This window comes from Lycorma delicatula, chromosome 2, assembly GCF_047948215.1.
Source record: "Lycorma delicatula isolate Av1 chromosome 2, ASM4794821v1, whole genome shotgun sequence".
Lineage (NCBI taxonomy): Eukaryota > Metazoa > Arthropoda > Insecta > Hemiptera > Fulgoridae > Lycorma > Lycorma delicatula.
The window spans coordinates 192,869,045-192,926,201 of NC_134456.1; the positions used below are offsets into that span (position 1 = coordinate 192,869,045).

General features: G+C 29.7%; 2 protein-coding genes across 3 annotated transcripts; one reads left to right on the forward strand and one right to left on the reverse strand.

Annotated features, from left to right (window-relative positions):
- Positions 1 to 8,746: 8,746 nt before the first annotated feature.
- LOC142319538 (mannose-P-dolichol utilization defect 1 protein homolog) lies at positions 8,747 to 32,930 on the reverse strand. Of its 2 annotated transcripts, none has more exons than XM_075356925.1 (6): positions 32,682 to 32,930; positions 26,152 to 26,217; positions 24,227 to 24,359; positions 16,172 to 16,376; positions 9,725 to 9,979; positions 8,747 to 8,919 (listed from the first exon to the last, which is right to left on the reverse strand). In XM_075356925.1, exons 1-5 carry the CDS (start codon positions 32,782 to 32,784, stop codon positions 9,728 to 9,730), a joined length of 759 nt encoding a protein of 252 aa, XP_075213040.1. In that variant the 5' UTR covers positions 32,785 to 32,930; the 3' UTR covers positions 8,747 to 8,919; positions 9,725 to 9,727. The 2 variants fall into 2 exon arrangements, with proteins under 2 accessions (XP_075213040.1, XP_075213041.1); XM_075356926.1 differs by lacking the exon at positions 32,682 to 32,930 and adding an exon at positions 27,955 to 28,088.
- Positions 32,931 to 33,359: 429 nt separating this feature from the next.
- On the forward strand, positions 33,360 to 53,763 carry LOC142319539 (inosine triphosphate pyrophosphatase). The gene is made up of 3 exons (XM_075356927.1): positions 33,360 to 33,567; positions 43,704 to 43,854; positions 53,378 to 53,763. Exons 1-3 carry the CDS (start codon positions 33,421 to 33,423, stop codon positions 53,707 to 53,709), a joined length of 630 nt encoding a protein of 209 aa, XP_075213042.1. The 5' UTR covers positions 33,360 to 33,420; the 3' UTR covers positions 53,710 to 53,763.
- Positions 53,764 to 57,157: the final 3,394 nt, after the last annotated feature.

Genomic DNA, 57,157 nt, shown 5'->3' on the forward strand with positions numbered 1-57,157 from the left:
AATAAATATGTTACTAACTGAAACATTGTTACAATTGGTTTTTTTTTTTTTTAATAAGTATGATTTATATTGTAATATGGCATTAAAATTAAATATACTATAAATGAAAATTAATGCATTCATCACAAGATACATACCTGTATTTATCTTGGAAAAAGTTCCCCTTCTCTAGCATGTATTTTTAAATTTCTTATTTACTTTATAAGGGTTAATACATTTTTCAAGAAAATCTTTTGATTTTTATATCAAGGAAATATTGTTAATATGTATTATTACACTTTCTCAACCATTTGCCCAGAAAATATCTTGGAAAATATTTTCAGGGGTTTTAAGGTAGCTTTGTTCAATGTGAGATCTTGCCTTCCTTCATTTATTGTGATAGATTTATCTGGCCAAAATTATTATATTCATTTTATAAAACAAATCCAATGTTTCATATTGGTCTTTGTTTGGAATGTTTAAAAAAGTGTGTATAAAAAAGATATATTGAAAATTAGTATATTATTATATTTACTTTTATTTAATGTTGCAAAAAAATAACCAAATTGGTAACAGCTTTTTTATGAATAATTGTAATAATTTAAATTTACCTGTTTTTCAGAATAACAATTTTTAATTTTCAAATATTTTTTTTGAATGTAAGGTGACAAAATATCTAATGTTTAAAACATTAGTTGCCCAATTTTTTATGCTTCAAGAGAAAAAAATATTATTATACTTTCCTGTAGTTATAGATACAAATCTTATATACCTTTATATTATTAGTACATAAAATTATAAAAGAAAATTTAGCTCTGGCAGAAGAGAAAATATTGCTAGGATGGTTACTTACTGCACAACAGACTTAAATATATAATTTTATTTACAGTACATCAACCCCACCAGATGAAAGTATATATTTTCTGTTACAATAAAACTATTTCCACAAAAAAATGAAAATGTACATGTTGTAATATGATTATTTGAACAGCAAAAAACCGCTGACAAATGTTGCATAATTTTTCTAGCTATGCCCCAGACAGATCTTTATTTCAAATAAGCTACAGGGCTTTTTAAAAATAATACTAAATTATGCAAAATTTTGAATACTATTTAAAAAAGCTGACAACACAGTTGTAGGACTTTCCAGTCATATGGATTTTTTCTGATGCACAGCTTACACACACAACTTAATTAAAAATATTTAACATTCAATGATTAATTAAATAAAGCGTGTGCACACCGCATTTCATTTGTGTGGGTGTGGCAGTACTAGTGACCACTTTAAATATTATTCATTTATTTAATTCTACTGCTCACCTGTGACATCACAACACAGTAACGACTACAGCAGCTGTACATTAGTGTTATACTAGAGCTTCTTGTGGAGAGAGGGGGAATTAATGACGCAGTATCTACTAAGCCACTAGTTTATTTGGAGCATTTTTTTGGTTTTAACAAATGTGCCTAAGAAAAATAAGATCTTAATTAGGCGAAATCTCAAAATACTGACGGTGACCTTGCTCTAGTCTCACCCCCTTGACTTTTTAAGTTGAAAATTTAATGGCATCAATGCACCATATATTGAAGTAATCTGACCAAGTTTGGTCAAAATTGGTAAGTAGTTCTTTTAATTTAATGTGATTTAGGGTGCGGCACCTAACACTGAACCTCCAGGTTCGGTGTTAGATTGAGGTTTGATAAATTGAAGAACCTGGATCAAGGTATTACATTTGAAAGAAAGATGAAATTTTAATTTATCATGAAACTTGAAGTAAAAACATATCTCATTACAATTTGAATCTAGTTATGATATGAAAAGTATGCAAACTATTCTGCATAACATTTCTAGAAAAATGACAATATTATTATTTCTCTCAAAAACATGATCAGATAAATGAATGGTTCAGTTAATGTGGTCAGCAATGGCAAACCTACATGAAAGCCAATCTGATGATGATGATAAGCTACATTTTCATAAGATGATTTTGATTTTTTTTTTACATGAAGAATTCTTCAAAACTTATTAGACAAATAGAATCTGTGTAACAAAATGAGGGTAAGAGATAAAATCATTAATATCTTTTATAGGTTTCAGAATTGTTAGAAGCATATTTTTTATGAACTGCATTATTAAGCACAAAAAGAATTTTTATCTTTCTTTCAAAATTGCTTTTTGTTAGCAAACCAGAAAATCTTTGTATTAGCACCATAATTATAAAGATCATTACAATTTTTCAAAATTATCCACTTAATCTATTTAATGATAAGTTACTGTTTTTTTTTTTAACAACAAGAATAGTTCAATAAAATTTTAAGAAAATGAATGAATAGAATTTTAAGTAAATAAATTTATAAAAAGTTAGAATAAATTTGATGATACCTAGAAATATAATAACAATTAAGTCATTTGCAAAAAAGAATTTCATGATTAAAAATATATCATAATCCATTTATCATTTGGCCTTTTTGACAAGTAATTTTTGACTATCAAATTTACTAATATACACTACCTCCTTCATACTACAAGCTGCTTCATGTTAAATTTTATACCTCCATATTGAAAGAATGTTAAATTTTTGAATGCTCATAAAATAATTTTAGAATTCATTCATCATTTTACCTTTGCCACAAGTAATTTAGAAATCAAAGTTAACCAACTAACATACTAACTCCTTCATAAGTTGCCTTCATGTTACATTTTTCATGTCCCTACATCAAATAATTTAGCACTCAATTTTTTAATTAAATTTTGCAAAATAATTTTTTATTATTTTCTTATTTTAAAATTAATTTTTATATGTACAGCTTCACTGTACATTTTTTTTTAAATGTTCAGTTGGATAAAATAGTTTAGTAGTAGCTTCTTCCTGTTAGCACTTCCTCAATTAATTTATATATATATATTTTCACTAAATATCTTAAAACATCTTTTATCATTTGTCTAGTATATGATTAATTTTTCATGAATTAAATTTTACAAAATAATTTTTTACTATCTTCTTTCTGTTAGCAGCTTTATAACTGATTTTTATATGAAGAATTTTACTATAATTAATTTAGAACTTCATTTATCATTTTTTGTTGCTCACAATATTAGTTTTTGGACGTCTATTTTCTTATAACAATTTTCTATTACCTTAACAATCAAATTCTATAAGTTCACTTCTACAAAATAATTTAATAGTACCATCTTTCTGCTAGCTGGTTTACAAACAATTTTTTAATATTTATTTTCACATAATAATTTAGTACTCCGTTCATTATTTGTTCTTATTCATAATCAACTGTTATTTTGCTAAGTAATTTTGTCTGCTCTTCTTTCTATTACCTTGTTCGCAATTAATCTTTATGTTACATTTCACTAAATAATTTGCAGTAGTACTTTTTTTATTATTTCTTCACAGTAAATTTTGGTAACATTCTTTTTAGTACATTTTTTCTTATTTCACTTAAAATTTGATCTCTAACCTTTTCCTTAGTAAAGCTATTTTTTATTTTTGAATTAACTGTCAAAATAATTAATATTATAATGTTCATACTGTAATTATAATAACAATGGTCTAATGAAATGTTCTATGTTTTCATCTAATATTTAATATGGATTGTACAACACAATCCATATCACATACATTTCCTGTTTGCAATTAATAAAAAGTAGATGTCTGGTTTATGTAATCTTAAATTCTGAAAAATAAAGTCTGTAAAAATTAATTTTAAGTTTCATACTCCTAACCCAGTATTAAAAATTGTGTCACAAAATAAATAATTTGCATTTAAAAAATTATAACTACAACAAATCTTTAAAAACATAAAACACGAGACATATCTTTAAAAATGAGAAGATGAATTAGCTTATCAGTATTAGATGGCAAAACAGAGATCTGTACAAGAATGAGGGATTCTATGCTAACTCAAAGTGACTATTTTTCATAACAGATACAGTACCAAACTTGGAGCAATCTGAGCCCAAGATAAAGGGATATTATTCTACCATTTACGATTTTACCAAAGATTATTTTGTTTATTTATATCATATGATTAGAAAGAATAAAATTTTGTTTATTTTGTGCTTATTTTTAATTTATTAGAATTTGATTCATCCTTAACTAATTAGAATTCACTAGAATATTGATTTGTATTCATTCGTGATGTCTAATAACTTAAATGTACTTATTTTAACATCCTTTTTTTTAACTGTATTCAAATAAATTATGCATAAACAAAAGGGCACTAAAATATATCACAGAAATTTTTCTTTCTAATGAAAATAAATCTCCTAATGTAATTTTTACTTCCCGCTAGCTATTCATTTACACCAAATTTTTGTTAATTCGAAATGTTAAAAAAATTATTTAATAGCATTTGTTCTACACTGAAAAAAATACGAGTTAAATTTAGAGTTTTATGAAATTAAGTTAAAAAAATTAAAATTATTATTATTATTATGTTACAAAATCTCCAAATAAGTTTAAATAAAAGCATAAATTAATTATTTTTTTATAATAACTTTTGGGTAAGTAACAAATTACTGTTGAAACATAATGTGTCTCTGGATGTTGATACAAGATGTGAAGTTGGAAATCTTGAGACTTTGTTTAAAGGGTTAATAACAATTATAAAATATGTGATGCATTATGATAATTAAAAATATATATTTCTTTTAATTTTGAGTGTAATTGCTCACACAAAAGTGATGTTATCTTTTGCTTACAATTTCTGTCTCATATTTAGTAGTTTAAATAATTTTAGTGAAAATAAATGATGGGTCAGAAAAGGTACAGCTACATAAAAGTGGTCATTATAGAATCATAACTGTGTCTTGCTAAGCAGGTGCATGATGGTATAAATAAACTCCTGCATCTGGTAGAATTTATTAAAGAAGAGGGTCCTCTTACCTAGGCATATTCATATCATTTTACATTTAACAAGATGGAAATTAAAAAAAAAAATGTTGCAAGTTAATGATATTAAATTTACATATTTTAAGCAATACTTTTCTACTCATCAACCTGGATAACTACCTCGCTTGTCAAACATGATTCAGAACAAAAGAGATGTATATCCTACCTTTACTTGAAAGTAAAAACAGAAATTAAAAAGTAGCTGACGTATTAAAACCAGTCAGAAAAATTTAATATAATATAATTGTTGTAACTGTACAATTTGAGAATAGAGTTAAGAAAATGTTCAAATTGTACTACCAAAAAAGATGATAGACTAGATATGAAAAGATGAAAATGGTCACGAAACATTTACATTTGCAAAAACTCAACATCAAAATTCTGGACTGATCAATATATGCTTTTTCTGTATAGAAATAGATGCTGTGCAGCAGGAATAGACCTTTAGCTGGGAAAGTGAAAATTATGGGATTTAGCAAATGTGTTAAGAAATTGAAGAGGCACGTTAGGGTTAAAATTTATATAATTACCATATAAAATTTCTCTCTTTTTCTGTTTAGCCTTCGGAACCACCAAAAGGTATTTACTTCAGAGAATGAATGAGGAAGATAAGTATGAATGAATGAAGTGCACATCTCACTGAATTGAATTGACACTGTCAGAGTTGGCATAGAAATCAACACAAGATTAAAAAATTATGTCATCAATTTTCTTCAAAGATTATGGGTTTTTCATAAGTGTGTGAAACAGTTCTTTTAATCAAAACCTCACAAATCATTTTAAGAATTTAAAAAGATTTCTAAAATTGAGATATCTATTCTCTTCAGTTCTATACGTAACATTTTTTTAAATGTATATATATAATTTTTCTACTGTCCCACATATATATATTGTGATACAGTATATATATAAATATACACACACACGAGAGTTATTTTTTTTCAAGGTCCGATCGATCATGAAATTAAAACAGTGAAAATAAACCATTTTTTATTTCTAACAAGTACTTACATAGTTACGCTATTTCTCTACATAGTCGTCACTTCAATTTAGACATACCACACTATGACATTGTCGTAGTGTGGTACCGACTTTCCTATACCCTCGTCATAGAACGGAGCTGCCTGTGTTTTCAGCCATGTTTCTACGCTGGTCTGCAGCTCAATGTCTGTGCCAAAATGTGGTCCTCCTAGCCAATCTTTTCATGTGAGCAAAGAGGTGAAAACTGGATGGAGCCAAGTCCGGGCTGTATGGTGGGTGATCAAACACTTCCCAGTGAAAACGCTACAGGAGCTTCTTTGTTACAGCTGCAGTGTGCGGCTGAGCATTGTCATGGACAAAGACAATGCCCGATGACAACATTCCTTTTTGCTTATTCTGAATTGCCCTTCGTAGACGTTGAAGAGTCAAGCAGTATGAGGCTACAGTGATGGTCATGCCATGTTCAATGAATTCCATCAAGAGAACTCCATTTCGGTCCCAGAACACAGTAGCCATACACTTTCTGTTGGAGAAGGTTCACTTGAACTTCTTCTACTGGGAGATTGAGAATGTATCCACTGTTTAGATTGTTCTTTAGTTTCTTCAGTTTCGAAATGGACCCATGTCTCGTCCCCTGTGACAATTTTGTTAAAAAAATCTTCTCCTTCATTGTGGTAGCGCTGGAGAAACCATGAAGGTAGTTAGGGAGGCGTCCGTTCTCATTGTTTTATGATGGTCGGACAGCATCTTGCAAACCCATCTCGCACACAATTTGCGGTACTGAAGTCTCTCAATCACAATGGTGTAGAGCTGACCTTGAAATTTTAGGAAACAAATCACTCAATACAGAAATTGTGAACCAACGATTTTCTCGAATTGCCTCATCCACTCGCTCGAGATCATCGGTTGACACTTGCTTCCTTCACGATCGCCTGCATCAAGAACATTTGTACGTCCTGCCTTAAAGTTCCTGCACCATTGTCACACTTTGCTGTCACTCATTGAAGTTTCACCGTACACATTACTTATTCGTCGATGAATTTCAGCTGCATTACACCCCTCACCCTGAAGAAATCAAATTACCGCACGCACTTCACACTTGGTGGGAGATGCTATTGTTGAAGACAGGTTTACGTGCTAGCTGCGTGTTCAGAACTAAACGAAGTGACACGGCGTGATTGAAGGTCATACTAGAGATGCTGCGCAACATATATGCACAAAGGTTCATCCGATTTTTGAGTGGGTTTTTATTTCACGACTGATGGGACCTTGCAAAAAAAATAACCCTCATATATATAAATGCAATGCATATTCATATCATATTTAAAACGTCCAATCTAGTAACACGTTCTCTGTAGATTACATTAAATAAAAAAAACTGTTTCTATTAATAAAAATATTTCCACAATCTTAACATATAATAAAACTATAATGTGAAAGTTCTAGTATCTGCAAAGTCATAAGTTGTGGTTTTATAAAATTTAACTTGTCTGTAAAGTACCAGAGTCTTGTATGTCAAAAGGGATACTTTATCTGAATATTATTTATTTAGTTTTACGTTTTTAAAATAAAAATGTTATAATTCTTTTTAAAATCAGTGGATTTAGAAAAATAAGTACTCCTAAATTGCAGTACTTAAAATTTTGTTAGTTATATAGAATTGAATACAAAAGTACTGGCTTAGATCTAAAATTAAATTCAGAAAATTTTAAACACAGAGTTTATTTGTATTCCTTCGTATTACATCTAACTCAGGGGACCACACTAAAAATTTATGGTAGTATAAAAAATTCAAGGCAGCTTAAAAGCACAAAAAAGTACTAAAAATGTAAATGTAATGTGCCAAAAAATTGCAGCCAATTATTTAATGACCAGTGATAACTAATAATCATTACAAATATTAAATTCAATATATTTCTGCAGCCATTTATGATCAATTAAATATTTCATTGTTTTGTGCTAAATAATAATCAGAGTAAAAAACTACATTATTTTGTTATTTTGATTTTATCTGAACAAATTCTTTAATAATTGTTGAAATTACAGCAAACTATTTATTTAGTCTACCATTACAAAAAATAAAAACAGTGGCTTAAGTGCAATTTTACAAACTGCTATACTGTTCTAGTGTGTATTAGATTTTCAAATTCATTGCTCACTGTCTCATCCATCCAAAAAAGTTAGATAACATTGTAATGTGAGTGTTTGATTTCTGTAATTTTAAAACTCGGAAGTCAATTTTTTCTGACCAATAGTATCAGTTCAAGATCCAGCAGATAAACAAAACAAAAAACAAAGTTATTGTTGATTTGTACCTATACAAATCGGTAGCAGTATTCAAATAGAAATGAGAATAACAGAAAGGAAGCATCATAATGTATTGGAAAAAAATAAAAATTTCTGACAGCAATTTTCAATGTTGTAATTAAAATACAAGAGTTTAAAAAATTATTTTTGAAAAAAATAATTCTGATAATGATTATCTCAATTTAAAAATATTTTTACACATATTTTAAAGGAAAGTTTATTAAAGAAGAAAACTTAAAGTTTAGATGTATACTTCAATTATAATCTTAAAGGTAAAATAATTTTCTTAACTCTACAGTCATCATACATAAAATGGATGTTTTAAATTAATCAGTGTCACAATAAAAAATTATTCAATTATAAAACTACAAAATCAAAATAAATAATTATGTATTTATTATTTTGATTATAAAATAATTCTTAATAAAATTTGTCACAGATAAGATTTAAAGCTACCAGATTTAGCAATTATAATAATTACTACAAATTACTACATTTAATTAAAATAACACAATATCATCTATAAATTTTCAGGAAAATTTTTAATGAATCAAATAAATAATTTATTACACATGTACATGGAAGTTACTCATATTTTATTAAATTTAGATTCAATTATATGAAAAATGATTAATTGCTTTTGTAGGAGAGAGTAGTACTCGTGTACTAAAATGAAAAATTTGAGATGCTTAAGATACGTTTGAAGATGGAATGAGCCAATGAAGTATGTTGAAAAGTCAGTATTTATCTGGAAAAAAGAAAATTTATTAAAAATAATGCTGTATTTTAAATAGAAAAAAAAGGTCAAATAATACTAGGCACAATATATTCTGAAATCTAGAACTACAATAACAATTAAAACAACAGTTTAAATTACATTATTATCAAACATTATATATCTACATCCCAAAAAATATTTTTCATTAGTTGTGAAAAAAAAAATTTTCTAAAGAATTATACAAAAAAGAAATTAATTATCTATTTCTCATTTATAAATAAGAAATACAAATTTTCACATTTCTATTTTAAGATTTGCAGTAGAATCAAGTTTTCAATCCCCTCTCCACTCCCATTCCAACATTATTGGTTTCACTAAAAACATGTGGAATGGGTATATTTTCTGTATTATTAATACTGCCAATGGGACAATATAAAAAATATAAATACCAAATTACATGACAATCTAAATTGTTAAGACTAAATAAAGAACAAAGTATATACTAAATTTAAAAAAAATAACAAATTAAATTAAAAATATTGGTTATTCTGTTTAAGCAAACAAAATATAAGTATGTATTAAATAAGACTTCTTAATCTATTGTTTTATTATAGAATATAATTTATTAATGCTCTACTTGTTTCAAAATGGCATATTGAACCCTCCACTTTTATTTTATTAGCCTGTATTATCTATTTTATTTGCTTTTTAAATGAATACATACAAAAAATAACAGCTGGTTTCAGTCATTTTACATTAAATGTCTAATACTTTATATGTATTATGCATCATTACTACTTTTAATGAACAAAATAAATGAAATATAATAACATACCTACTATCGTTTCTTCTTGTCTGTTTTTTTAGATGTTTTCTTTTTCTTATCGGTAAAGTAATAATAAATAAATTGACTAACTAAAACAGCATTTCCTAAGGTCGCAAGAGAATAAGTTATTATAATAACATTATCACCAGTCTCTTGAATAGAGGTGAAAATTCTAGCAGCTGAACCAAAAAGAAGCATAAAACAAGTCATCGAAGACAACTGTCCAGTACTTCCATTTTTATAGTTAGTAAAAGCCTGGATCATCTGGAAATAAATTTAAACAAAAAAACAATAGTTTTGGATATACAAAATTACTTAAGAGATCCAGCAATTTTTCTCATTCTTATATACCTATTTTTTGTGGAAAGGAGTAAAGTAAGGAGTAAAGGAGATCTTATTTAAAAGAGAAAAATTATGCGATTAAAAAAAATAATACAACACTTATATTACAAAACATTTTATTATTATCAAAAATATTATAAACTATGCAGTACTACATAAACTAATTATTACAGGAGAATACCTCTATAACTCAATTTATTCATGGAGACTGGTTGTAAATTGAATCCTTTACCTTAACATTGTACAACACCATATAATGTCTCACAAGCACTGTAAAAAAAATGCCCTTCAGTGAATTTACTAGATGAAATTAAATTAGAATATTTCAATTGAACAACTGGATTCTATATTACTCCACAGTACACAAAAACTTGTCTGCCACAACCTTCATATAAAGCATATGATTTTTTTCTTAGTAGGCTGGAGGCTGCGACACAGAATGCCTCATCAGTTTCATGATCCATCTACTTTCATATTACGATTTGTTAGCAACCTTGTAAGTTGGTTTTGTAGTGAGTGGGTGTAAATTAGGAATCAACTGTAGATGATGATTGGTGATGATGTTAATGAATGATTCATTATTATTAATTTTTTATTCATAACTAAAGTTATAAGTTTTAAGTCCCCTCAATCTCAAACAAATGGTAAAAATCTAAAACACCAGATAGTGAAAGTGGGAGCCAATGCTAAAATTCAAGCAACTTTAAGACTGACCAACATTAGGTTATCTATGGCATAATAAGATGAGAAAATATCAAGTAAAAATGCAACTGAAATTCTATAAGGTTTGACTATATTTACACTAATGGATTGAAAAAAATTCTGAATTATAAAATAAAAAGGCAGGAGAACAAGCATTTGAAAGAAAAAGTTCTTTCATACAATTAAATTTTGTCTAAGAGGCAGATTGTACAATGAAAATGAATAGAGGATGTTAAACAAGTGGAGGATTTGTGCAGCTGTATACTGTATTGAATAAGGAAGGTTACAAAAACTTGTAAAGTATCTAACCACACAGTTTTTAAAAAGTACTGACTACAAAACAGGATTCCAGTTAGTTCTTCAGGTAGTGTTGCTTTCACTAAACCACACAAATACTAAGGATAGAAATTTTTAAAATGGCTCTAATATTTTGAATTTATAAGCAGTGAACATTTAGCCAAAATCTATGGAAATCCATCATGGAAGTTGGGGTACATTATACGAAAGCACGAGATACAATGTGAAAGAGGCAAGCTGTTCATAAACAAACCAAAAACTGAATCAGATTTACCAATTATTTAAGAAAAGTTAAATATATTAAAATTTCTTGCATATTACATCTCATAGAGGGTATTTAAAAAATAGCACAATAAATTATAAGAGCTAATGTAAAGGTAACTTATTCTTATTATATTTTTATACCACAATAATTGGAAACAAGTAATTAGAATACAAAAATGATCAGATTTAACAATTATTTTAATTAATTTTTGCATATTATGTCCAACAGAGGGCGTTATATATCTTTGGATTCCAATGGAAATGTGAATTTATCATTATCGTATTGTTTGTTTATTGAGTAAAATTATCTACCTTTATCAGCTTTGTCATAATTAAATCACATAACCCCCATCCAGAAGAATACATCAAGTCTCATCCAGGCAGATGGGTACTCATTCTCAATTCCTTGGGCAATCAGAGCACTTTTAACTTAGGGTTGGAGCAGCACTTAATGATTTTGCAATGATAGCTCAAGAAATGGTGCAACAAACTGCTTTTCCTTCAGATGCTCTATAACCACATGATAACAGACCAAAGTCTTTTTACAGAAAACCATCCCTTTTCTAGAATTGTGTGGCATCTCTGAAGTATCTAAATGAACAGTGCATATGTAATTGAACAATCAAAATAACATTGGAAAGATACTGTAGAGAGAAACCAGACTTCAAAATCAGCAATGTTTTTCTTCTGCTTTGTTGGAAGTGAGGATTGCATGAAAAATTATTGGTGGTGATTTATTATTTTTGAGACTATACTGTTGAGTCATTTATGAAATTTTTTTTGTCTTCAGTCATTTGACTGGTTTGATGCAGCTCTCCAAGATTCCCTATCTAGTGCTAGTCGTTTCATTTCAGTATACCCTCTACATCCTACATCCCTAACAATTTGTATTACATATTCCAAACGTGGCCTGCCTACACAATTTGTCCCTTCTACCTGTCCTTCCAATATTAAAGCGACTATTCCAGGATGCCTTAGTATGTGGCCTATAAGTCTGTCTCTTCTTTAAACTATATTTTTCCAAATGCTTCTTTCTTCATCTATTTGCCTCAATACCTCTTCATTTGTCACTTTATCCACCCCTCTGATTTTTAACATTTTGCTGTAGCACCACATTTCAAAAGCTTTTAATCTTTTCTTCTCAGGTACACCTATCGTCCAAGTTTCACTTCCACTTAAAGCTACTTTCAAAAATCATTTCCTGACTAATGAATTTTTGATTCCTAAACAAATTATATCTGTGACTGAAAGTTCGTTTTGCCTGTGCTATTCGGCATTTTATATCGCTCCTGCTTCGTCCATCTTTAGTAATTCTACTTCCCAAATAACAAAATTCTTCTACCTCCATAATCTCTTCTCCTCCTATTTTCTCATTCAGTGGTCCATCTTTGTTATTTCTACTACATTTGCATACATTGGCATAAACACCAAGTATGTTGGTTTGTTTTTCTTTAATCTTCCTTCTACTATTAATCTGAGGCCTAAAATTGCTTCCCTTGTCCCTATACTTTTCCTGAAACCAAATTGGTCTTCTCCTAACACTTCTTCCACTCTCCTCTCGACTTTTTTTGAAGTCTGACGGAAATTCCCCTTTTTCATAAATATTACACACCAGTTTGTATAATCTATCAATCGCTTCCTCACCTGCACTGCACAGTAATTCTACAGGTATTCCGTCTATTCCAGGAGCCTTTCTGCCATTTAAATCTTTTAATGCTCTCTTAAATTCAGATCTCAGTATTGTTTCTCCCATTTCATCCTCCTCAACTTCCTCTTCTTCCTCTATAACACCATTTTCTGATTCATTTCCTCCGTATAACTCTTCAATGTATTCCACCTATCTATCGACTTTACCTTTCATATTATATATTGGTGTACCATCTTTGTTTAACACATTATTAGATTTTGATTTATGTACCCCAAAATTTTCCTTAACTTGAAATACTCCAGTCTCCTCCCTATCTTCTTGTTCATCACGAAACCTATTCCTGCCTGCCCATTATTTGAAGCTGGATTAATTACTCTAAAATCACGTGACCAAAAGTCGCCTCCCTCTTCCCACCGAACCTCACTAATTCCTACTATATTCACATTCATCCCATCCATTTATGAAATATTTATGAAATAAGATGATTATTATTAAAATATATATATTTTTTTTTCTTGCCAAGATCATCATAATTTTTATGCGAGTACACAATTATTTAACTTTTTTAGCTGTACTATCCAGAGTACGAGTTTTGGAAAGTGGAATATATCTGAAAAGCGTCAAGAGGTGATTTAATTAGATAAAGTTAATAAAGGTACTCAATAAAGTTAAATGATAAAGTTAATGACTGTACTCAATAAAAAAAATAATAAAAAGATTACAATAAATCCACATTTCCATAGTGTTCCGAAACGACTAGCACTAGATAGGGAATCTTGGAGAGCTGCATCAAACCAGTCAAATGACTGAAGACAAAAAAAAAAAAAATAGTGTTCCGAGAGGATCTGATGGTCTGGATTGGGTAGTGATTATGAAAGAGAGAAAAAACAATAAAACAGCACATCAACATTATTTAAAGTTTGTTAAATTTATAATTATACCAGAAACACAAGAAGAGTTTATGCATCAACTATAATAAAGGAAATCAATATGGTAAATAACATTTATGCTACAGAAACAGAAGACTTAACTGAGAGAATAACTGATAAACATTACATTCACAAAATAAAAAAAAAAACAGGAATTCAAACACATAATTAACTTATAGCACGAAAAAACATAGCACGACTAGTCTTACCGAGCACAACATTTCACTTAAAAAATAATCTAATTCTAGCTTTTCCGACAATACAGAAACAGCCACGAGCAGAAAATAAAAACTAAATAAATTCTTTAGATAACTTAAATCTTGTAAAGAGCTTGACGCGACAATTTATTGATAACAAAAGAACAATGTACACAGCACCAAAGCTAACTCACCCAACGCACACACAGAACTGACCGACAACAGCTGACATCGTCATTCGCACACAGGTCAGAATTGTAATAATAAATAACTAGTTTATACCATTCACTGATTTGTTGACAAACCCTAGCCCATTATTGTGAAATCGGCAAAACCGTGGTTTCTCGAACAATGTTGTTTCTGCGACCTTGACCAAAAACTGAACACAAACGAATCCAAACATTTACAACTTATTTCAGTAAAAGAGAATAGCTAATTTCCATTTTTTCTTTATAATAGTTTGATAGATCCATTGATGGCTGTAAGAAAAAATGATCTGTTGTTCTTCTTGATCTTCCATTTTATCTTAAAAAAAATAATAAAATGAATGTGAATATTTTAGTTATGTCTGGAGTTTTGATGACTGTCCCCCAAAATAATTACATTCAAAATAGATTTTTCTTTAATCTACCATTTCACTGGTTTGATGTCCTTCCCCATCTTTTCTTTCTATGTTGTTTTTTATTTCAACACTTTTTTACAACCTACATTTTTATTGTTCGTTTTACAGTTTTTACCTTATAGACTTCATTCTATTAATAATTCAATTAAATATATCTAGATGCCCACCAATCTAGTTACCTAGTAACACTTAATCACAATTTGTCTACTTTTGTCTAATCTTGTCTTGAAACTTTTTTTTTCAACCTACATTCAAGCCACTCATTTATAACATTCTTCAATAATAAATAGCACATTTCAAAACCCTTCATGTATTTCCTGTTGTCCACTGCCACTTGTGTCCTGTTGTTTCACTGCCATATAGTGTGCTATGTTCTACCAAATATTTTGAACTTCTTTAAATTCCTGTATCTAAGCTAGATATTAATAACTTTCTTTTTGTATAAATCTCTACTACTGTGTAATAGCTTGTTTTAAATGTTTCCTTTACGTCATCCATCCTTTGTAATTTCACGCATAATAACAAAAAGCTTTCAAAACCCAATAAATTGATCTTAGCCAGCGACTAATCTTCATTAATTAAATGTAATATATAATCTACTTGGCATTTCAGAACAATTTTCATAAAGAAATAATGATACACTATTATAAATAATAATACGTAATGAATACATTATGAAATGGGATGTAAAAATCCTAAACTGTAAAAAAAAATGTCTAATAGCATGATTTAAAAAATTATAAATTACTATATAAATTATCATACAAAATTAAAAATAACAAACTGTGATGACCTTTTGCTGCAATATACATATCTACAAGCAAAACCTTCATTTACTTATGGTGTGTTCAGCTATCCTATTATAAACAAATGTTGTCATAAACAAAATTTACAATTTGCATTATTTTGGAGATAGCAGATTAAGATCTGTTAACAAACTGTCTGTTTCTGAAAGTTTATAGACAAAAATTCATGATTTTATTAAAAGATAGCAATGAATCTAACGTCGTCTAATAAAAATATTAGTCAGAGATCTAAGTAAAAATTTTGATTTAATCAAAAATCTCTTCTTGTTGATTTATTTTTTTTCATTTTGAAATTTTAAAATGCTTAAATATACAAAACAATTATTTTTAAATAGTTGAATTTGCTAACTATTAGCTAATATCCTTCATTTGTTCTCATACTAAGCTAACATTAGTATTATTACTTACGCATTACTGGGAACTAAGAGCAAATTAAAAAAAAAAAAAAAAAAATCATGAATATAAAGAAACAGAATATTTTTATGAAAATCATTTTAACATATATAAAACTAGAGTCCAGTGAAAGGTTGGAAGCAAGCCAAAAATAAAATATATTGCATTAAATTTAAAGCTGAACATGTATAATAAATGACCAACCTTGAAATAATATAACCGTGATTTGTTCCACCTTTTACTTTAATTTACTTACCTTACCAAGAAACATAATAGGAACACTTGTAGCTTGCATTGACCACAGATAATCTACTGGAGTCATTCCTCCAACCAAGGCATACAAAATTGCCAGAAAACAAATAAGAAATGCGCTAGCTGTACTGGATGATCTATTATAATGTAATACTAACACAGCAATTAAAACTGTCTGTATTAGTAAAAACAAAGCATCACCCCAAGCACTGTAATTAAAACAAATAAAAAAAGTAATAATTGGTTAATATATTACAGAATAATAAAACTATCAGAGCCAAATTTAATAAATAAAATAACAGGATATTACATTACATATAAATACAACTAATAACAAAATATACATTTATTTAAAAAAAAAAAACCATTCATCAGCAGGCATTTGATAAATATTTAAATTATCTTCAGTAAAGTTGTTAGTAGTGTATTTATGCTGTGCAGTATTTATCTTCATTAAATACAGTGATAGAAAAGTATGATCGTAAATTAACTAGTGTTTGATGCTATTTTTTCTTAGCCATTGGAATAGATTATCTGTCTAAATTATTACCCACAAATAAATCATTTTATAGCATGTATAGATTTTTTCTTCAGAAATGGTAATAAAAATGTCTTATTTTGCTTATTATAAAGAATAGGTTTATCTGTACTATGTCAATTCCTCATGGAATAAAATGAAACATCCTGCTCTGATGCAATACTAATATTTTTCTCACTTTCCAGGTTCTATAACAGGTGACTTTGCTTGTTAAGAGTTACAAAAAATTATTTAATTAGCTTAATAAATATTTCCTGCATAAAATAATAAACAAAATAACTGATGATGACAAAACTTTGAAAATTTTATGTGTTGTTCATCTAATTCTTATTTATCAATCAGCCCAGTATTTGATTAAATACTTTTTAAAACATCTGAATTTTTTTTACAAAAAAAGCACATTCTGGGATCTGACAGATATTTTGCAATAAATTTGTTATTGATTGATTCATCAATGCAACACAAATTCAACAATAACAATTTGAAATAAGATGATGGAGATGAATGACGGACAAAAATGTTGATCTATTTTATAAATTAAAAATGTGTGGATGGAATGGCAATTCTCTCTTTCAGGTATAAAGTTTAAACTGAACAGTACATAAAATTTGTGAAAATTTAATAATGAGAAACAGCTAGATGCTTTTCAACCAGATGAAATGATGCTACATTTCAACCAGAATGTACATGAACGAGAGTTTCACGTGGGCCTTTTTTATTCAAGAAATAGTTTCAAATCTTATGTCCATCACATGTTTCCATCATTTTTATTTTTATTTCAAATTGTTGTAATCCAATTTGTGTTGTAACAATATGAAATTATCACAGAACGCCTGTCAGATCTTGGAATGCATTTTTTTTTTTGTAAAAAATATTGTTAGTGATTTAAAACAGATTCAATATCAAAATTCCATAATCAAATTGGTACTCAAATAGAGTGATAAGTAAGGGTAAATGAACTTTTAAAATGTCACATTTTTATCATCATTAGTTTTATTCTTATACAGTCGTCTGGAGTTTATATTTTCAAAACTCTAAAAACCTGTGGTGTTTTTTTTCATGATAATAAAAAGGAAACAGAGTGTCAACAGCAAGCAGAATTTTATACTTCATTCAAAATGATTGATGAATCTATGGTGTAATTTTTTTTTTTAAATGCAGGACCACAGCAAAGTCACTTGCCAAGTTATATGGTACTGAGTGTAGTAGTGGACTGATGCACTGTTATGGTAAAGTAACCAATAGCTGTCATACTAAAATTCAGATCTCTACTTCCCAACATTTTTGTGGAAATGTCTGAAGACTTCTAGATAGTAACACTGGCTGACTATCTCCATGCAGACAGAAACTCAGTTTCTTTCAGATCATAAAGGGCTATCATCATTACCTTTGTGTTTGAATAAGTTTTGTGTCCTTTTCAGTCAATGATGAATTTCCAAACCAATGTAATGACTATGATTTTGTTTTCACATCATACCTACACTAGGATTCATTGCCGGTTATTATCACGGAAAAGAAAGTTTTATCATCATATGCATGATTTCAAATTTCCCGAAAGATTGAAATACATGACTGTCTTTCCTTTTATATGGCTAGATTTGGAATGTACTTCATGAAGACATGACAAATTCATAATTTTTTGGTTAAAATTTTGTGACATGAACTCACCAATAATCCAGTCTCTTCTGTTACCTTGTAAACTGTAAATTCTACACAAAATTGACCTCATCAAATTTTTCACAAGAGCAATGTGCAATTCGATAGAGCAATGTGAGACTGTTAGATAATATTGATGGCCTTCTTGGACAAGTATACTCTTCATAAAAGAGGTGCAACCATTTAAAACACTCGCTCATACCATTATGTAGTGCGATAGCCTTCTTGAATTTAACTGTTTCAGTAAATGTTTTGCCACGGTTAACACAAAATTCCACTTCAACTCATTCTGTACAATCGCTCATCAAAAAAAGTGCTGAAAGACCAAACTACTTCATTCAAATGAATGCTAGGAAAAAATTATTCATTGTACACACATGACAATGCTGGGGATTTTTATCTAGTTTCAACTCTCCCCAATGATAGCAATTGTTAACTCAAAATATTTTTATAAGAATCTTTTTTTTTTTTGTCTTCAGTCATTTGACTGGTTTGATGCAGCTCTCCAAGATTCCCTATCTAGTGCTAGTCGTTTCATTTCAGTATACCCTCTACATCCTACATCCCTAACAATTTGTATTACATATTCCAAACGTGGCCTGCCTACACAATTTGTCCCTTCTACCTGTCCTTCCAATATTAAAGCGACTATTCCAGGATGCCTTAGTATGTGGCCTATAAGTCTGTCTCTTCTTTTAACTATATTTTTCCAAATGCTTCTTTCTTCATCTATTTGCCTCAATACCTCTTCATTTGTCACTTTATCCACCCATCTGATTTTTAACATTCTCCTATAGCACCACATTTCAAAAGCTTCTAATCTTTTCTTCTCAGATACTCCGATTGTCCAAGTTTCACTTCCATATAAAGCGACACTCCAAACATACACTTTCAAAAATCTTTTCCTGACATTTAAATTAATTTTTGATGTAAACAAATTATATTTCTTACTGAAGGCTCATTTAGCTTGTGCTATTCGGCATTTTATATCGCTCCTGCTTCGTCTATCTTTAGTAATTCTACTTCCCAAATAATAAATTTCTTCTACCTCCATAATCTCTTCTCCTCCTATTTTCTCATTCAGTGGTCCATCTTTGTTATTTCTACTACATTTCATTACTTTTGTTTTGTTCTTGTTTATTTTCATGCGATAGTTCTTGCGTAGGACTTCATCTATGGCGTTCATTGTTTCTTCTAAATCCTTTTTACTCTTGGCTAGAATTACTATATCATCAGCAAATCGTAGCATCTTTATCTTTTCACCTTATACTGTTACTCCGAATCTAAATTGTTCTTTAACATCATTAACTGCTAGCTCCATGTAAAGGTTAAAAAGTAACGGAGATAGGGAACATCCTTGTCGGACTCCCTTTCTTATTACGGCTTCTTTCTTATCTTCTTCAATTGTCACTGTTGCTGTTTGGTTCCTGTACATGTTAGCAATTGTTCTTCTATCTCTGTATTTGAACCCTAATTTTGTTTAAATGCTGAACATTTTATTGCAGTCTATGTTATCGAATGCCTTTTCTAGGTCTATAAACGCCAAGTATGTTGGTTTGTTTTTCTTTAATCTTCCTTCTACTATTAATCTGAGGCCTAAAATTGCTTCCCTTGTCCCTATACTTTTCCTGAAACCAAATTGGTCTTCTCCTAACACTTCTTCCACTCTCCTCTCAATTCTTCTGTATAGAATTCTAGTTAAGATTTTTGATGCACGACTAGTTAAATTAATTGTTCTGTATTCTTCACATTTATCTGTCCCTGCTTCCTTTGGTATCATTACTATAACACTTTTTTTGAAGTCTGACGGAAATTCCCCTTTTTCATAAATATTACACACCAGTTTGTATAATCTATCAATCGCTTCCTCACCTGCACTGCGCAGTAATTCTTCAGGTATTCCGTCTATTCCAGGAGCCTTTCTGCCATTTAAATCTTTTAATGCTCTCTTAAATTCAGATCTCAGTATTGTTTCTCCCATTTCATCCTCCTCAACTTCCTCTTCTTCCTCTATAACACCATTTTCTGATTCATTTCCTCCGTATAACTCTTCAATATATTCCACCCATCTATCGACTTTACCTTTCGTATTATATAATGGTGTACCATCTTTGTTTAACACATTATTAGATTTTAATTTATGTACCCCAAAGTTTTCCTTAACTTTCCTGTATGCTCCGTCTATTTTACCAATGTTCATTTCTCTTTCCACTTCTGAACACTTTTCTTTAATCCACTCTTCTTTCGCCAGTTTGCACTTCCTGTTTATAGCATTTCTTAATTGCCGATAGTTCCTTTTACTTTCTTCATCACTAGCATTCTTATATTTTCTACGTTCATCCATCAGCTGCAATATATCGTCTGAAACCCAAGGTTTTCAACCAGTTCTCTTTATTCCGCCTAAGTTTGCTTCTGCTGATTTAAGAATTTCCTTTTCAACATTCTCCCATCCTTCTTCTACATTTTCTACCTTATCTTTTTTACTCAGACCTCTTGCGATGTCCTCCTCAAAAATCTTCCTTACCTCCTCTTCCTCAAGGATCTCTAAATTCCACCGATTCATCTGACACCTTTTCTTCTGGTTTTCAAACCGCAATCTACATTTCATTATCACCAAATTATGGTCGCTATCAATGTCTGCTCCAGGGTAAGTTTTGCAGTCATCGAGTTGATTTCTAAATCTTTGCTTAACCATGATATAATCTATCTGATACCTTGCAGTATCGCCTGGCTTTTTCCAAGTGTATATTCTATATAAGAACCATAAAAAAAACCAGTTAGGTTTTTTTTGAACAACCTTTGTGTTCTCTCATCACAGAATAAGGCTGCTTAATAAAAAAACAATTCTTTGCTAATCTCTTTAGGTTACCATCATCATCAAAATGATTATCAGAAATTTACCTCTTCATTTGTAGAAAAAGAAAATCAGATGACTGTATATCTATACTGTAGGAGGGATGATTTTTGCTTGAAGCAAAATGATTGGATAATATATGACTGAGCAGCAGTGTACAGTTAAGCACTGTCATGATGTGGCATAATATCTTCAAAGTCTCATAGCAATTTAAGATGTTTAGCCTTATCACAACAATTTGAATAGCAAAATGTTTTGTGTCTCAAAAAAAGTTATTGTTTAAGAACGTCTGTTTTTGATGTTCTGCCTTTTCATAAAAATAATTTTAATTGCCTTTTGGGCAATTACATGGATTCTTTTTTTATTTCAATCACGTGAGTTGCTCATGTCATGTTAACAGTGATAATAGTAGTTGCTTGCCTTTCTCCCTACTCACATCAAAAGAATCAAAGCACAGTGAACTCAATTGGTTTGAGCGGCTCAGAAAATATCTCGTTACACAAGGTATAACAGCCAGTTTAAATGACCAGATACAATTTCAGAAAAAAATTCTTTGAAATTTCAATAAAACATAATGCAAGGGACAAAATTAAGAAACAATATGTTGTCTTAAAGTCCTGTGCAGACTACATGTATCTAATTATCTCTGATCATAAATGGTTACCTGCTACACATGGCATAATGATTATTCAAGTCCTTTATTAAATTATAGATCCATTTTCTCACCATTCCATCACTCATGTTTATAAACTATCATGCCTATTTAAAAAGAGAATTTATAAAGAAAGAAAAAAATTAGAAATGGACATATGTAATACCAAATCAACAATGCAATTAAATTATTGCATTAACACTTACACAGTTCCACATTACTAAACATAATGCAACATTCCACATATCATATATTACTCTTTAAATGAACATTTTTTATGGCTTGATTACAAATACTGTTAACTACAGAATCTATAATAAACAGCTATCTTAAAAGATTTCAAATTACTGAAAGGGTGATTGTGCAATATCCGTGATTATTTTTTTAAGGACAGTATTCTTTAAAAATATTACAAGGCATAAAAAGCAAGGTAAGACTGTCCATTTGTACTCATCTATTCGTATAACAGTCAAAAAGATTTAATTTGTCAATATTAGCGAAGAAGAAGAAATGAAGATTATATAAATAAATGAAAATAACAAAAGAAACGATGCATTAAAAATGAAACACACGGTTGACAAAAAGAAGCAGTCATCTAAAACATCTTATGCATAAAATAAAAGCAAGTTAATGAAAAGATACTATTGATGCAAAATGTTGAATAAGTAACCAAGGTCTTTATTTGAAATTAAAATTTGATATACAAACATGATTTTTTCACTCTAAAATCAGTAAATAACTTGTACATTTCTATAAATTAAAACAACAATGATCAATATTCATTTCATTAACTTAAATAAATATCATTCATTTACAAATTCATTTCATTATACAATAAATATCATGACTAAATAATCAATTCACAAAAAAAAAACCACTGATCTTTATGTTAAGGAAGTAAATTTTGTATTAAATTAACAATAAAATAACAAACAGAAATGCTGTATATGATTTATAAATGACTTAAAATTTATAAACCATAAGTGCATTTTGATGATTATACAAGAGTCATTAGTAGAGATAAATATATATAAAAATGTGTTTGAATAGTCCAATTTGAAAGTAAAAGAATAACTTACAAGGAAGTTATACTAGTTAATATTTAATTTTGTTTCTATTTTTGTTATTTTTTTAACACTTTTAACCCATTTTCATTCTATGTTGTTAATCTGCATAGAAATATTCTGTCTGTGCAGAGCTCAGGTGTAAATTTAAGTCATTGTTAAATGAGAGCTGATCTATACCATGCAGTACACAGCCAAATGGAGATGTTTTCATGTTTTAATGTCATATGATTCTCATCTTAAAAATCAGTGGGCAGAATTCAATGACTTATTTATGTTTATGTTCAGGATGTAGATTCAACAAGTCACTATGGCTCGTGTGACCTGTTGTATCTCCAAAACTGCCAGACTTATTTTGATGATACAAACCAGTTTTGTTTTTTAACCAGCAGATGCATTGTTAATACAATTTTTCATTCGTCAGCAGTTCTTGAAATACTTAAATATGATTTTGTTTTTAATTTACCCTTTTTTTACTTTTTAAATTTATCTCATGAATAATTGGGTTGATCTTGTAGATTCAAATGTTTTTGTAATCTCAACAAGTTTTATCTACAATTTTTTTAACTGGATAAGAAGTTCAAATTTAACTTTTGGCAATAACTATGGCAATGAACTATAGAAAAAAGCCAGAAAAAATACTGCATTCTGATTGACTGAGGCAGTAATGGTAATAGAAATGAATGATACACTCTTTAACTGATTGAAAATCCAATATGGTAACTGGATTACTTGACAGATTATATAAACTCTTACCTCTCCATAAAACTGGCAGATTGTGCTGTTAAAATATCCAGATTAAAAAAGTTGTATTATGCATAAATTAATCCAGTTAACTTTTAATTAGAAAACTTGATTTAATATTGAAGTGATGGAGACCAACAACTTTCCACATTAAAAGAAATTTTGAATCAAGTGGTTGAATTACCAAAGTTTCCCTATGTTGTTAAAAGAAAAAACTGAATAGTCAGAATTCAAATATTGAAACACAATCTTTATACAAAAAATATAATAGCTGAATATCTATTTTAATATAATTTGTTGAAATCTGTATGAAAATATTAGATAATATTAAAATCAATAAAATAATGGCCAGCCGTTGTTTTAAGAAGAAAATTGCTGCATGTCTTTGTATTAATGCATTAAAAGCAACTGCTTTTTAAATTGTACATTTTACATCAAGTCTATACTTAACATCACAATTCAGTACTCTGTTACAGAGCTACTGTAGCATCAAACCACACAAGTAGTACCTTAGAAAACAAAAGAAAAATATACTAACAAATAAAAAATACCTGAATGTAAACCCTCTTGCATATGAATAGGCAACACCAGCAGTTACTGCATACAAATCCAGTAAGACACTCACAAAGCTAAGACCAGCAGCACTTTGGTTATTCCATATTTTAACTATCTGTGGCACTTTTACTGTTAAAAAAAAAAAAATAAAAATTGTATTTATAATCATATTGATCCTAAACATATCATTATAAATATGAAAAAAACAACATTTTTTCTTTCAAGGCTATGAGTAAAAGTTAAATAGCAATCACAATAGCATAATTTTTTTAAAGCAACTCCATTTTGACTCATTAAATAAGTGCTCAAAGAGGGTCTCTTGAATTTAAAAAAAAATTAGTGTGTGTTTATAGAATAGTTCTGATGGACCTAATTTCATATACATTCCATAATATTTTAATTGATTTATATTTCTCAAAAATTTCATTCTTTGGATACTATTCTCTACTTTTATAACAAAAGATTTTTTTAAATATAACTTAATTTCTTTAAAATACAGGAAAAGTTAAAATTAATATTTTACGTATTTCAAAAATACTTTTTATAGTAGGAAAACTCATATCATAAAAAACCATAATTAGGTGTAACATGACTTTGCTAAAGTCATCTAGTAATAATTAATGCGCACATATTCTGCGTTCAGGGATTTTAAAATTATTCTTGTATTTTTTTCCATCTTGACAATTAATTTGCTTAACTATGCTTTACATCACAAACTTCAGCAGTCATGTCTTGCACTTGCCCAACTCCATTAATTCTTTCCCTAACAAATTCACTTCACCTATAAAAACAAAAGGGATTTTTAATAATTCTTTAAAAATTAATATCTCATGGACTCCACCTTCTCTAAACATATAACTATGCCACAAATACACTATACAATTATTTTAATAAATAGACACTGTTATTTAACAAACTGTCAACACTGACATTAACTGACACCAACTATCAATCAATTACATATATGTATTCAAAAAGACTTCATTTATCACTATATAAATTGCATAATTTTATTTTTTCCATTTAAAATAAGTGTTGCAAAAGCGACAGATTATTTTTTATGCTTAAAAATTATCATACAAAATGAGTGATTAAAAAAATTTTTATGGTTTTGTGTAACAAGCTTAACTAAATAAGATGTTATATTCACTAACCTCTGTGGTGGAACGTCAATGCTTACTTTTCACTCAGCAGGTTCTAGATTTGAATGTTATCAGGTTTGATATTTTTTAATTGCTAAAAAATTAACTTATAAAAAAGGAAATTAGTCACTGGCCTGTAGTTACAGGAAAGAGAATAAACAAACATTTACAAAGCTTCATTTTTTTGAGAAAAAATTACTTACTGTAAAACACTAGCTTTACTTTAGCTGCACAACAGTCACACTGAAATTGTTGTGCCACTAATCTAAGATAGAGATTAGACAACCTTTTGTGTGACAGATAGCTGTCACACAAAAGGTCTTGGATGAGAATTCTGGTCAGTATGGCATTTTTCAAATGCTACAAAACTTCCATTCCATATTCCTGCACAAGCTTTGGGCTTATGAGACACATTAATCATCAATCAAAAATAATAATAGTAAGAGCATATCTTAAAGATGTGTACTTATGTGAAGTCAATTTTTCTTAAATTTTATAGCATTCTAATAAAATATACCACTCCTGAAATTAACATACAGCAAAACTTTCAAATCCTTTTCAAGGTCAGGTAACACACACTGAACTCCAAAACATAGGTTAAAATTTTAGTTACTGTTTTAATTATTTACTTATAAGCAAAACAACCAATATTTTCCTCAATATTACATAAATTTTTTTCAATTAAAGATGTTTCATTTAAGTGATATTTTTATGAAAATATGAAATTATTGTCATATATATTATTAACTCTCAATGAGTAGTGTTATTTTTGTACATACCCATTAAAGCACCAGCAACTATCAGAAGTCCAAGCACTTTACTAACAGCAGCCTTTAAACATGGCACTGAAAAAAAAAGATTACATATTTATTAAATTGACATGAATCTCTAAATACACAGAAAGTAAAATCTTATTAAAAAAAAAACACACTCATAAGCAATGAAAGTTTTAAAACACGTTTGTTTCAGGGCAAATAACATTATGACAATAGTCATCTCAAGTTTAAAAGAATGCATATCACAAATACACTAGAGACCTGACTAAGGTGGTAAACTGCATCCCTTAAACCTAAGGATTCTCAACACCTGGTATATCACAGAGAAAAGCAACTTGGAATTTGAAAGGTGTAAAGGAAGATGTACAAAACAGCCAAAGCTTCATTTAATAATGTGTTACCTATAGACAATTAAAAGTTAAAAAATGACAGGTATTGTTATTCAAAAGCTGACGTGACAACACTGGTGCAAAAAAGTAATAAAACAAAATTAATAACAATAATGTAAATAAACTTAAATGAGAGGGAAAAATTATTTTCCTACAATGGAGAAAAAGTGAAGAGAAAATTCACCAAACCATACATTTGACTAAATATGAATTTAAAAATTTCATTTGTTCATCTTCTTCATGTTAAAAATTCATCTTCATTCATCATCTTAGCAATAAAATAAATGAACTGAATAATTTTAAACTTCTGATTCAACAAGAGTACAAATTAATATATTTTAAAACATTATGTAATCGAATTTGATTTATAATTGTATTGTTATACTACAACATATTAAATATAAAATTCAGTATAAAACATGGTACGTTTTATGCCACCAAAAAATTCTTGCCCAAATCAACTCAATTCGCTCAAAAATAATTATGTTGAAAAAAACAATTTTTAGGCGATAAAAAAGGTAACAAAAAATGTTTCTTTCACTTAAAAAATTTTTTTTTTTTTAAATTACAGGAATGTAAAATAAAAATTGTTATATTGTATATTGTATAATAAACAGGGGGGGGGGGGAGCTCCACCACCCACAATCATTATATTTCCTTGATTTTGGACATAAAAGTAATTTTACATCAAAAAAATTGAAAAAAAGATATGTTAAGAACTCATTCAGTATAACTATTTACATTTATTTATTTTATGAATATAATTTAACCAAACTTAACCTACGCTCACTAACCTTGACATATCAACACAGTAATGTTTTGAGTATAATTACTGCAATTATTTATTAAATAATCAAAACATTACTGTGTTAATTAGTCTAGGTTAGCGAGCGTAGGTAAAAATGTTTACCCTTTTTCTCGCCTAAAAATTGTTTTTTCAACATAATTATTTTTGAGTGAATTGAGTTGATTTGGGCAAGAATTTTTGGGTGGCATAAAACGAAAAAGTACCTAAAACACTTTAAAAAATCAGCGAAATATGCTGATTAACTTCCTCAGAATTTGCAGAGAGCTCAAAATTACATAAAATAAACTCTTCCCAAAGTGTAAAGTTGAAAATTATTTTTGCAAATTGTATAAGGAAAAAGCCGTATTTTGCATTTTATGGAACTATTTTTGATACACAGAAGCATTCACTTTATTTAAATTCGAATATTGTAATAAGTTCTGCAATAGCATTAAGAAATTCTGTTTGGCCCCATAAACATTTTAGAACTTATTAATCATGTTGGATGAAAAAGTCTGAAATAAAGAAACATTATTCCTCACAGAACTAACCAGTATATATGGCTAATTTTTTTGGACACTTGAATAACTCTACAAATATATTTTCTTCTTAACAAACTGGCTACCGTACTTAGATCATTTTAATTACGCAGGCACCTCACTCTTCGTTTTTACTTCCTTGTACAAAGTAAAGGAAGTATTGCAATCGCAAAAAATTTCGGTTTTCAGACTTCAACAGAACTATCCATTTTGACTAATTTCGGCGTGACGTCTGTACGTACGTATCTCGCGTAACTAAAAAACGATAGCCGTAGAATGTTGAAATGTTGAACATCTAGTTGTGCACCTCTCCTTTTGAATGTAATCGACTGGGCCAAAAAACGTATATAGTCAGAATTCTAAATAAAGCCGGGTTTCAATTTTGAAACATTTGGATTTTGGACTTTTTTTTAACTGCATAATAAGCCCTCATTAAGAGCTTTTCAACGATGTTTCATACGTGATAATTACTTTCACTGTTCCAGAGTTATAACCAAATAAAATTTTAATTAATGAAATATTTGGATCTTACAAGGGAAGGGCACATCGGTTCGAATCCGACTTCATATACTTATATGTTTTTTAACTTTTTTTTTAATTTAAATATATTTATTTATTAATAATAATTAACTTCTGATTGTAAAAAAAGAAAAAAATATCATAAGTTATTAGTGAAATCAAATTTTATATACTTTTCCTTTTAATCCAAAAATTTTTACAATCAGAGGTTAATAATTATTAATAAATAAATATATTTAAATTAAAAAAAATATATATATGTATATGAAGTCGGATTCGAACTGATGTGTACATGGTTACGGATCTGACACATTCTCACTTAGACCACATATCTACTAGAGCGACATGACACAAAGTTAATATATAAACTAATATAAAATGCTAAGTAAATTTTTAGGGCCATGATGAAATATGATATGCGTGGGTGGGTGGGTAACACTTACTTGGTTCTCCATTTCTCCTGTAGAAATACATAATTTTTTTTTTATGTATGCATTGTTTCAGTTTACTTGATAATAAATATCGCTATAAAATTTAGTAGCCTTCTCCTGTTTTAGTTTTGTTTTCATTTTGTTGATGGTTACATCATAATAATTTTAAAAAAACAGATTGGATAGATATAAGATTTACATTTATTTAAAGAGTAATAAAGGACTTTTACTCTATCCTAATATTTCAGGTAAAGTTATTGAATTAATAATTGTATAAATAATTGATGTTAAAAAAAAACTAATATTTTAGAAATTGTGTAACTCTCCACTTTAATAAAGAATTGGAGGATTGCATCTCACTTTTAAATGAAGTGCAGTAAAAAAGTGTATATGTAATTTAATAGACGTACAAGGAAGTCATGAAGTGTCTACATCAGATTTTTTCTATTACAATTCTTATGGTATGCAAGTCATCTTGTACCAAACATTTACTGTTATGAACTACTTTCTAAAATTGTTGTGGTTAATGTTAAGCCAGTAATATTCTTCTAGTTATTACTGTCAAATACTGTTATTGTCATTAATATTGACTGCACAGTAGTAATGAACTACTGTATTAGTGTTGTCTCATGCAATAATGATTGGAATATAACTAATTTGTGACATGTAGCAAGGGTATCTTTCTATCACCCACTATTTTTGAAAAATTTTAATTAAAGAATTTTTTTCAATGTAAGTTAGCATTTTAAGCTCCTTTATTGTACTTTTTAGCTAATTTTTTATTGTTTAACTTTGTTAACATAATTTGTAAGGTATAAAAAAACAACACTAGACAAAGAATTAAATCATATTACAGTCACATATTATGACATCATATCTAATACAGAAGAGTGAGCCCTCATGGACAAGATTAATCATGTCTGTGCAGGTCAAAAACATATAGCTGAAAACACAGCTGTGTTGTTTGTATTAAGCACTGGATTTAGGAATGAATTAGTTTTATTCAGTCTTATTGCTGTCTTAAGATTTTTAATAGTGCAATGTCATAATGCCTCAAAATTTTGTAAATGATGTGAATGCCTTTTTTTATGTATGTGGTAAGTTTACCGTAAAATCAAATAGACAAAACATTACATCTTCAATTAAAAAAGCATGTCATTTGTACTTTCCGTATAAAATTGGTGATCAGAATATGTGGGATCCTCAAATAATATGGACTAATTGTTCTGTATATTTAAGAGAATGGCTGATAGGTACATGGAAGGCTTTGCCATTTGGTGTACCTATGGTTTGGCGTGAACCAAATGATCATGTAACCGATTGTTACTTTTGTTTAACAAGTGTGTCTAGAATTTCTAAAAAATCTAAACATACTGTAAAATATTCTTCATTGCAATCTGTAATCAGGCCTGTACCTCACAGTGAAATTATTCCAGTTCCTGGGCCACCTGTGAATGTATGTTTAGAAAGCAGCGATGAAGAATCAGGCAGTACTGAACAATGATTTTGAATTATCTTCCAATAAGACACATCTATCACAAGGTGAAATAAATGACTTGGTTAGGGATTTAAATTTATCAAAAAAATCATGCTGAACTGTTAAAGTATAGTTTAAAAAACATAGTTAGAACATATGTGGTGATTTGAAAGTTATAGCTATTTTGTTAGGCATGCAGTTAGGCTATACTAAGTACATGTGTTTTCTTTGAGAATGGGACAGTCAAGCTTGGGATAAACATTATGTTACCAAAAAGTGGAAGAAATGAGACAACTTAACTCCAAATGGGGCAAATTTTATTCATGAGCCCTTGGTTGAACCCAAAAAAATATTTTTACTCCCTCTCCATATCAAGTTGGACTAATGAAAAATTTTGTAAAAGCAATGAAGAAGGATAGTCCTGTAAATCAGGCAGAAATTTCCGAATGTAAGTGAAGGAAAATTTCTTGGTCCTCAAATAAGAGAGTTGGTCAAAGATGGTGTATTTAACTCAATGTTAAATAATGTAGAAAGCGCAGCTTGGGCTTTATTTAGATGTTCGCAAAATTTTTCTCAGCAAACAAAAATCCAACAATTACCACAATATTGTTAGTTAATCAAATTCTTACTTCACACAGAGCTACAAGATGTCTTATGTACTTGAAAATACATTTCCTCCATTCACATCTGGATTTTTTCCCGAACAACCTCGGAGACTTAAGTGATGAACACTGTGAACATTTCCACCAAGACATTTTGGTGATGGAAAGCCTCTATAAAGGGAAATGGAATACTAACATGCTAGCTGATTACTCTTGGACATTAAATTGGGATGTGCCTGAGGCTATTTATATAAGAAAAGCATCAGCGAAATCATTCTAACACAGGTATGGCCATGCAAAATCATAAATTTTAGAGATTTTAACTATATTTTCCCTTAATTGTTTTTGAAGTGTAATTTATTTAAAACTACGGGCGATAGAAAAATTGTATTTACAGAAATGTGATGTACACAACAAAGCAATTCAAGAAATGGCATCACACTTAGAGAAACATTAAAAAAAAATTTTTTTGACTATCTTTGTATGTCACTAGTGTTCACTTCATTTATGTATGAGTAGTTAAGTTTTTATCTTTAATGGTGCAATTATGGATACAATCTGGCAGCATATACTATACAAACTAGAACAACTACTTATCAGAAATATGAGTTGAAGCTGCTGAAGATGATACTGCTAGTGGAGGTAATAGGCAAGGAAGGTAAAAGGAATTTGATGAAACACTCTTCACATTATGCTTGCCATTTTCCCTACAACAATGGGTGTTTGATGAGGCAAAGCAATGATTTCTGGTGACAGTATCAAATCTTTCATTTATGATTTGGTCATAGAAAATTAATTAGAAAGATAAAATACTACATTCTGATTCAAGGCATAACACATGACAAAACTGTATGGAGAAGGTTTTCATAATTTTATTCAATCTCTTATGCAATTCATAGATCCATACTGGGGTACACTCCTGAATATGGAAAGTACACAGGGTTCACTGAAATGGAGGAATACGTTTCACTATGGTACCTCAAAGCCTCATACACACATTTGACAGTTTTATCCCTATCCCAATATATAGCCCACCTACATAGGATATGTATTTGATATGGAAACTGAATAAATTCATTAATTTGAAGGTGAAAAAAATAAGAATGCACCATACTCCATCCTCAATAGCCTACCCAAAAAATTCAGACTGCTAAGATAAAATAAGCTGCCAACAAATTTTAATTGAACTTTTTTTTGTATTGTAGCTAGTAGTTTAAAAAACAGTTATGGTTTTTGGGATATTACGACTTGGGCTGTTCCAAGTGATCAAAATAATCACATGAAAACAATCAAATTACTTTCTCTAAATACAATTTCACTGATAAGTATTTAGAATTTCTCTTATCATTGAGCTTTGACGTTTCCTCCGTGGTTGGGATTTTAAAATATTTACGTAATTTAAATTTCTTTTCAATAAACTGTTACAACTGGCCATGTCAAATGTGCAGAAGTTAAAACATGACATTTTAATATGAGTTAATTAATTAGTGTTCTCTACAATGAAGGATAAGTAATATCAAAGTGATGCTACTCTGACAAAAAAAGTACTATATAAATTTACATAAAACACTCCTTACGGAATGTTTGCAGATTTTCTTATTTGCTAACGCCGATTCAAATTTATAAAACATAACCTCAAAATAAAGTTTAAATCATTACACAAGAAACACTTAACAGGCAGTTAAGTGTTATATACACGGTATATAGCAGGTATGACAGCTATTATATTCGAAACTAAAACATAATTACAATAATACAGATTAAATTAAAAACAGACAAAGTTACTCACCATCAACTAAATTAAATTTTACGAAAAATTCTTCATAACATTTTGGGGACAAAAGGAGAAGAACTCCACGCTTAAAATAGTTATTAAGACTCGACACAGCCATTTCAAAAACTGAACAGAATCATCCAATAAAAAACTAACAGCACATTGAAATTGTCCCACACAGTGAAAGTTCAATCACAGACGGTTTGAATGGTGAAAGTACAAGTAATACACATCACTCTTGAAGAACAACTTCACGTTCCCAACTAAAAATGTGAAAATTCCCCATCAATATCTTAAAAAAATAATCCTACATTCATCAAGATGTAAATTATATAACAGTTGAATTAAGTAAGCATCAAGACAGTAGTTGTTAGTAATGTACTAATCCAAAAGAAAATAAGGTATTTTCTGAGTGTAAAGTATCCTCAATATTGTTTATAAATTCTAAGGATGACCATGAATGCGTTGTCTTACAATTAAGCAGTTCTAATATTTATATATATTTATGTATATATATATATATATATATATATATACATCGTACAACATATATATATATATAAGTTACAAGTTAAAATTACAAGTCCTGGAATATATATTACAGAACCTTGATTCGGTGTTGTAATCCATTTTAGACTACTTTTGAAATTGAAATTTAGCGAGAAAATTAATTTCTGAGACCATATAATTTTTTCTTCAGGTGCAAACTTGTATATAGTTGACCGCTAGAGAAAAACGGTACCGTCGGTTGTTAATGCTTCTCGTTGATATTAGTGGTTACGTTTACTTATTTGCTCTATTTTTTCATATTACGATGTCAAAAAAGATTGTTTTCGTGACTGGAAATATTAAAAAACTTGAAGAAACTGTGGCTATTTTAGGGAAGAATTTGCCTTTTGAAGTATGTTAACTTTTTAAGGTTATAATGTTTATTTAACTGCTACCTCCTTTTTATTGTGTCCGTTACTAATTTTTTCTTATAGCTGATTTATACTCATCATATTTTTAACCATTATTACTTGTTAATGTTTCGGTAGAACCCAGTACTTTTAGGAATTACATCAATACCAAGTGCACCAAAGAACCTTTTGATGCTGTGAAGAAACATTTATCTTGCATTAAAAGCTGAATGTTTCATTTTAGGAAAATTTGTGAGCTCAAGTATCACGCTATTAATCTTGAGTACTTTATGGCGCTATTCTTTTATACTAGTACTATTTCAATGTTTTACTTAAAACTAATGTAGTAACAATAACGTAAATCTGCAATTAAAATTTTTTGATGTATTAATCTGTAATATTTTATATAGTTTTTACTAACCATTAAATTAAAAGATTGGTTTTAATGTTCTTTAAGAAATTAAAAAAAGAATGGTTATCTCTTCATGAAAGGGGGAACATACTTAATCTGTTATATTTATAAAAAAAAGACTTTTAATAATGTACATTGTATTGTTTGAAATAACAGTATAATGTGAAAGTATGCTAAAAATAAATAATGGAAGTATGTAAACGTAAAACATATTGACATTAAATTTGTAGTGAAAAAGTGACTTAAGTAAATTATAAATTTGAATAACGAACAGAATTATATTAATAAATATTTTAAATTGCGCTCACTTTATTTTTCCTACTGAGTGAAGTCAATGTACAATGTGTTGTTCGCTACAGGTAAGGCTATGTTGATTTGTTGCCTACACCTGGAAAAGATTTATTTATCTTGATGCGAGATATATATGTATATGTACATGACATATATTACAACAAACAAAATAATTTTTATGTTCTTTGAAAACATAGAAATTTAAAAAAAACCACTAACTAACTAAAATTTCCTTTTAAAAGTTAATAGAAAATAAAATAACTGCAATAAATTTCATGATTTGTTGTCAAAACAAAGGAAAAGCTGAATTAATTTAATAAATTACATGAACAAAATTACAGGATATTTTGATAACAAGGAACAAAAATGTTTGATCCTTATAGAGCTTTTCATGCCGAATTTAAATATGTTAATAGATTCTTTTTTCCATCACCCACCAGTTTTTATTTTTATTTTTAATAATAAATAAATTTTGAAAGAAATGCCAGAATTTACAGGCATTCAGGGTACTATTCAACTTACCTAAATTATGATAGTTTCTTTTGTGTTTGGCATCACCTCTTTGACATCCAATTGTAATCTGTGGGCATTCTTGTACACAACTGTTGCTGATATCTGTTTAACAGGCTGAGATTTGCTGAAAGCATTCCCCATGCTAATCATGATAGCGCCAAAATTGTACTGAAAGAAATCCAGATGTGAATCAAAAAAATCAATTTCTAGGAATTTATACATGTCATATGTTTGTATGACTAATAATTCACCCATAATGCCACTGTATTTGGCGATATTTGATTTCGTAAAAGGTTTTGCAAAACACTTCTGAATGACCTCCATGCTGACTTTTTGACTTGGCTTAACAAGTTTTTTGAATTGACATTTCTAATAAAAGTTCTCATTTGGAGATCCAAAAAATATCTATTTGTGCCACTAATATGAACAAGTTTTTCTTTCAAATAATGAAAACTAGTACCATTTTTATCCCCCACCTTAACAAAGTTTTTGAAAAGCCCTACTTTAAATGGAATGGACTGTCAGGTGATATCAAAATGTTTCACGACTAGTTCTGTAGCATGCCAACAGATGGAAGGAAGTTCAAGGCCGCATGCAAAGTCACAGGGAGCACCAACCTTCATAAGTTCGTGTGCCAAGATACATTGTACTGTTTGCAGCTTGGCTGTTATGATCATGTGCATTACCACTTTTGCAATTCCAGCATGAACAGCAAGTTTGTGAACAAAAAGCAAATATGAAATTTTGTGTAAAACTCAGCAAATCTGCTATTGAGATATTGCACTTGATGCAGCAAGTTTGTGGCGATGCTGCCGTGAGTAGTACAGGGTGTTTAGAGTGGTATGCATCACCAAAAAGGCAAAGGTCTGCAGGTCAAACAAGTGCATGTTAATTGTGTTATTTGGATTTGTGGCATTGTGCATCGAGAATTTTTTCCAAAATAAATTGGAACCTATTGGTGATCAGACCATCACCAGTAAGTTGGTTCAGTTATTGGTTTACAGTTATTGGCTTAATTTGTAATTGGTCAGACCAATTACAATAAATAGCCAGTTCTGCTGTCAGATTTTAACATGGCTGAGGAAGGAAATTCAGTGAAAGTAAAAAAAAAAAGCTGTGCTTTTTTTGTGAAAAACAGATATCGCTCCATGATGATTGCACACTCACCATTTTCTCCTCAGATGTGAGTTTCTTGCAAGACACAACTTGATCTCACTTCCATATGTGCTGTACTCTTCAGATTTGGCTTCTGCAGACTTTGCCCTCTTCCCGCAGTTGAAAATCCAGCTTAAAGAGCATCATTTTAACACCATGGTGGAGATCCATCGTGAATAGTAGAAGATACTTGCCGTGCTTCAAGAAGTGGATTTCCAGGGCACATTCTGTTAATATCAAGAATGCTGTGTAAGGAGATTACTTTGAAGGTGACAGTGTGCATATAAAAATAGTTTCTTGTTAACAGAGCTAGTCTCTAAATTTTTTGATAACCCCTCATAGAAAAATCATTTCCAAGTTAAGTAGAGGGGGCTGTACAACATTTTTCTGTCCAGGAGTAAGTGCTTCATGCTTCTGCCATTCTTTCTAGATATAATGTTTTCTTTTGTTCCTGCTACCCCTTTTGCACAAAAAGCAATGAAATTTAGTGCAGCCAAGCTGCAAAGCGATTAATAAAGCAATAACTTTTAAATTGCAACACACAGTCCAACAGTACTTTACTGAATTTTTATTGTATGAAATTAGTTTTATTTATATGAAAACAGGATTTTCATGTTACCATGTTTCTTTCATTTAGTTGCGTAAGCTAACAACACAGAAGAAAACTGTGCCATGTGCAAAAGGATAGCCATTAAATTAGTTATCAAAGAATCAATAACTTCCGTTGTATAGAGTTATGTTTATGATGAATTGCATCAATGATACTACAAATATTATTATAGCACACTTAACTATTTTTTCAGAACATAAATCTTGAAACTTTTCCTGACAATTTCAAAAGAAAGAAACACATTTTAGTGTCAGTATGGAAAGGATTTTAGCCTTTGACCTAGATCACAAAAGCTTGGTTTGTTTCTTTGAGAAGTTCAAATCTCCAAATAAGATAATATAATTCACTTTATGTTATCAGTTGAGGTTCATGGGAAGAGGATTCTGCTTCAAAAGAAGCATCATTTTCGCCCCTCATTTTAAACTTCAGTTGTTACCTCATATCTTGATTCATCTCTAAAGCTGGATGTGTTGGAGGTTGTGGTATAGGTAAATGCTTCCCACGAGGTACTGGCGTTATAGCAGACAGTAAATTTGAGTACTACACTGTGTGTTTGGACTTACTGCTTATTTCTTTTTGTCTTCATAATATAGTATAACAGTCCAACAAATGGTCTTGTGGTTTACACCACACCATTGGTATGGCGAAACTCATGCACCAGTTACTCCTAGCATAGTCTGTTAGACATTTCATACAGGTCAAATAGGAGACATGAAGGACCCAGTTGTTATCTTGATCCCTACTTTTACAGCCAAAATTTAGCTCTTAACATTTTTTAACCAATGTAGTCAAATTTGTGATTGTTCTTTAAACATCAAACTTTCACATAAATAATAGCAGTTATCCAGATCATTGACGCACTTCCTTGGCATATTTTTTCACTAAAATACTGCATTTGCCACGGTGACTGTAAATCACATAACAGAATGAAACCACAGTTTGTGCATACACAGTAAACATTTAAAAATACTGGTGTGTTAATTGTATGACTCAGAAGACTATTCTGTGCTGACAGAATTGATAGTAAATGAATCGTCATGCATATACAGCTGTTATCTTCATAGCCTTCTTAATACTATGTTTGTTTTCCACTCTCTGTTAGAAATTATTTAAAATATTCTTTTATGTATATAAGTTTTTATAAAAAAAATATGTAGAATTTTGTAAAAGCAGTACTTTCAAAATGCTATCATAAAAATTGTGGTGGTGGAAAAATTCTGATTGCATTTTTGAATTCATCATAAAAAGTTAGGTTATATACACAATAAAACTTTCAAGTGCCAAAAACTGTTTATTAGTATTATATTAGTAAATATAAAAAAAGTTAAAGATGAATGTATGAAAGGAAATGTGGATAGCATGCTGGCTTTTGGACGAGTTATTCTTTGGCAATTTCTAGAATTTTTTTACTTACTATTTCAACAATCAAATTTATTGTTGAAATAAGAGTAGAGTATGTTAAAAAAAACAAGAGGTTGCACTAAATTACAGCTAAAAAATGGGTTGATTTAAGGATAAATTCATATTATGTTGGTTATTTGATGAAAGTATAAAGTTCTGAGAAAGGTAAGTTCTGCTTACTGGTGCATGGAAGTGAGTAAATGAAAATATAGCTTGTTTACAGTTGACAAGGATGTTGAGAGATAGCACATGCAAAAATTACAAATAAAATTTACTCTAGAATCTGTTAACATATAATATAGGTCAATTATAAATAGAAAAATACAATTCCAATTTTACTATAAATTTTACTAAGCTAATACAAATAATTACAAAATTAATAATAGCAAGATAACAATAAACAAATCGACAGTTCACTGTATACAAGAATTATTTATTTTAATGTTTACAGAAAAGAATAGCTTTCACTTTTATAAATCGATAATGTGTCATTTTTGTTCCCTGTTCACAGTGAACTCACTGAACAGCTTCTTGTACTTAACTGTAGACAACACTATCCCAAAACAGAATACTTGTGACGCATTATTTACTAGTTTGTTACGGCACACTCATTCCGCATTCCAAGTGCTCCCGCACGCTGTCCTAACATTTATTGCAAACTCTACCTGTGTTTATCATACACTGTATTGAAGTTTATAGATCCTCAGCAGTACTTATATATCTGGGCCTAGCACTTGACCTGTAGCCAAATTACCCATTTGTTCTTTCAAGTGTAATGATTTCTGTTGTCTGTGCAATTCTAAAATTCTTTCTAGAAAGAATTTCTTTGTTTTTCTTCTGTATTTTTCTATTTCAATCCTTTTTCAATCCTCAATTTCTGTATTTTGTTTTCTTTCTCTTTAAAGCTTCTCTACCCATTAAAATATCTTGATATTATGGCAAATTTAACCATATTTTCTTCCTCTATGAATCATGAGACCTTCCCATTGGTGTGGGAGCTTGAGTGCTCAGTGATACAGAGTAGCTGGACCGAAGGTGCAACCAAATCAGAGAGGTATCTGTTGAGAGCCAGACTAAGGAATGATTCCTGAAAGAGGGCAGCAGCTTTTTTAGTAGTTGTTAAGGGCGTAGGTCAGGACGACTTAAACGGCCAAATCAACAATATCACTCAGTCCTCTGAGTACTGTGCAGCTGAAAGCAATGCCAAACTACAGTTGCTTTTTTCCAAGAAAATTTTGCTCTCTGCATTTTCATATAGAAATGATGGAGGCGCCTTCCTTGGTAAAATATTCCGGAGGTGAACTAGTCCCTTGTTCGGATCTCCGGGTGGGACTACTAAGGAAGGGGTCACCAGAAAATTAAAAAAATAACATTCTATGAGTCGGAGCGTGGAATGTTAGAAGTCTAATAAAGGTAGGTAGGTTAGAAAATTTAAAGAGGGAAATGGATAGGACAAATGTAGATGTAGTAGGAATTAGCGAGGTTTAGTGGAAAGAGGAAAACGACTTTTGGTCAGGTTATTTTAGAATAATTAACTCAGCTTCAAATAATGGGCAGACAGGAGTAGGTTTCATAATGAACAAGAAGATAGGGAAGAGAGTAGAGTATTTCAAAATGCATAGCGAAAGAATCATTGTAATAAGGATAAAATGATATGTGTAATGATTTGTAATAAGGAAACCTAAACCGTCAATGATTGTTAATATCTATATGCCTACAACTGCCCGTGATGATGAGGTAGAGTGTGTATATGAAGAAATTGATAAAGCAATTAAACACATAAAAGGAGATTTAATATTATAATTTAATAATAGTTGGAGATTGGAGTGCAAGCATTGGAAAAGGCAAGGAAGGAAATATAGTGGGTGAATACGGGCTGGGCAAAAGGAATGAAAGAGGGGACCAACATAGAGTTTTGCACGAAGTATAATTTAGTAATTGCCTATATCTAGTTTAAAAATCATAATAGAAGAATATACACATGGAAAACGCCAGGCGATACTGCAGGATATCAGATAGATTATATCATGGTTAAGCAAAGATTTAGAAATCAACTCGTCAACTGCAAAACTTACCCTGGAGCAGATATTGAGAGCGACCATAATTTAGTGATAATGAAATGTAGATTGGGGTATAAAAACCTGAAGAAAAGGTGTCAGGTGAATCAGTGGAATTTAGAAAAGCGTGATGAAGAGGAGTTAAAGAAGATTTTGAGGAGGATATTGCAAGAGGTCTGAGTAAAAAAGATAAAAGAGAAAATGTAGAAGAAGAATGGGAGAATGTTAAAAAGGAAATTCTTAAATCAGCAGAAGCGAACTTAGGCGGAACAAAGAGAACTGGTAGAAAACCTTGGATTTCAAAAGATATATTGCAGCTGATGGATGAACGTAGAAAATATAAGAATGCTAGTGATAAAGAAAGTAAAAAGAACTATAGACAATTAAGAAATACTATAAACAGGAACTGCAAACTAGCGAAAGAAGAGTGGATTACGGGAAATTGTTCAGAAGTGGGAAGAGAAATGAACATTGGTAAAATAGACGGAGTATACAGGAAAGTTAAGGAAAATTTTGTCTAAATATGTATAAATTAAAGTCTAATAATGTGTTAAACAAAGATGGTACACAGATTTATATTATGAAAGGCAAAGTTCATAGGTGGGTAGAGTGTATTGAAGAGTTATATGGAGGAAATTAATTAGAAAATGGTGTTATAGAGGAAGAAGAGGAAGTTGAAGAGGTTGAAAGGGGAGAAACAATACTGAGATCTGAATTTAAGAGAGCATTAAAAGATTTGAATGGCAGAAAGGCTCCTGAAATAGACAGAATACCTGAAGAATTACTGCGCAGTGCAGGTGAGGAAGTGATTGATAGATTATACTGGTGTGTAATATTTAGGAAAATGTTCCGTCAGACTACAAAAATAGTGTTATAGTCATGATACTAAAGAAAGCAGGAGCAGATAAATGTGAAGAATACTGAACAATTAGCTTAACTAGCCTTGCATCAAAAATCTTAACTAGAATTCTATACAGAAGAATTGAGAGGAGATTGGAAAAAGTGTTAGGAGAAGACCAATTTGGTTTCAGAAAAAGTATAGGGACAAGGAATCAATTTTAGGTCTCAGATTAATAGTAGAAGAAAGATTAAAGAAAAACAAACCAATATACTTTGCATTTATAGACCTAGAAAAGGCATTCGATAACGTAGACTGGATAAAATGTTCCATCATTTAAAAAAAAATTAGGGTTCAAATACAGAGATAGAAGGATTGCTAACATTTACAGGAACCAAACAGCAACAATAATAATTGAAGAACATAAGAAAGAAGCAGTAATAAGAAAGGGAGTCCGACAAGGATGTTCCCTAGCTCCGTTACTTTTTAACCTTTACATGGAGTTAGCAGTTAATGATGTTAAAGAACAATTTAGATTCAGAGTAACAGTACAAGGTGAAAAGATAAAGATGCTACGATTTGCTGATGATATAGTAATTCTAGCCAAGAGTAAAAAGGATTTAGAAGAAACAATGAACGCCATAGATGAAGTCCTACGCAAGAACTATCGCATGAAAATAAACAAGAACAAAACAAAAGTAATGAAATGTAGTAGAAATAACAAAGATGGACCACTGAATGAGAAAATAGGAGGAGAAGAGATTATGGAGGTAGAAGAAATTTATTATTTGGGAAGTAGAATTACTAAAGATAGATGAAGCAGGAGCGATATAAAATGCCGAATAGCACAGGCAAAACGAACTTTCAGTCACAGATATAATTTGTTTAGGAATCAAAAATTCATTTGTCAGGAAATGATTTTTGAAAGTAGCTTTAAGTGGAAGTGAAACTTGGACGATAGGTGTACCTGAGAAGAAAAGATTAAAAGCTTTTGAAATGTGGTGCTACAGCAAAATGTTGATGGACAACTGAATGTGAAAATAGGAAGAGAAAAGATTATGGAGGTTGAAGAATTTTGTTATTTGGGAAGTAGAATTACTAAAGATGGACGAAGCAGGAGCGATATAAAATGCCGAATAGCACAGGTGAAACGAGCCTTCAGTCATAAATATAATTTGTTTACATCAAAAATTAATTTAAATGTCAGGAAAAGATTTTTGAAAGTATATGTTTGGAGCATCACTTTATATGGAAGTGAAACTTGGACGATCGGAGTACCTGGGAAGTAAAGATTAGACGCTTTTGAAATGCGGTGCTATAGGAGAATGTTAAAAATCAGATGAGTGAATAAAGTGACAAATGAAGAGCTGTTGTTGTGGCAAATTGATGAAGAAAGAAGCATTTGGAAAAATGTATTAAAAGAAGAGACAGACTTATAGGGCACATATTAAGGCATCCTGGAATAGTTGCTTTAATATTAGAGGGTCTAGTAGAAGGAAAAAATTGTGCAGGCAGATATGTTTGGAATATGTAAAACAAATTGTTAGGGATATAGGATGGTAGGGGGTATACCGAAATGATACGACTAGCACTAGATAGGGAATCTTGGAGAGCTGCATCAAACCAGTCAAATGACTGAAGACAAAAAAAAAATTTTTTAATGTATACTATATGTTATATTGTATGTGCAATATGTATTTAATTAAGAGCGAGAGTAAAGATGGAAACAAGAAGTATAAAAGAAAAGATAAAATGAAAATATATTAAAAGATAAGCAAGTACCGTGATGTATTACTTGCTTTGTGATTTGTTATTTAACATCAAAATTATTAAACAGTAATATAAATACAACAAAAATAATTTTGTAAGTTAAAGTCATGATTACAGATTAACTAATTTATGTACTATATCTAGCCACATCAGGGTTTGCTTCGCTCATCCTGCCCATCTAGCCAGTGGGCTCCCTGGACCCTGTTGTGTTCATTATCTCCATGGTTGTGAGAAACTATTAATGATAAATAATAATTAAAGTATACAAACTTTACAAATACCTGTAGAAGAAACTAGAGTACAAAAGAAAGAATAGTAATAACTAAAGTACATAGACTTTTGATGAGGAAAAATTCACTACTTCATCCGCAAGAGGGCTTGGGCTTTGATCTATGGCTTAAAACATTCACTGGGATAACACAAATGTATCCTGAAAATTTGAAAGTAATCAATAGTTGGATCTCATATGATGCTGTTATAAACAGAACCCGTCACAAACTTTTGCATTTTTATATTAAATTATTATTTATATAATGCATTATCTACTTTTAAATATATACATGTGCTTTTCTTTTGAAACTATTTTATTTCAATTAAATTATTACAGTGTACAAAAATATTGTTAACCGTTAACAAATTTTAGTGTATGTTAACAAACAGCAGTGCAATGAAATCCAACATTCATCAAGTGCGAAGTAGTTGATTTACAATTTGTTAGTTCATAAAAATGATATAAAAAAAAAAAGAAAAAAAAAAAAGATTTTTTTCATAAATTTAAGTTCACGGCATCTTAATTATTTTTCAGAATTTTGTTGTTATCCAAATTGTAGTTATTTTTTCAAACTATTTTTCAGTGTTTAGAAGTAGTAATTTTTCTATATTCAATAAGATTAATCGGATATGATATGAATGGTATGATGGTCTTACAAAATTATTTCTAACTTTAATGTTTGTTGTAAATAATTTTATCTCAAATTATTTACAACAAAAAGAAAGTAATTATTGATTTAAAAATGTTTGCAGTTTAGTTGAAAATGTTTAAGATTGCATAAAAAAATACTGATTTAGTAATTTGCTTCAATTTTTTTCAGTTGGTGTCTGAAAAGATTGATTTGCCTGAATTTCAAGGAGATACACAGTTCATCAGTAGTTTAAAATGTAAAGAAGCAGCCAAGATTATAAAAGGACCTGTGATAATTGAGGATACAAGTTTATGCTTTAATGCTCTTGGAGGCCTTCCTGGTAAATTAAAAGATGAAAACTGATTTATTTATATAAATACTAATAATTAATTAATAACACTTCCTAGTCAAATTACAGATGATGACTATCATGAGAAAAATATGACAAGCTATTACCACTGTTAACCTTCACTCAATAATCTAATATGTGATCATGGTTACATATTTGTTTCTGTAATTTAAAATGAAGTTCTTAAAAAACATTTTTTGACTTTATGTATAACAGTATCAGAGTTTGCTATTTTTACGGACACTTTTTACTTGTATGAAGTAAAGGAAGTATTGTAATTGTGAAAAATTTCAGTTTAGATTTCAACAGAAATATCAATTTTGACATTCCCTGAATCCATTGTTTTCAGCGTGACATCTGTATGTATGTATCTCACATAACTCAAAAACGATTAGCTGTACAATGTTAAAATTTTGTATTTAGGACTGTTGTAACATCTGGTTATGCATCTCTCCTTTTGATTGCAATTGAGTTGACCAAAAATGTCCAAAAAAGCCCAAAATTCAAAAAAATTAGATTTGGGACTTTTCTTAACTGTAGTAATAGTACAGTCAATTTGTATTTTTATTTGAAAATCCTTACCTACCGATTGATGTTTTTTCCATATGTTAGGGGTGATGAGGGAAGCTTAACTCCAGATTTTTAACATCCCCCCATAGATTTTTGAAAAACTCAAAAAGTTTTTGAAATGCGTTTTTCTCTGAATCTATGCATTTTAGAGAAAAGTTTTTCAATCAAACAATTAATGTCTTTGAAGTTATGCCGTATAATTTGAAATTGAAATACTAGGTGGCGCTGAAGTTGTAAAAAACGTGTTTTTTCGGTTTTTTCACTGAAAAAATTGTTTTTCATCTGTATTGGATTTGGAAAAGTTGTTAATCTCAAAAAAACAGACAACTTTTATTTAAACAATTTTCTTGTACGACTTACCGTTTTGGATCTGTAGCTTGTGAAAGTGTGAAAATGTTATTATTAAGATTATTGGGCACGTGTTCAAAACCGGTCTAGTCGCTGAACAATGCCGATCTCCCCGGCTACAGTAACAATAGGACCGCTGCGTTGTCATTGTACCGCTATAACTCTGGAATGCTAAGTCGTACAAGAAAATTGTTTGAATAAAAGTTGTCTGTTTTTTTGAGATTAACAACTTTTCCAAATGCAATACAGATGAAAAACAATTTTTTCCAGTGAAAAAACACATTTTTTACAACTTCAACACCACCTAGTATTTCAATTTCAAATTATATGGGATAACTTCAAAGACATTAATTGTAGAGGAGAATGTCCTCTACATTTTTTGTTTGAAAAACTTTTCTCTAAAATGCATAGATTCAGAGAAAAACGCATTTCAAAAACTTTTAGAGGTTTTCAAAAATCTATGGGAGGGGGATGTTACAAATCTGAAGTTAAGCTTCCCTCATCAACTCTAATGCATGGTCAAAAGATCAATCGGTAGGTAAGGATTTTCAAATACAGCCTATTTTGATGAAAAATTGCCTGTACTATAATAAGTCCTCATTGAGAGCTTTTCAACAATATATAAGTGGTACTTATTTTCATTGGTTTCAGAGTTATAGCCAAATAAAATTTTAATTAATGAAATATTTGGATCTTACAAGGTGAAGGCACATTGGTTCGAATCAGACTTCATTTCCCTTTCTTTTTTTTAAATTTAAATCTGATGATTTATTAATAATTATTAACCTCTGATTATAAAAAAAGTTTTTGCAATAAATAATAATTCAGTAATAACAATGAAAAAAATCAGAAGTTATTAAAGAAACAAATTTTGTGAACTTTTCATTAAAAAAAATAAAATAATGTGTATGTAATTTAAAAGGTGTACACGGAAGTAATTTTTTGTATCCACATCAGATTTTTTGATTTTTGTTTTGAGGTGTGATCAGCATTTTAATCCAGAGGCTTCGAAATAAAAAACAGACATACTATTACTCTGCCTTTCAGATTGACATGCTGAGTTTAGTTTTTGTATAGTTGTTATTGATAAATGTGCTGAATATTAGTTTTTGGTTTTTACATGAAAATATGTGTTTTATTATAGTTGTGTTCACAACATTTTTTTGTGTTGTTTTTGTCCATGATAGTCAGTAGTAAAAAATATTTAAAATATTAACTTTTTTAATTAGTTAATTTTAATGTAATGTTTTTTAAACTCAGATCATAATGTTTAAAACTTGTTAGTCAACTTTGAAGCAATTTCACTAGATTTTTTTATTTTTGACATTGTTAATATTATTTCTGGTGGTTTTTCAGTTAGGAAGATATATACTTAGAATATGAATGAAAATGTATTAGATCTGAATTATGTCTATTCATTTACTATTCCACTGTTATCAGTTGTTTTTTTGTCATCAGTCAGTTGACTAGTTAGATGCTATTCTCATTTCTTTCTGTCTACTAATATTGCAGCTTGAATCTTACATATTCAGTTATCTCTTTTATATAAAATTTCTATCTTCTTTTACAGTTGTTACCCTTTTACATACACCTCTGTTACCAAATTAACTGAACTAAGATATCTTAATTTGTGGACACTAATCTAGCCTCTGTTTAGAAGATTTTGCCACAAATTTCTCTCCTCTCTTATTCATCTCATCATTTCCTTTCTGATCTTATTGACCCATCGTAATTTTCAGCACTCTCCTTTCACACCACAATTCAAGGCTTCTTCAATTTGCTTCCTATTATTTCTGTTTTCAATGTTTCATTAACATAAAATCCTGCACTCTGCATAAATATTTTCAAGACTTTCTTTCCAATTCTTAGATTTATACTTGATGCTATTAAGATAAACCAAATAAAAAATAATTCATTTGTTCTACTAAAAAAAAACTAGGCCATCAGTAAATCTTAACATCTTTAATTTTTCTCCTTGGATAATTTTTTTCTCTCAAATTTTTCCTTATTCCTGAATTACTTCTTGTATGTACAAGTTGAAAACAGTAGGGGACAGACTATGTCTTTCTTTAACCACTTTTTAATGAGAGCTTTTATTCCTTCTTATTCTGCTCTTACCCGATTCTTATGCAAATAAAAATTTACAACCAATTATTTATAAACAACTCTTCTTTCATTTTAAGTAAGTCTGAAATTTTTTAAAACTTTTTTTTTCAGTTACTCAGTATTTAAATGGTTTCTCCAACTTAATAAATATAATGCAGTTGACTTTTTATTTTTAATCCTGCCTTTTAATGTGATAACCAGAATAGTATTCTTATATCCATGTTCTTTTTGAAACTGAACTGTTCTTCATCTAATTTGCATTTACCTTATATTCTGTTTGTCTGTAACCTAACCCAGTTTTTTTTTTTATATGTAAGATATTAAACTGATGGTGTAATTTATTAAGTGCTTTTGCTTTCTTTAGTATGGTAACACACTTTAAAATTAGGAGAAGAGTACTTCTCCTCTCTCATAGATTTTACATACTGACACGCTTTTATCCTATAAAACTTCTCAGTCTTATTTCTTCTACACAGTATAGTAAACTTAAATGGCATATCATCAATTCCTACTGCTATATTTTTTCTTCAGAACTTTTATAAATCCAGATTGCAGTATAGAATATTAAATTAGATAATTTTTACCCTGCTGTATAATCCTATGTAATTGAGCCACCTACTAGCTCTTTCTCCTTTCTATAATGAAGGTTTAACATTCATTATTCACTCCTTTGGTATTGAAGTACAAGGTATATTCAGAAAGTAAGTTCAACTTCTAAATATTGCTACCACAGCAATATGATCATGTATACTGAATTACCTGATAAGTTAGAAAGGTATTGATGCCATTTTTGTTCTCTTGTTCTCTCTGGGGAATTCTTAGTTTGTGCTTATAATGTTTAAGAAAATCAAGATGCCCACCATGTTTGAAATTCATTGTGTGAACCATTTCTTAAAGCACGGGACATTAAGGTAGTTGAAATTTACTATTGATGTTTATGAAGAAATGAATGAATGATTCCATGGTATGGAGATGGGTATCATTGTTTATAAAGGACATGATAACATGCATGATAATGAAAACTGGAACATGAAACCATGTTAGATTACCAACAATTTGGTATTTGCAGTTGAGAACAGATGATACTCCAGCATCACATCTATTTCAGAGAAATTGAATTCACGCTAAGTGTGTAAGATGCTTAGAAAATCACAAAATGAAACAGTTGGGCAGCGCTTTGGAATTTCTGACTGTACACAGAACAATTTGATGACTTCTTGAGCCATACAGTCACTGTGTGGGGGATGATATATTGGTGTTTAACAGCTATATAGTATTAACATATGACACCTGAAACAAAACAAAACATCAATGGAATGGCTAACACTTTTTTGTCCAGAAAAACAAAGTGCAAGTTGATGTATTCCACTTAGATCATTTTCACTATGTTTTGGGACAAAAGAGGAGTTTTTCTTGTTAACTTCTTGCCACAAGGCTGTACAATCAATAGTGATATGCGAAATGATGAAAAAAATCATGTTGTGCAACTTGGAACAAGCGGCACGCTTGCTTACTGGGCACTGTGGTTATTCATGATAATGCTTGCCCACATGCTGCCATCCCAATGCAATGTTTTCTCATGACCTTTGGCTGGAAACAGTTCATTTATCCCTCATTCAGGCCAGATCTTGCACTAATGAAAACTTGACTATTTTCTTTATCTTAAAACTTTCCTTATAATTCCACGACGATGATGAAGCCAAACAAGTCATTAATACATTTGTGCCTTGCATCACAGGTGGTGTTATTCTTGATGAAGATATACATCTTCTGGTGCCCTGCTTTGATAAGTTTCTCAGCATTGGCGGAAACTATGTAGAAAAGAAGAGTAAAATATGTAATTCAAAGAACATAAACATTTTATGTGAGTGTTCTTGACCTGTTTTAGAACATGCTTTTTAGATAACTTCTTGTACTTTGATTTACTCTTATTTTTCTACTACTGCATCTACTTTTCTGGTTGTCTATCTCATTACATTTTTCCTTCAAACAGTTTTCCTTTGTTATGTTGCACTTCCAATTAACTTAAACAATTTTCTTTCATCTTTTGCATTTTTATACTTTCTGCATTCATTCATCAGTATAAGTAGTTTTTATTAGCCATGGTTTTCTACATACTCTTTCTTCTTGATGATTCCTTTGCCATCCTATTAATTTCCTTATTTATTTATCTTATTTGTTTTCTATTGTGTCTTTGTAACGTTTAGACCTGTACGTATGTCTTATTCAAGTTTTATCCTCATACCATTCTTTTTTAGCTATCCATTAGTAAATTCTTAAAATAAGTTCTATATAATCCTAATTCTTCTTTAATTGGTTTAACCTACCTTCTACATACTCCCTTTTTGTTTTTTTTTAGTAGAGCATTCCAGTCTCCCATTACTACTCAACTGTCATCTTTTATATATTTGATCATCTATATTTTCTTACAGTTTTTCTACTCTTTCATTTTCTGCTGAAGACATGGCACATAAATCTGCACTACTATTGTTGGCTTGGGCCTTGAATCAATCGTGAATAATAAATTATTTTACTGTGTAGCCTTACACTAAAAAAAGTAGAGAGTACTCTTAAGATAAGTAAAGAGTTTGCTGTTTTGCATATTCTTTACTCTAAATTCATTATTATTTCTATAGTCACTTCCTAGTGGTTTTTGTCAGATAGCAATAAGAACTGGCCAAAATACATTTTTACCCGTACTTCATATGGGTAACCAGTTATAACAAATATTTTTAATGGAGGCTGACTGTTTGAAATCTGCATTCTTAGATCACTCAAAGTTAAAGGTCTATACTGACAAAACTGTTGCTGTGAAAAAATTACAGTACACTGATAGTTTTTATAAATTGAACAGGCTTTAATTTTTATTCATTATTATTCTCACAAGCATGGGTCTAAAGAACAGAGGGGATCCAGGGAAAGCCTGCGAAAGGTCTGGAACTGCTCATAACTCCTTGACCAAAAATCATGTTCATCTTTTTACTTCACTTCACTAATTTCTCCCACACATTTCCTGCCATAAATTAATTAGCCCATCATTTTTATTTAAATTTTTAACATTTCACCATTTAGTTTGAAGGATGCTATGATTCTTACACTACTTTGGATTACTTCTAAAGTAGTCTCCTCCCACAATTTCAAATGAGGGACTTATACCTCTGGAATATTTCACCCCTTCTAATTAAATTAGAAGAGGCAATATAATATAAAAAAAGAGAAAAATTTGGTAACTTTTAATTTGTTCAGATCATATCAATTATTAATTAGTTGATACCTTGAACAACTACTGAAAGGCCTGCTTTCTGTTTAGAGGAGTTATTTCTTTCTCTGGTCTCCCTGCTAAGTTTCTGCATGTAGGCCATTGGTTATTTACATGTAATCAGTGTTCAGCTGTGGTAAGAATTCTTATCGGCTTTGTATAATTTTTTAGGTGTTCTTTCCTACTAACCTGCCTTACGCAGAACCCACCAGTCCTCAGATACTGCTACTACTTGTCTGTGACTAATTATTTATAGGTAATGTTATAAAATGATATTTTACTTATTTGCAATATGGTATCATACCTTGTTGCTGTGGATAGGATCTCAGTGCTTATGGTCAGGGCACATAGAATATCAAGTAATTTAATATTGATGGATTTGTTAATTTGGATCAGTGATATGTTTGATAAATTTATTGACTGCTTTTATGAGTTCATTGTATCTTAATATGGACTTGCATTGTATTAATAAAATGAAGAACACAGTACAATTTGAGCTGTTGAGTTTATATATTCCAAAGGCACTATAATTTAGCAATTTTGTTTTGATTAACGGTTTATTTTATTCCTTTATTTTTAAGGCTGCATTGTATGCATATTTTTAAAATTTATAAGCTATTTTTTCTTTGTTTTTGTATGTTAGTAGGATGTATTTTTTGTTTGCTTATCTTTGTTTTTATTTATGCGACAGTGGATCAATAAGTACCTGTGTTTGAAGACAGGTGGCGGATGCTGAGGAAAGTTGACATTACTACAGTATAATATTACCATCTATCAAACGATGCCATGCAAAATTTCAGGCTAATTCATAGGTTAGTTTTTATTTGACAGCCATTTGTATTAAATGTATTTGGTGTTATTCGATACAATGGAAAAAAAACAATACTGATTTGCTTTTTATTTTTGGGTGGGAAAACGTGTAAAGAAATAAAAGCAAAGTTGGATTCTGTCTATAGGGACTCTTCACCATTTATGACAACTATGATGAGATATTGGTGTAACAGATTTAAATGTGGCCATACATCTGTTTTTGATGAGGAGTGTCCAGGTTGCCAGCAGACGTGGTTACTGAGGAAATTGTTGAAAAGGTCCATGACATGATTCTTGTTGATCGCTAATGAAAATGTGCGAAGTAGCAGAGGCTGTAGGTATGTTGTACAAAATGGCAATAAACATTTTACATGATAAGTTAAGAATGAGAAAGCTGTTGGCCTGATGGGTGCCACAATTGCTCACTTCAGACAACATGTGGATACAGTTGTCAACTTTGAAACGGTCTTTGGATCTCTTTAAGCAAAATCCGCCATAGTTTTTATGTTCAGTCATCATCGTTGATGAAACCTAGATACTTTACTATATCCCAGATGTGAAACGACAATCAAAACAATTGGTTTTTCCAGGAATCTACTCCAAAGAAGGGCAAGACAGTTACATCAGTCAGAAAGGTCATGGCTACAATTTTTGGGGATGTGAAGGGAATAATTCTCATATAGACTTCTGGAAAAAGGAAGCACAATCACAGGGCAGTATTACAGTGAATCATTGGACTGATTTAATGAGAAATTGAAACAGACACGGCCTGACTTGGTAAAGAAAAAAGTGCTATTTCATCACAATGCACCAGCTCACTCATCTGGGATCATCGTGGCCAAATTGCATGAATTATGCTACAAATTGCTGCTGCATCCACTGCACAGGCCCAACCTGGCTCCTTGCAACTTCTTTCTGTTCCCCAACATGAAAATGTGGCTCGCGGGGAAAAAAATTTGGTTCAAATGAAGAGGCCATCGTCGAGACAGAAGCCTATTTTGAAGTTTGAAAAATACCTTTTATAGAGTTTAAAAAAATGGCAGGGATGTTGGAAAAGTGTATCCTCCTAAAAGGAGATAATGTTAAAAAATTAAAAAAAAATTCCTCAAAACTTACTTTTCATTTTTAATATGGATAGTTATTGATCCACCCTCACTCATACTTACTTTATGTTGTTGTGAACAAAGTATTATCCTGCTGTTATATCCATTTAAATCAGCCATGCTTATTAAAATGAGTTGATTTATATATATTATATATAAAACTTTTATATAATATACATAAACATGAGCTTGGAAATTTGAGATGTTGCGATTTCTTGTATTTATCATATTTATTTTGTTTTTGTTGGTTACTATTTTTGCTGGGAAGTTCAAGAAATTGATTTATTTGCGGATATTTAGCTGTTAATTTTAATTTATAGTGTATATTTGTTATAATATTTGACATAAGTAAAAAGAAGTAAATTTTTAAGAACTTTAAAAGATAATATAGATAATTTTTTTAGATAATAGAAAAATATATGGAAGCCTTTATTTGATAAGAAGGGCGTACTGTGTAATACTAGCACAGCTTGCAAGTCATATGCTTATCTGTTGACCTTTTCTTTTATGTGAAAATCTTTTAATTGTAGTGTCTGATAAAACACTGTAACATCTTGAATTCTATTGTTGCATAATAGGATCTAAAATAAATAAAAAATTTCAGATATAACAAATGTATTTAAATGTGCTCTAAAACAAAACAACTTGTTCTTATAAATATTTAGATTAGAGTAGTAATACTTTACTGTAATAAAGTTTTTTTTTTTTTTTAGATGAAATCACAGTATTTGCTAAATGTTGAATTATATTAAAATGAAGGATAAATTTTCCTGTTAACACTTAATATACCTTATTCTTAGTCTGTTTTTTTTCTAGTGTCAGGGGCATGATAATTATGGAAGGGAATTAGTTCAATCCAATTTCATCCTTCCTAGTGGACCTACTAAAACAAATGTCGTGACATCAATGTAATTTTGAAAACTGAACACAGAAAAACTATTCCATTAAATTTTATTTAAAGTAAGTTTCAGTTCTTGTTCAAATAATTATCACAGAAGCTGAATTATTAGTTTTTTCTTTTTTTCCAGGAGGCTGTATTTTACTAGCTATTACTAATTTTATTAGCTACTTCTAATTTTACTAAAAATTTTTACTAATATTTATTTTTAAAATGTTCACAGTCACCTCAAAGAAAAAAAGGGAACTATTACTGGACATCAATCTTGGTTGCTTCAAGAATAAATAAACATTTTTTTCTGCCAATCCATTTAGACTGCATAATATATGCAGTGGGATGTATGTAGTTTGGTTTAAGACTCTGATATTAACAAACTTTATATATTTATTTGTTTAGTAAGATATATCTTTCTTTTTTCAGGTCCTTATATAAAATGGTTTTTAGAAAAACTTGGACCAAATAACCTACCAAAGTTAATAGATAGTTGGGAGGACAAAACTGCGACTGCTATTTGCACATTTGCGTATACTGAAGGAGAAAATTCTGAAGTTAAGCTATTTGAGGGTAAAGTTCCTGGCATTATTGTTAACTCTCGTGGTCCTCAAGATTTTGGTTGGGATTCTATCTTCCAACCTGAAGGATATAATAAAACTTATGCTGAGTTATCCAAACAAATAAAAAATGAAATTTCACACAGAAGTAAAGCTGTGTTAGCACTTAAGAAATTTTTACTTAATGTAGCACCAGAATAAAGGTTGCAACTTGTATAGTACTTATTTAAAATAGATTATATTGTAAAAATCAAATGGATGTTTCTTTTATTTATTTTTTATCTGCTTACTGCAGATGGTAATGTTGGCAGTTTGTGTTCCTACAACTCAAAAATGGTGGACTAATTTTCATTTTTACTTAACAGTCATTAAGTGTAACTAGATATATGATAATTTAAAAATATCATATATTATTATATACCACTTTCTTTAGTCTAATATCTTTTAACTTATATCAATTGTGATAGTGAGTAAAACAAAATGAAAAAAAGATTTTAAATGTATATATATATATATATATACAAATATATTTATTTATTTATATTTCAGGGTTTTTTATTAATATTGTGCACAATAAATGGTTATAAAAATGAAAAAAAAAAAGGCTTACAACCCAGTTGTAAGACTTTCCAGTCATGTGGCTTTTTTCTGACACAGATTACACACCCAACTTAATTAAAAATATTTATCATCTTATTTAAACACAATATTTTTGGCTTATTTAATTCAATGATTCTAACTAAAGTGTGCGTGCATACTGTATTTCATTCATGCAGGTGTGGCGTTACTAGTAGCCACTTTAAATATTATTCATGTATTTAATTCTACTGCTCACCTGTGATGTCACAATGTAGCAGACGACTACAGCAGTAGTCTGGCTGCCAAGTGGGATGTGGGGTGTGTAAGAGGGGGGTGGCTGGGTTAATACCCCACTTTGATGGAGAACAAGTTGTGGATCCAATGAGATGCTAATAGAAAAAAAATTGCAATGAAAATGACCCACTGGACTTCCTTCTACAGCGTTTCAAAATTATTACTATATTTTGGACTGGGGTTACAATTTAGCAAATAAATTCTTTACAAAAGTAGTTTATTAATATTCACACAATTATAAAAAAATATATATAACCTTAATTATGCAAAATCTGGAGACAATTTTGTTTTCCTCTTGTATCTCCCACCTCCTGACCTTTTGAATTGAAAGTTTAATAGCATCAATGCCCCAACTACAGAAATACTATAGCCAAGTTTGGTGAGAATTGGTCAAGTAGTTCTGGAGATAAGACGATTTGCACACCAACATACATTTTGTAATGGAGATTTCGATGCCATTTTTATGTTTTCTGGGGTCCTTAGGGGTCAATTCTTCAAGATTTGATGAAAACTAGATATGCCCAATTTTGACCAATCACCCTTCTATATAGCTAAAGTTGCTATATAGACAGAAAGTAAAAATATTTAATTTATTAGAAATAAATTATGATTGTATTAACACAATTTGCTGTTCCACAACAAATTATTAATGGAACTGTAATGAAACATTTTCCTTCAAATGGTCCAGGAAAATCATTGTGAATATTTATGGTACTTTCCCCAAACATAGTAATATGTAAGAATCAGGAAGTTGCTTCACTTGCAAAATTTACATGACATTTGTTTCTATTTTACATTAATCTTTGTCCACCATACATAAAATCTTGTGAGCATTCTTATTGCAGCTATTCTTACATCCTATATGTAGCATTTAAAGTATTTCTCACATGTACAGAATATGGAATATAATTGTGTTTTCCATACTAAAGTTTTCTGCTAAAAATTAAAATTGCCTTTACAAACATCAACAAAATTCCTGAATCACAGTTTAAAATGAAATTACTCTGTATAACATTTTATTAGTTTCAACAACTTCTTTTTAGGCTGACTTTTTTTAAGTACTAGTAAATTAAAAAGGCATATATGTAAAATCTATTGCCCATAATAATATTAGATGGTTTTTTAGAGGATTAACAACAAAATACTGTATTAGGGAAGAATCATAACAGCAAAATTGAGAAAAAAACAAATTAATTATAATGAGAAATAGGTCAGATATTTTCATTGCAACATGACAACTTAATAGTTTGTACTGCAAAGATCCCTCTGCAAAGGGATATTTGGTAACAGAATAATTTAAATCAAGGTATTGAAAATCCAGTAATCACATATTTACACAAATATTAACATGTTCATGCATAAGTGTGTATATAATATTATATGAAATATAAACCACCAAAACACAGTAATTATTTATATTACATTTACCACATTTATTTCCAACAATTAGTTTTCGCAACAACCTGCACCTTCAGTTGGTATGAAATTCTATATCTATTACTTTAAAAGATATTTTTAAACTTTTTTGTCATTTTATTTGAAATTATGTTTTATATTTTGAATAATATAATGAGTATATATATAAATTTTGCTATCCAGTATGGTGTAATCTTTAAAACATATATTTTCCTTTGTTCTGATGTCATTATTGCCAACTTTTATGCTGTATTTTTATTATGTTTTTAATTAAATCATCTTCAAATGTGATCTGGTGGTTCATTATTTTAATTTTTTGTTTATATTTAAAAATGTAATATTTCTCCAGTATATTAATTTTTTTTTTATCATACAAATCTCCAAAATTTCTAAGTTATTTTTGCAATCTCTAATGCTGTGTTTGCATTCTAATGCATGGTTAGCTACATTAGATATACCTCATTTTACTTTCTTGTACGAAGGAAAGAAAGTAATTTTTCACTAAAAAAAAGTGAAAAATTTTGGTTTCCAGATTTCAACAGAAATATCCATTTTGACTAGTTTCAGTGTGACGTCTGTATGTATGTATGTATTTAATTAATAAACATCAAATTATCTTATACAAAAGATAAGTAGATGATATTCTAATAATATATTATCAACAATATAATAATGAAGAGGACATAATAATCAAAGAGATAAACTCTTTAAACAATTATATTAAATTTACTTTAAGCAGGGAAAATAATAATAATAGCACTGATTACTTGGATATAAAATTTAACAAAAATTTTAATAATAAAATTGATGTTGATGTACATAGAAAAACAACCAAACAAGACACTGTAATTCATTTTAACGCTTTTCATCAATAGAATCACAAAATAGCATCTTTTAATTTATTGATTTACAGAGCAGTAAAATACTATAATATAAAACTAAAGAATAAATAACATTAAACATATTGCATTAAATAACGGTTACGATGCAAACTTAGTAGATAAATTATATACCAAAATAAAAAACAAAATACACATAAAGGACAAAATAAAACTAATAAATAATACTATAGAAGAATATGCTAAAATAGAATATAATATAAATTATAACAGGTTTAATAAAATATTTAAAACATTTAAATTAAAAACAGCATATACAACTAATAATAAATAATAACGATCCATAATATAAGAATAAGGAAAACAATAAAATATCATAATAAATACAATCTAAAAAAACAAAGACTATATTATCTTAAATGTGATAATTGTGATTTGAAATATATTGGTATGACAAATAGTTCATTCTTAATTAGATGTAAAGAACACATCAATTGTATAAATAATAATTATAAGGATCG

Excerpts from the sequence above, each read along its gene's own strand:
- LOC142319538 (XM_075356925.1), bottom strand. The coding sequence starts at position 32,784 with ATGGCTGTGTCGAGTCTTAATAACTATTTTAAGCGTGGAGTTCTTCTC. Across the intron at positions 16,377-24,226 it reads GCAAGAGGGTTTACATTCAG|TGCTTGGGGTGATGCTTTGT; the intron begins GTATTTTTTATT and ends TTTTAATTACAG. Across the intron at positions 9,980-16,171 it reads CTATTATGTTTCTTGGTAAG|ATGATCCAGGCTTTTACTAA; the intron begins GTAAGTAAATTA and ends ATTTATTTCCAG.
- LOC142319539 (XM_075356927.1), top strand. The coding sequence starts at position 33,421 with ATGCTTCTCGTTGATATTAGTGGTTACGTTTACTTATTTGCTCTATTT. Across the intron at positions 33,568-43,703 it reads GGAAGAATTTGCCTTTTGAA|TTGGTGTCTGAAAAGATTGA; the intron begins GTATGTTAACTT and ends AATTTTTTTCAG. Across the intron at positions 43,855-53,377 it reads TGCTCTTGGAGGCCTTCCTG|GTCCTTATATAAAATGGTTT; the intron begins GTAAATTAAAAG and ends TTCTTTTTTCAG.